The 66355-nt window shown below is 26.2% G+C and overlaps 2 protein-coding genes across 3 annotated transcripts; one reads left to right on the forward strand and one right to left on the reverse strand.

Annotated features, from left to right (window-relative positions):
• Window positions 1-4982: 4982 nt before the first annotated feature.
• LOC129983767 (histone-lysine N-methyltransferase EHMT2-like) lies at window positions 4983-43240 on the reverse strand. 2 transcript variants are annotated; one of them, XM_056093389.1, is made up of 24 exons: window positions 43090-43240; window positions 38025-39886; window positions 37019-37183; window positions 36549-36622; window positions 34866-34985; window positions 34597-34740; window positions 33862-34067; window positions 32433-32554; window positions 30824-30973; window positions 30362-30468; window positions 28131-28253; window positions 27510-27611; window positions 24867-24971; window positions 23285-23400; window positions 21918-21956; window positions 21230-21293; window positions 18947-19053; window positions 17528-17672; window positions 16686-16763; window positions 15173-15291; window positions 9495-9581; window positions 9021-9099; window positions 7017-7192; window positions 4983-6353 (listed from the first exon to the last, which is right to left on the reverse strand). In XM_056093389.1, the coding sequence occupies exons 2-24, from the start codon at window positions 39835-39837 to the stop codon at window positions 6161-6163; spliced, it is 4434 nt and encodes a 1477-aa protein (XP_055949364.1). In that variant the 5' UTR covers window positions 39838-39886; window positions 43090-43240; the 3' UTR covers window positions 4983-6160. The 2 variants fall into 2 exon arrangements, with proteins under 2 accessions (XP_055949364.1, XP_055949365.1); XM_056093390.1 differs by having other exon boundaries at window positions 38025-39842; window positions 43090-43232.
• A 397-nt stretch (window positions 43241-43637) lies between these two features.
• Window positions 43638-59513, forward strand: LOC129983768 (eukaryotic translation initiation factor 3 subunit G-like). Its single transcript, XM_056093391.1, has 10 exons — window positions 43638-43784; window positions 44089-44150; window positions 47876-47964; window positions 49673-49732; window positions 49814-49918; window positions 50043-50202; window positions 51589-51708; window positions 56562-56695; window positions 57383-57489; window positions 59388-59513. Exons 1-10 carry the CDS (start codon window positions 43768-43770, stop codon window positions 59404-59406), a joined length of 873 nt encoding a protein of 290 aa, XP_055949366.1. The 5' UTR covers window positions 43638-43767; the 3' UTR covers window positions 59407-59513.
• Window positions 59514-66355: the final 6842 nt, after the last annotated feature.

The following is a 66355-nucleotide window of genomic DNA, read 5'->3' on the forward strand; positions in this document are numbered from 1 at the left end:
TTATTAGAGAGTATGCGAGAAAGTTGTGGGGAGACCATTCCTGCTGGTTATATTTGCAATATATTTACGTAAGTATGATTTTTTTAAATTGTATAAATTCTTTGATAGAATTTTTTTACGAAAAACCTCATACATTAAATCTAATGCATATTTTTGGTATAATAATTTCAAATTCGGTATAATCATTTCTCAAGATGTTCTGTAGTTCCTGAATTAGAAAATATGTATTCTATTCATTTAGAAATATTTTATAGTTGTTTTAGGGCTTCACAATGTGAAAAAAAAATGGAAAATTTCTTGTTAGTTATCAATCGAACCCCAATATTTAAAAATGGATAGAAATACGACTTCTTTATTTAGTTCAGGGACTAAATAATATATTTCTTAAGCTATCTGCGAAGTTTTAAGTAAATCATTTGATAAGCCTCTAAACTAGAAGATTTTTGCTTTACATCTCTTTTCTCCCAAACAAAAGCACTTTTGTCATTTAAAAAAACATTTGCCGTTTAGCTGCTCTATTTTGGTTTCATAGATTTTTTTCAATCTTTTCTTTGCAAATATTGACAAAAATAACTATTTTCGAAAGTTTTTCACAAACTTCATCCAGGACGTAGTCACATACCTTGTTTCTGCACACTTTATCTTAAGCTCTTGAGCAAAAATAATACTCATAAAATCTCATAATTTATTAAATTTTTCACTCCTTTCAGGAAATACGTTTCAAACGTGAAATCAAACAAAATTTTTAACGTAGCTCAGTATCCCAATTTTCTATTAGAAATTTCAAAAACATAGTTGAAATAAAAATAAAATGTATTAGTTAATTATTTAATCCTAATCATAGCCAATTAATGAAAAGTTAGAACATTATTTAAGCTATTAACTTTCTACTTTTTTTCATAATCTGCTTAGATATCATCTCTCGCTTCAGGTATGTGTTGTCTAAATATCAATTTAAAAAACACATAGAATATTTGATGTGTTATGGATTATTTGTAATCTTTGTATCGAATTATGGCATATTGGAATGATTTAATTTCAATTCATAATTGTGAGAAGAGATAATTCGATGCCCGTAAGATACAACGCATGATGATTAAGGAGTTAAAGGTCATTATTTTATATGTAAACAGTAATCAAAATAATAATATTAACTAAGATTTAAACGTAGTAATGATCATAAAAATAACCAACCATTTAATTCTCAAGAACGCAAATAATGTAGAAGAGAATTTAAAATATAATAATATAAAATTTACAACATTACATACAAATAACATTAATTTATGATTAACGTAACAAATGCAAATATTAGATAGGTTCAAAAATATTTGCTGTTATCAGAAACAAATAATTTAGCAACTTTTTTAAATAATTTCTTTTAGTCATACGATTTATTTTTTCATTTGAGGTTAGTTATCTAATACTTTAGCACTACTTTTGACACAAATTGTGCACATATTCATTTTTATTTGTTTATATTGTTTTTGTTTTTATTTGTTTATTTGTTTTGAAGTTGAGTTTAATATGAATGAGGAAGAAAGCGAATTTTCCATCCTATTTTATTTTCACAAAGGGAAGAAAATTATTGATGACTATAATGAGATATATATATAAAGTATATATCGTATGCTTAATATATAAAGAAAAGATATTATAATGGCAAAAAAAATTAAACTGGGGATTTTGACAAATCCTCCCGTTTCTGACCTCACAAAGTCCAGAAACCATATTTTTCGAATTACATATATCTGTAAACACGAAAACTAAAAAAACACTTCTTTCAGCCATTAATTATAATTTAAATTATAAATCAAACAAAATTTTGACATTTTTTCCGCGATAAATTTCAAAAATACTACAGCATAAAAATGATTTTTACATCATCTTTTTAATAACATCCTTCATTTTGGGGTATAATTTATTTTTAATTAATTTTTTAAAAAATATTTTCCTAACAATAATTCCTAACAATTTCCTAATAATTCCTAACAATATATATTTCAAAGTATAAATAAAATTTAACCTGCACGCGCACTTTATACTTGAGTGAAAAAAGTAGCTTTTTTCAACGTGTTGCCATCATGCTGAACAAAAGTTCAAATTAAAAGGTTAAACAGTTAACTCTCTCTGCAGATTAAACCTAGAAAAATTTAATTTTTAGCACTTATTTGCATGAAATAAAATAAATATAAAGCGATATTTTCAAGAAAAATAAAATGCAAGTATAAGAATCCAATTTTTAAAAATATATGAATTATAATTCAATAATTCAGAGTTATTTAAGGCATATATAAGCAATTAACTATGAATAATATGATATTAGTATGAGTCATATGATTATCAAAATTTGAAGCTTAAAAATATTTTGCTTAGAGAGCCATTAATACCAAGTTACATGAAACATTAAATTGAAAATTTTAGTGACCATTAAAACCTGGCGCACCAGTTGAACGCCAGAATTACTATAATGAATAATAATAATAATAAAAAAAATGAAATAATACAGATAAAATGCAAAAATAACAAAACATTTTTAAACAGCTAACATGCTATTTAATTACAGGATCGGACATTTAAAAAATTTTTTAATCAATGTTTTTATAATAAAGATGAGTGTGTGTGTGTGTGTTTTGGCGCTCTACAAGTTAGACTATTTGACCTACAGCTACCAAATTTGGCACATGTATATCTTGGAGGTCAGGAATATGTACTTTGGAAGGATTTTTTAATTTTCTATTTAGAATTTTAATTTATTAAAAGCGAAATTTTGGCGGTTTTTTTTTTTTTTTTTTTTGATGGGGGGTGATAATTTCCAGAAATATTACTAAACAAAACAAATTTTTACATTATTTTAAAGCTCAAAAAATAATATTTTCAATACTAACGATGTTTTAAACTATAAATTTTCTTTTTTAATGAATTTTTTAAAAAATATTTTAATTATATTTACAAACAATATATTCAACTCAAAAGGAAAATAAAATTTAATTTTTACGATCACATTGTGAGAACGAGGAGAAAATTAGCTTTTATCAGCGCGGAAACCGAGGAAAGTGCAATGTTCAGCACGTGTTTGTATAAAATAGAATAAATAGGTATAATATTTTCTACAAAAAAAAATATATATGTGTGAAAAAGTTTTCTGTGATATTTTAAAATATCTATATCATTAATTCAATAATTCAGTTTTATTTAAGGCACTAATTTCTAAAACTTTATTAATTGACTTAGATGTTTAATAAAAAACAGTCTAAATGGAATAAATAATCATATTTTATGCAGTTTGAATCAATAAATGTTCTGACGAATCATGAATTTTACATTTTTTTTTACAGATCGCCTATTCTGCGAGTCATGTTTAATAAAAAATTCTTGAGACACTAATACTTTAAATACAAAAACATTTTTTTTAAATTAAAACTGATGGAGTCATGAAAATTTAAATGCCTCTATTTTATTTTTATAAAAACGCGTAATGTTAGAACTCTCTGTCTACCCTTGAAGAAAATAGCCAATCAACGATTGGAATTTCCCCGCGACTGATTGTCCTAAAATAATGATATTCAAAGCTTTATAAATCTATCATGCTTGATCGAAGGAGATTGCAAAATTATATTGTCAAGATAATTTTATTAAATATGAATTATAGGATCGAAGGACTGTTTAAAATTTAGACTTCGCAATTATCTTAGAAATACATTCATTGATTAAAATGAAATAAAATAATATTAACTGCATTTAAATCTTTTTGGTGATAAAACTGAATTTTATGATGAATCAGAGGAATTTTTATTGAATAATTCTTTGAAATATTCCATAAATTATTTTAAAAAGTGTTCTGAGGTAGATATAAGATATTGCTGAAGGATTCGATTTTCTTTAGTCATTTTTAGAAAATATGTTTGTTTTCAACAAAAAAGTTTTCATATTTATTGAAGTTCTATCTCTTCCATCTCAAATTCAAATTTAAATCGTTAGGCAGCTAACAGCGAATTAGAGAAATATATTGTACAATGAACAAAATATTGTAATGCTTCTATAATTTGAGGTGCCGCGGTAGACTGTGGTAAGGTCTCGGCTTCGGAGGGTTTCAGGCGTGCAATCACCAAAGAAACGTCGTGTAAGCGGGTCTGGTGCACATTAAATCAGTCGGGACCAAACTGATACAGTGTGAAAGTTTGGACAGGTGAGTGCCAGCTCAGGTGTCGTCCACGTTATCTGATTGCGGATCAAAATTACGAGGTCCGTCTCAAAATAGCCCTAGTGTTGCATTAAAATGGAACGTTAATATAACTAAACTAAACTAAACCAATATGAATAGTATACAAGTGTATATCACCCTTATGTATGTCAAACATTTGTCACCCATATTTGGTTAACAGCAAAAGTTACCATTCACTGTAGAATCTGATACTCCTCTGATATATCTTTCTTTCACCCCATTGTTAATCATGTGAAATGCCTGTGATTCACACCTACAAACTAATTAGATATTCTCTTCTCAACTACAATTAAGAAATAGTAAAGAAGTAAGCATCTTATTAGATAGTGGTCCAAATTGCAGGCATGAATTATGTCAATGAATGTGTTAAAATAAAATTATATAAAATTTCCAATTTGTGAAAAAATTAAAACTTTTTTTTTATTTTGTTATTCTTTATTAATATATCTACATAACAAACATTTTTGCCAGGGGCAACAACATACTCGCCAGGAACACATTCTTATTAAAACCGTACAAAATTAATTCATTCCTTTTCAGCACATGCTTTCATAAAACTATTTACATACATGCACTGCAGTATTAATAGGAGAAATATCAATGCTAAATATTATACAAAAGTTGTACATATAACATTAATATCCAAAATGAGCAGAGCATTTTAACATTTAATTTACAAGAAATGAAAATGTAGGAATGCATGATGATTAAGAGAGGAAAATGTTTTTGAAGCATGCATTTAAATAGATAGGGTTACTTATTTTTTTTATTTTTTTTTATGAGCTGATTAACTTTCTATTAGACACAGTATCTAGTCAATATGTATTACAGTATGGTCTTTAGACTATAATTGCTTCATGTGATAACTTAGCAAACACAAAATTTTAATTGCAACTCTACAATTTAAATGCAAATTTAGATACAAAGCCATACTGTAATTTTAATTCTAACTAATGACTGTGCCTAATGAAGAATTTAATAAATTGATTCAGTTAAATAAAAAGTAATATAAACAAACAATTACATTTTCAACTAAATTAAATTACCTTTCTTAATTTGAAAATCTAGTCAAATAAAACATGAATACAAAAAACATATTCTTAAGAATTATTATATTATGTCTCACTGTGTTTAAACATAATGTTAAAATATATATAATTGCATAGACAAACTTACAGTTAAAATACTGATTATACATTTATCACTTGGATCAAATTTACAAGAAATGAAAATGAAATGAAATCTTGTGATTTAATCCAAAATTTAAGTACCAAAAATATAATTTTTATTTTAAATTAATTTCACATAATGTTATTAATAATAATAACAAAAAAATTAAAAAATACTTACTCTTTGGTGCAAAATAGTTATACCCACATTTTAAAAACACAAAACATTTTTGCATGCATGATAAAATCAAAAATAACTAGTGGATTTGTAGTCTCTAACATTAAATGTACTGACACTTTCAAAGTACTCAGCAAATGGAAAACAGTTATTTGATTGGTCTTAGTACTTTTAGTGTTAAAGATAAAAATAACTGAATATAATTATTTACATCAATCTCATCTAAACTGATTGAAAATAAATAAATCTTGTATTTGCCATAGCCACAATGATATCAATAAATGATATGAAAATAAAAATGATGTTTATCTTGATAAACAATTTTTTAATCAATTACTTTTTAAATTAAATAATTTTTAAACAGTCAGTCATTATTTGCAGTTCCCATAAAAGTTTATCTTCCTCTAACATGGATTCCATCACATGAATTTAAAAAATACACATTACTAAAAATATTGAAGTAAAAACCATTCTTAAATAGCACTCTTGCAGAAGAAGCATCTTTGATATCACCATCTATAAGATTTCTTTTACCACTTCCAAAATACAGGAATGCTTTTAAAAGCACACATTTATTTTAAGATCTGTTTAAGGAAAAGGTACCACTTCTGGTGCCACAGGTTGTTGAGCAGCTTCCTCCATTTGCTCCTCTCGCACCCTTCTATAATAATTTGCTAAAGTGTTGTGAATAGTGTCCTTGGAGTATTTGCATTTTGGGCTGCCACAATCACATGTGAAATATTTGTACTTAATCACCCAAAACTTTTCACAGTAGTCAAACCTAGAAAGAAAATAAAATCATTCTTTCAATCTTTTAAAAATATTTTATTTGCTATTTTTATTCTTGGCCAAATAAAAAAACATATTGCCTTCATTTGAATTAATTTATATTCAGAATGATGGGGAAACAATTTGATATTTCTCTCTCCTGTCTGATTCTAAAAGATAAAAATCGAGCATATATTAGTTATTAACATGGGACTTAGCATTAACATAGATATCCTTGTACTTACTTAAATTATTTAAACATCGCAAACTCAAGAATAAACAGAACACATTGCAATAAAATAGATGTAGAAAATCCTAAAATCCATCTAATTCAGTTAATATTTCCATAATTAACTGATTGCTCATTTACAAAGTGTTATGTGCAAGTTAAAATAAAGTATCTCCAATTGATGCATAAAAAATGTGACTGTAAAAACCCTGCATTAAATAGCAGATAAGAAAAATGCAATAGAAAAAACACCTAAAATATTTAAATGAATAAAACTTTTAAAAAAATATTGGCAGAGGTCTTTTTTTATATATATAACAAAAAATTAATAATAGCAAAGAAACTAAACATGCTCATAGTTTTAGATGACAGAAAAATGGGAAGGGAGGGAGAAGCATCCCTTTATATTTGGAGATAAAATATTTTATATAAAACATTAATAATTACCCTAACTCTTCATACTGCTTTATATCCCTTGAACTGAAAAAAGCAATTCTTGGAAAATTCAGATCTTGATGATCCACATAAACTTTCACAGGCACTAAATTAGGCTCACAAAGATGATTGATAAACCTGCTAATATTTCCATAGTATCTAGCATCCAAACAGTATGTTTCACCATCCTGGAAGAAGTAAAACACTTATTAAATAATAAATAAGCAATTAAACAATAATTAATGTGATCGTTGGCTAAATAATGCAAAGATACAGATTGTTATAAGAACATCTTGATTAATATCATTTCTAAAATAAAAATCCTTTGAGTATCAATTTATTTGAAAAGATTTTTATGTCTGAAAGAGTTTTAATTTGATGATGCTATAAAATAATATAAAAAGTTATGTAACTTGAATAATAAATTAAACTCATCATCTGTAACTTATGCAAAACAAATACAAGCCAAGTATCAGATATCAAATGTACCCAAAAAGGTAAAAATGAAATACAAATTTCAATGAGAAGTACTTTTTTGCACAGTAATGTTTGTGTTTAATAAAATATAATGAAACAATAAAATCCTTTGTTAATAATAATTAAAAGCCATATGGCAATTTTTTAATGCACAATTCTCGTATGCATTTTTGTTGAATATTAAATGCAGATCTTTATAAAATATGATAACTTTGAATGTCACAAAATGAGCAAATTTCACAAATAAGCTACAACCCTCATATAAAAAATAAAACTTAAATTGCATTGTACTAAATTATTTTTTACACCACATGTGAAAGTTTCACTCTAGCTTCTAATTCACTTATAAATTGCTGTTTCTTTATTACTTTCTGTAAAAGGAAAATTCATTTGGTACTCCGAACTTTACTGTATATCACTGAAGAATATTTTTTCATTAATTACAAATCTAACAAATTCATCATTTAAATGTCAATAAAGGTAATTTTATTTCTTGTTTTCTTTTGACTTTGATTTGGAAAAAAAAAAATGTCTTGACTTAATCCTTTTCTTTTACGTTTAAAAAAATTATGGAGAAAATAAAATATTGATAAATATTCAAGACTCCTTTTACAAAGAATTTGCTTCAAGCGATTAAAAAAAAAAAAATTTTTTTTTAACTTATCAACTTGAAACTTCTTTTACTTGAAATCATGATAATACAATAATTATTATAAATAAAATATTTTTTTTTTTAATGAAACCACATGATCTTCACTCACTTCTCTATTTCATAAATGTATAGGTTTGTTTATTAATATTTTCAGAGCATGATACTTTTTCAACTTTTTTTTCAACATGGCAATGTTAATAGACTGGATATTATCTGCATATTACTTGATGAATGCATATTTTCAGTGATATTAATTTTATTTCTAATCAATCTTGTCCTAATTTAATGAATTTTTTAAAATTAATTTCAAACACAATTCTGTAGCAGTGCTTTTCATTCATATAACCAAGAACAAGAAAATAGTGAAATTGTAAATAATCAATGTGAATACTTTAAAATTTCCTATGTAACTGATAAAAATAAATATTAGATTTTCTTTTTTTTTTCAATTCCTTACTAATTCTTTAAAATATTTCAAAATTTTAAATGTTTTTCTAACAGGCTGGCATCTTTGTATAAATTAGGTGATATGAAAATTATTACAGATGATGTAATAGAGATGCTCAGACAAATCAGGCTGAAAATATTATCATGTTATTTATTATGTTTTTGGCAGGAAGTTTGTAACTCTTTCTTTTCTTTCACATTATATTTAATGAATGAATTTTTTTTTTCCCTAATTTTAGTTTAAATTCCTTTTAAGTGCTTGGTTCCTATTATGAGCTTCAAATACTTAAGTGACAAAAAAAAAAAGGGTTGTGGAATTGTTTAACAAAAAAAAAGACCACCCATAATTAAAACATTAAAAAAAAATGAGAATTAATAACAAAAAGCAAGGAGTTCTTAAATTAGCATTTCATTTAAGAATTTTAAAATACAGTACTTACTCTATTATCAAGATCAAACAAATAAGAATCATCAGCTCTTTTATCTGCTGCAGAATCAGATATCATTTCACCAACATATCTAAAAACAAGAAAATATTTGAAAAACATATATTTCTGCTTTATATATGAGAAAGGATTTTTTTTTTTTTTTTTTCTTTTTTTTTGGGGGGGGGGTCCCTCCCCCTGCAGAAATATTTATGAATCTTGCTTTAAAAAAAACAGGCCAAGCTCTATAACTGTTGACTTTAATATTTTTGCCATTTAAAACAGTGAAAAAAAAATGGCAAAGATAGAAGACAATAGGTTTTTATTCAAATAGATTTATATTCTTTACAATTGATTTTTTTTTCATGCTTTATCATAATGATTAGAAAAATATAGTTAAAATCAATATTCTTTGATAATAAAAAAATGGAGATTGGCAATTTTACTAATCATAATACAGACAACAATAAGTCATAAAAAGCTACTTACTCGCAAATAAATGTCCCCTTAGGAATATCTTTGAGTGTTCTCACACCCCACCCTTTGCCTTTTGTACGAATAAGCTGCAGCCGACAACTGTAAAGAGAATAGCCAAATATTTTAAAAACATACATGGTCAGCACAGAAAGTACCAAAAATGTTAAAATTTATCAAATTATATAAAAAATAAAATTATTTTTATATCAGATTTTTTTATAACCCTTCAAACATCAAAGTAAAATAAATTATATTTTTTCCATCTATGAAGAACTAATTCTGTTACATCAAAATATTTATATGTTTAAAAAAATTATAATGGTTATATTTCTTGACACATTCTGCAAAGCAAACTTGACTGGACAAAAAAAAGTGTCAAAATATTTTTTTAATATATCCATATCTACTTAAATTATAAAATTAAATTAAATCATTAAATCCTATTAAAAGTGTAAAATTACAATTGCATTATCACGGTAAATTTTGAATTCACTTGTAGATGGTAATAAATAATTTTTAAAGATCAAAACAGTTACTTATTTTATATTGTTAACTTATTTATGCAGTTTAACTGTAAACAGCAATTTAAATTTGCCTAATAATTTTAAGCTCTGAGAAATGATATTTCAAATTGTATAAATTATGCTTAGTTTTGTCTCTTATCCTCCTTTGTGTCATAATATAATCATAATCAGATGAAGTTTATTTCGCTTTAAGAATTTTTAGAATACAGTCTATGTTGTTTAATTAACCTCTCATTTCAAGGCTGCATGAAAACTATAGAAATTGGTATCATGTTATTTTTATTATCAAGTATTTTGTTGTCATTGCTTAGGCAATATCCTATGACCTTATTATTCTTCTATGATTGTTTTTTACATATAATAGAAATTTTACATAATTTAAGGCAATGCTCTTATTGTAGAAAAGTTTAAAAAAACATCTTATACAAAATAAAACTTTAAAAAAAACTGATAATGACATTGAGAAAAGTGGGAAACGTTTGAGGGAAAAAGACCACCATTTGAATAAAATGATTTTTCATAATTATCAAGGAGAGGAAAAAGGATGAAAATTAAGTTTGGGATGAGCATTTGTATAACTTGGATTTAGTTTATGGAAGTACATCTTCATTCTTTAAAATATACAGTGAATAATAAAATGTATAAACAATTGTGTATATATGAACAGCACATGAGATATACAGCTATTTAAAATATACAGTGCAACAACCAGTGAATGGCCTTAAAACTTTCTACAGAACTTATGTACTAGTGATTTGTTACCATCACAGAGCATCCAGACAGCACACTCAGAAAGATATTCACTCAACCATTGTTCAATTCTGAAAAAAAAAATTCTTCAACTTCTTTTTTCAAATTTAATTTTCAATTTGCATATATTTCAGAGGCAGTAGTAGCAGGGGGGCAATTCCCCCCTGTTGGCAGCCTCTTGCCCTCTCCCATCGTCGATAGATTGAGAATTTCGTCGGCAAAAGTCTTCACCTCTTCAGGATGGTTGATGGATAATGATCAAATATGATTATTTAAAAACCACCTTAAAGTTAATATATTGTAAACAGTCGAAATATTCAAGAAACTGTTAAAGTATTTGGATTATATTTGGCAAAATAATCAATAGGACGGTAGGTTAATAATATGCCGTATTTTGCAGACCATTTTTGAGAAACCGAATAAGAACTGAATACAATGGATGTCGAAGACGTTAAGTTCACAGATTTTCAGACATCTGATTCCAATGTCGTTCATTAAACTTATAATTTGTACTACTTCTGGCAATATAACCGACAAAGTAACAAGTGAATAAGATATCGACAAGGTGATAGTCTTATTTTGCAGGCAATTTTCAGTCGGCCGACTATGAACTCAATGAGGTGAGTGTCAAAGACGTTAAGTCAGTATATTTTCAGACAGTTGATTAAAAAGTTGTTCACTTAGCTTATAATTTGCATTAGATTTGGCAAAATATTCGACAAGTGAATACGATATAATTTTCTGCTGACAATTTTTGGGCGGACGATTATGAACTGAATGTGATGAATGTTGAAGACTATATCTACAGATTTTCAGATATTTAATTCAAATGTCGTTTATCAAGCTTTTAATTTGATGTACCTTTGGCAATATAACCGACAAGGGAAAATGGCAATAAGACATCAGATATATCGCTTTTTATCAAACACTTTTGATCTGTCAACTGAAATTATGTGAACTTTCAATCAGACACTGCGATGTGTGTCGATGACATTAAGTCCAAATTCTCAGTCATATGATTTAAATATTATAAAATTCATTCAGCATATAATTTATACAATAGTAGCTTTTACCCGCGACTTCGTATGCGTGGAAATAGATTGGAATTTATAGCATCAATGGCTTTATCTTCTGTTACTCCTGAGCATGCGTGAATTTTCAACACCAATTGGGACAACACAAATGTATGAATTTTCTACGCCAGTTGGGGTAACGCTATGCAGATTATAAATTTTTAATTTCCTTTATTCTGTTTTATTTTAATTCAAAAGTACTTCAGAATGAATCCGAAAGATCGATTAATTAACAATGGTTAATTTTAAATGTATCAAACACTAAGAAAATAAACAGAATTATTTGAAATAATAGTCAAAATGATGTTAAGCCTAATCTCATTGGCGTGGGGGGGGAACCCTGAAGCTTTACTCATTTGGCAATTTTTGGCGGGAAAGTTAGTTTTTAATTAATAAACAATTAACCACTCAATTAAACAGAATAAATAGTAGCCTATGTCCTATTCCAAACTATAACCTATCTCTCAGTAAATTTCATCCAATTCTGTTCAGCCGTTCTGGCATGATTGTCTAACAAACATCCATCCATCCAAACTTTCACATTTATAATAGTAGTATAGATTTAGCAGAAAAATCAATGAGCTGGCAAGTGAATAAGACGTCAAATCTTTGTCCTTCAGCTAAGATTTTATCATAGATTATGGAAAAAAATTGTTTTCATTGGACACATCGATTACCTCTGCCAGTGGAATTATTAGAGAAATTGGTGCTTTTATATTATTCAAGACAGTGTTGCTTTCCATAATTCAAATTCAAGTTCTAAAATTAATTGTCATCTTATTCATCTAATTATTACTTCCTCAGTAACAAATTAAAAAAATTATTTTATTCATTTTCACTATGAGAATTGTCTGACTAAAATCTAGTTAATGATTTAACTAAATTTAATAAAACACTCTTCTTCTGGCATTCTTGTGAATATGTATGTTAAGATGAGTTACTTTGCTGTAGCCAAATTATGTGAATTTATTATAAATCATCGGTGTAAATAAATTGTATAATTGTAAATTAAGTTTATTTAACAGTAAAATATTTGTTTTCTTTTGCAATCTAATTTATCAGGCTAAAATTATTACACTAAAGAAATATTACCAACTGCAGTTCACATCAAAAAAATAAATATTTGTGGTATGCCAGCTTTTAAGCTACACTAAAAGAGTTTATCCAAGTATACACTAAATTTGTTAAATAAATTACTACCTAAGTTCTTCAGACTCGGCATTCAATATTATGACTATGTTTTCGGAAAACATATTGTTTTTTTAAATTTATTTATTTATTTAATTTTTTCTTTAAATTACTTCTTGCAGCAAAAACTGTATAATTTCAGACGGTTCTAAATTTTCAATAGACTTATTTTTAATAGAGTTATTTTGAAGCCAAATTAGAGATATTGTGCTTGCCCCCTTGTCAGAATTGCTTTGATCTCCCGCCCCCCTCCTCAGCAAATCTCTGCTGCTGCCTCTGATACATTTTCTTATTAATATGTTACTGATTTTTATCTTAAAATAAGCATTCATTCGTCTAATATTTGATTTAAATAAAATTTATTAATTATTTTAGAGTTTCAATTACTATTAAAAGTTATTTCATGATTTATTATTAAAAATTGTTTTAATATTTCCTATTAAAAAATAATTACTTTAACTTAAATTATCATTTATTTTAAACTAAAAATAATTTCAAAGGCAACTTTAATTGTTATAACTATTACCTATAATTCTCGCAACCAAAAATTTTATTTAGCAACCCTAGATATTTATAGGTCTAATCACTCATCAATAATGCTTCACCAGAAATTGAGCTTGAGATTTCTGTTGCAATCCATTTTTTTCAAGCTGGAATTAATTTTAATTGGAATTAACTGTATTTTTAAATATGATTTTTATATTTCACCATATCAATGCAATTCATCATATTAATTCTAGCACTATTTCATTTTTAGACTTCGATGCCCTAGAATTACCCACATTCACAAACATTTTCACTTTAAAATTTTTCAACTACCTATTATATTTAATTAATTAAAGAATGATACAGGACTTTAATTGTAACCAAATCCAAGAAAAATAGACATATTTGCTCAGAATTTCTAGGAAAATATAAATTGCAAAGAACTTATTCAATTCATGTAGAAATTCTTCATGCAAAGAATTTCAAAATACAATATAATTTAAAAAATATTTATCCCATTAATTGTTATTCATTGTTTCATAAATTTTTCTTTTAGTGCTTTTACAGAGCCCACAATTTGGTAAGCATTCTCTCTTTACGTTTTTTTATTCAAGTTGCTTTTAATTTATTAAAATTTTGGACCATCTGCCTATGCATTCAATAACTAATACCTGCTTTCTACCATTAACAAATTAACATTTGTTCTCTTTAATTTCTAAAATAAATATAGTTTCATAGAGTTAGAACAAATAATTTCTCTATATTGAAATCCAAACTATTAAAAAATTTAACAATTTTAACATAATAATAATTATTTATCACTGCTAAAGATAAATTTATAATTTTTTAATGTTTAAATTAAAATTATAAATCAAATAAAGTAAAAGAGAACATTTAATTTTACATAAAAATAAGCAACATGTTATTAGAAACAATTTGTAAATTATTAATTTAATTTGAAATAATTTTTGAGGTCAATTTTTAAAAAAACAGCCCAAGATCGAACCCTAGCATGACAGATACTAAACAGATATTTTACCTACTACCCTGCCTAGATGCTCAGAATCAGTGGCAAATTAATTCGTACATAAGCTATGACGAAAGTTTGAGGACCAGTTTCTTGGAATTGACTATTGAATTGCATAAATTAATTGTATATTGCATTTTAATATTTTATTGAATGGACATTTTATATATACTACCATCATATTAAATTTCAGCCCAAATTCAATTTTCCAACCCTTGACTTCTTTTATAAATATTTGAAAATGGCATGTTATGAAAATCATTTCCATTGTCATAAATGTTTTTGAAAAAAAATAATAGAGAAATGTTTCTATCAAAAAAAAATCCACTTTCTGTGGCCCCTTCAGTAGGATCAAAACATTTGAATGTGATTTCATAATTAGATTCAAATATGCAGCTGTTATAAAATGTAAAATGCTGAAATTTAAATTATACATGCTTGTCATAAATATGTTTCATTTATTATTATATACTTTGTAATCTCCTAAAAAATTAGTTATTCAAAGAAGAAATTTCAAAGGTAGATTTTACTTGCACAAGAAAATTAGAAATAAGAAAATATGAAAATTTCTGACCCTGTTCTTTGGAAATTACAAAAAAAAAAAAATATTAAAGCATAGAATACAGATTTCAGCACACTTACGTCATTCCATTTTGTAAAACTCTGTTTCGGCAATTCAGACTCCAACAAGAACAAGCTCGATTACACTCAAACAACATAGGTGGATCAGCTAAATTGAAATTTGGTAACAGTAAGCCTTCCTGGAAATTTAGAATATGAATATTGTAAACAATCTACAATCAAATTCAATAAATTGCATAGAATATATATAGAGAGATTAAGCAGCACCATTTATATTCAAATGAATGCAAAGTATGTCATCCTAATATGTCATTCCATTAATTTGGATGATTTGACTCTTATAATGTTACCAAACCTCTAAGAAAGAAAAAAAAGAAAAAAAAGCTATATAGTGGTACTTGATGAATTAAACACATAAAAAAAAGCACACAATTTCTACATGCTGATTCTTCATTTAGAAAAAGTATTTATCTCAATAATTATCTCATCTCTTAAAGCCTTTATTATGGTCCTTTCATTGACCATTCAATATTATAATTTATTGAAGCATAATAAAAAAAATCTTTAGACAACATAATATAAAATTATAGTAGAATTTACATTAAATACTATAATAGTTAAAAATATTGAAAATTTCCAAGAATTAGTTTTTTTATGGTGATATTTAAAAACAAGGTAACACCTTTCTTTTCTCCATAAAAAAATAGATAAAGAGAAATAAAATCATTGCTCTATCTACAAATAATACACTAATATTGGGGCAAAATTAATCATTTAGATGCCAGAAGCAAAAATGCAAAATCCCATTCTGTCCACAATGAAAACATCACTTATTTGATTTATAGAATCAAACTGGTAGCATTTTGCTTTTACTGTTTTTGTTAAATAACAGTTTTTCACCTAAGAGCAAATATACACCATATAATTATTTGTCTTGCAAAAACCTGGCACATATTTAGCAACTTTGACCCAATTTTTTGCAAAATTATATAGGATTGGAACAGATAACACAAAAAAATTTGGTATCATAAAATCAAGAATCTAATTTCATCATATTATAATTTATTTCATTAAATCCACATGTGGATTATTTAATGAATGAAAATCATTATTTTATACATCAATGTAATTGTTTTCAAAATAATCCTGAATTTTTTTTTAATATATGAATTTTAATATATTATTTTTTTAATATATAGTCTTGAATTTCTCTCAAAATTTTCAGAGGTAAAAACTGTGATTTTTTTTAATTTTATTTTTCATTCTACTAATTAACAAAATAGTATTCACATGAATTTTTGCAAATATTTTAGATAATTTGAAAAAGATAAATAACAACAGTTGAAAACAAAACAGCATTGATATTTTTGTTTCTAAGTGGATTAAATATAATTTATAATGCAATAAACACAAAAAGTATTGAACAGCATATCACAAACTACATTAAAAAAGGCTCCAAAAATAAAACAGTATAATAAAAAGCTTGAAAGAACTGTAAATAATTATTAAACTTTTATTTCTTATAATGTCTTTTTAATTTTTAAAAGATTAAATACATTAGTTGAATAAATACCTTATCATACCAACACTGGTAACTGATACTGGCACAAGTACAACTGGCAGTAGAGCAGTCATCTTCACAGTGACATGACTAGGAGGAAAAAAATTAGTAAATATTCTATCTAATTAAAAATATTACTCAAGTTATTTTTATATTTAAATACATAAAATTAAAATGCCAATACTTTATACAAGCTATAAGAATCCAGATCATTAAAAAGATTTTCCACAATTTTTTTATTCAAATACTGTGAAGCATAAGAAAAATTTCAGCGAAGGTTTTGTAATAATTAATTAAATAATTTATTTCAAATAAATTTTAAAAACTTTTTTGATCTATATTTTAAAAATATCTATATTTAACAAATTTTTATTGTTTCTATATTTTATCACAGTAGAAACATTTTATAAGATGTTTAAAAAAAAAAAAAAAAAAAAAAAAAAAGGGTGTGTAAGCGAACAACAGTGAACAATGATACACAATAGAATTGTATAATGTAAGCCAAAATATGATTGCCATCTTTATTGAATAAAAATATTATTTTTTTTCTTCCATGTTGAGAGTTATAATGTTTGATTACATTTTTGCCATTTCTTAAATCCTATTAATAAATTAAAGAAAAAAATAAAGCCTGCCAGTGCTTTAATCAATACTCTCTTAGTTTTAAAAAGCATCAGATGATAAAAAGATTTTGTGTAACATATTTTAAATCAGTCATTTTTAAACTGAAAATTTTAGACTTGATGATTCATTTACGCCATGCAATGATTACTGTATCATCTAGTATTTCAATAGAAAATAAATGAATATTTTCTATCATTGATTTAAAAAAAAAAAAAAAAACTTTCCTTTACCTGCAATGACGTAATAGTGCGATCTATATTCATAGGAGTTGTTTCACAGTTTTCTGTGACGTACAAAAAATCTAAGGGAGGAGGTTCATCATCAACATCATTAACACACTGAATAGCAATTTGTTCTTTGCCTCTAGATATGTCTCTAAATGAAACAAGGAAACAAAATATAACAGTAAGATACTTAGAAGATATAGTTTTATAAAATAACTTATAATATAAAACTTTTCATATAGTCATATTCATAATATATTTCATAGCAGTACAATTATTTGGATAAATTGGAACCAGATCAAACTTACATAATCGAAAATTCAGATAATTAATGAAAAAAGATTATTTCTTAGGAAAAATAAAATTTGTATATGACATATTAATTTAATGACTACATAAATAATGTTGCTTACATTTTATATTCTCATATTATATATATATATGCTAAAAACACATGTTGATTATGTTTACTTCTCTTTATTCAGAAAGATGTTTGCAATTTACTCTTTCCCATAAACACATTCCATTTCCCATATGCAAAGCAATCCAAATAACTGATGATTCAGATAGCTTCCAGTTTGAGTAATAGAATTTCACTGATCAAGCACTTTATAATAATAATGAATATCTGAGTTATCACTCAGATCAATAGTTAGAAGATCACAAAAGCATAATTCTCATACATATGTAATATATAGTCAGCATATAGGCTAAAATTATGCTTTGCTCAGATAGCTTTGGACATATTTACAAAGCTATCAAAGCAAATATGTTTAGTTTATTAGACTTAAGTTATGCTTTATTTATTAATAAGCCTTTCTATGAGATGGCAATGCTTAAAAATAATTTAATGAACATAACACTTTTTTTTCTATATTTGAAAAAAATTAACATGCTCAAATTATTTTTATTTTACTAATAAATCAAATTTTATAAACTCCTATATTATAATATTATTCACTTTGTTTTCAATGCATTTTGTAAAAAAAAATTCTAATTTAGTATATAATTGTTCATTTCGTTGATAAATGAAAATATATTTGAAGGCAAATTTCCTGAATTACACAATATTGAGAATACAGAATCGTTAGTTCACAATATAATAACAATAAAGATGTCCAATTTTAAAGATGTTCCACAAAATATTTTGAATAAATTGAAAATCAACCATCTTTTAAAGCAAACAATTTTCTACAATTTTTTTTACATAAAAAGGCAAAAATATTTTTAAAAAATTCTTTTAATAATTTAGAAGTAACAAAATAATGTTAATATTTTAATAACTAAGATAATTGAAAAATATAATAATGGGCAACTATTCTAATAAAAATTAAAATCAATAAAAAAAAGGGGGGGCTAGGAAAGCATTTACAAAGATTTGTAAAATCAATGGAATGGAAAAATTAATAATCTCTGACATAATACCTATGCAATATCTTTTCAGCTTTATGCTGATATTTGCCAGAAATCTTCTTCAGTAACATATTTAAGCTCAAAGATAAATAAGTATCACTGTTTTTGTCAATCACACACTGTAGAGGAAAAAAATAATGAATATGAGAAGTAATCATATGAAAATGGCCATTAAAATATTATATTTATGTGTTAATTGCAAAAACCATCATGTATTTCAAAAATAATATGCGATTAATTATGGATACACATTTATAATACAAATTCAATAAACAAAAATTATCCAATAATATTATATTTTTAAATAAATGCTCTAAATTTGATTTTTTTATAAAAAGCATTTTTTTTAAAAATTAAGCATAACAATTTCACTTACAAATGTTCAAAAAATAATTTTAATTATCGCAATTGTTTGAAATCCTCATTTAAAAAGAAATAATAACACAATAGCTCACACTTCCTAAACAGATTCCTTTCACTTGCATTGCCTTACCAAAAAGAAAAGAATAATATTTAGCAATGTATATAATATTTAACAAGGTGCCTTCATTTCCTACATACAGTTTACGATTTCAGTCTCATTAAATTAGCATATGTTTTCTACCGTTCATTATTGCTTTAAAATTAAGAATCTAAAGATTATACTGAGATTTACACTAGCAAATAAGAATTGAAGTTAATGAGAGGTTAGAGATGATTTAGATTCTCTAAGATTTTTGAACTATACAATTCATGATTATTTACAATTCAAGGTTTATTTTTGAAAATTACTTAATATTAAAATTCTTTAAAACTTTAACTTCTATTTAAAAATTCTTCTGTATACTGTATGCAACATGTATGTAACATTTTAATATGGAAGATTATTATAGGTTTTTCAATTTTTTTAAATATGGATACATAAGATATTCAGAACATTTTTTTTTATATATTTTTCTAAACTAAGCCTTTATACGAAACATTTCTATAATTTTCTATAAAACTTACATTACTACCTAATACATCAAAATAAATTTTATAATTTTTTTTTTTTTTAATATTTGAAAAGTTTAGGGTTTTTCTACTAAATGTGAATTTTTACAAACACTTCAGACCAAGCAAAAATAGGAGCTACCAAAATTGTGAAAATCTTTTAGAAAAAATGCATTTTTGAGATTCGATGGCTCATAGCAGCAATTTCATTAAGATAACTATCATAAAGTTATTTATTGAAACAAAGTATTCTTCTGTCATCATGTAACTTTGCTATAATTTTTTTAATAATGCAAAGTGGACATAATTTGAGAAATCATATTCTTGGTTATATTATTTCCTAAATAATGCAAAATTTTATTTTATTACTGCAAATACTATTGCTATTAAGAGTCATTAAATCTCCAAAATGAACTTTTCACAAAAGGTTTCCACAATTTTGGCCACTACTATATATCCTTTACACTAGAATATTATATCCATATTTGTGCATAACTGCATATGTATTAGTAAAGGAACTGTTGCAAAAGTTTTTTGATATTTAAAAATATTTCCATATTATACGAATTTCAGTAAGAAATATGAAGCCCCTCCCTCCTTCTTTTTAATCCCAAAAACTGCAAAGCTCTAGAATGGACCATCATTATGCAAATAATTTAGATCGTTTCTCAAGTTATTTAAAATAAATGTTTTTAAATGTTTAACATTATGAATTTTAGATTTTATAGAGAAGAAAAATCATTTTTGCCAGATCTACAGATTTGTAGATCATCCCACCGTCACTAGCATAGTTTTTTTCTGACTACTAGTATGTTTTATTTTCTTCATCTTAATAATTATTTGTCACACGTACAATGATTAGTTTATATCCTCAATAATTAACTGAATTATTTGAAGAAATATGTTTGTTGACCTTCGAAAATTCCTGGTTTATAATTTATCTAATCTGTGCATTTGATATCAAGAATTACAGTGACAATGAAGATATAACTCTAGATTTCGAAAAACTGGACAAATATAAAAATTCAAAATGTTCTAAATTAATACTTTATATAAAGCAAATAATGTGAAATAAATATTCAATATTTAATAATAATTTTTTTTTCTTTATCATATTCTTTACAATATTATTTATAGCTGTTAAATCCTCTAAGTACTTTTCAGAGCTATGCAATAAAGTTCAAAGCTTTAAACTTAAAAAAAAAAAAATAAGCTATTAAATTGTACAACAACAACAAAAAAGGATGTCTAAAGTCAATAGAATTTAGTATTAAGAATTTTTTGTTCTGTATATCAGTATCAATAAAAACTAAATTATCATACTTCAGCAGGAATCTGGTCTGTTTTGTTTTTTATTTGAACATCAGCACCTCTGGATAAGAAAAGTCTAAAAAAAAAAAAGAAAATATTTTGTCTGCTACACACAATAAAAATTTAAAATAGTTGCATCAAAAACTTAAAAACACAATAAAAATCGGAAATCTATTAATGAAATTCAAATGAAGAATTGGAAATTGAAAATATAAGAATACTAAAAGAATATATAGAAAAAAAGTTTGATTTTTTAAAAATTTAATTTCATAAAATACTCACATGCTATTTAAGGATTTTACAATAAATAAACAAACATAAATTAGAATTGCTACTAACAAATATAAATAAATGAAGGTGAGTATAGTTAAGAAAGGAAAGTGTGTAAACAAAGCATATTTGAGATGTACTGAATCATAATACTTCATTAAATCATCTTTTTAATTCACTTTGGAATTATAGATATCAATATTATTGTATTTTACTGTACAAGAAATCATTTACTTTTTTAATAAGTTAATTCAGTGCATATTTAATCATCTGTGTGTACATTTTAGAATCAAATCCAATTATAATATGAACTGACAATTCAATAAACATAAAAATAAAATATGAAACAAGATTTTTTTTTAAATCCTAAACAAACTACATAATAAAAAAAGTAATAAGAAAAATACTAAAGAAAGTAATAGCAACTTACGTAACACATGGCAAACTATCCTGTCTTGCTGCAATATGTCTGAAAAATAAGATAAAAATAAAATGACTGTCAAAATCAGGCAACATACTATTCCCAAATCCTATGCTATTCAATAAACATTGATATGATGCATAAATTAAAATTTTACTGTTCAAAAAAAAAGTCATTCAAGTTTTTTCAGCGAATTTGTGTTCATTTAATTGAAAATGCACTTCATTTCTCTCAGTAAGAGTCTTGGAAGTTCCCATAAATTACATAAAATTACCTGATTATTGTACCTAATTATTTATGATCTCTGTGCTTTATTAAAACAGTGGAGGGTATATTTTCCAATACACCTCAAATGGAGTTTTAGAAGTTATAAGAAAATAAAATATAAGAAATTATGAATGAAATTAAAAACTTTGCACCAGTAAAATGTATAGTTTCTGTTGATGAAGAATATTGTAAAGTTCCTGAAACAATAAAGTTCTAAACAGCAGCTTTCAAAGCTTGAGCTTTTACCAACCACTGTCTATTTTTCAATCAATAATATGAAATTTAATATAGCATTCAAATCATCCAAACCCATTTAAAATATATAATGTCGAGTTATTATATTAATAGCAGAATAAAAATTTGTAAAGAATTTTTTGAGTGATTTAAATGTTGCAACACTTTTAAGATTAAGAATATTTTTGTAAATAAACAAAGTATTCATGACCAAGTTGACTCCCTCATTATGATTTTATCATTTATAAAGAAATAAGGACTTGATCTAATTTTACCAATGTCATATCATTAAATGTAGTTTGATAAATTGAGTATGAAAGTGGAAAAAACAGAGATGGTGATAATAAAGCAATAACTAATGTGAAATTTAAAAAAAAAAAAAAAAAAAAAAACCTATGTTGCATTCCCCCCCCCCAACTTTACTAAAATTGTCAAAAGAAAATTTTGGGATTATTTTTACTAGCATAAACTGAGGAAGTTGACACACAATATCTGAATTTTCACAAACTCAAAATTAATGCAAGTGATCAAAGATATCTCTTTTCGGCTCTTTTGGAATCAGAACCTACAGTTTAAGAAGCTCCACATCTTAAAAAACACAGAAAAAATATTTAAAATATAATATTGTATAAAGTTGACAGTGATTGTTTATCATGTATAAGCCTTCAATCAGGCATTAATTAAAATTATGTTGCAAATTTATTAGCATATTATGAAATCAACTACTAAGCGTTACAAAATAAACACAGATTAAGGTATAAAAAGCATAATTAAAAATTTGAAATAATTTAATGAATACTGTTAACAAGTTAATAACATTAATATGCCATTTCAAAATTTATTTAAATGCTTTCAAAGTAATTAAAATAACTTACAATGGAGTATCCCCTCGCTCATTGACAGCATTTATGTCACAACCGAAATCCAAATATAAGTAACAGATATCAACACTGCCACCAAATGCTGACCAATGTAGACCTGTATTGCCTTCCTAAAAAGAAATATTTGTCTCATTAATATTACTTTTTTATATAAGCAAAGATCTGAATAAGAAAGTTCAGAGAAGTAAGGAAAAAAAAATATAAGCTATTTCAATCATTTGGTTTCATGTAATTTAAAAGTTTCTACAGCTTCAACAATAGTATTCTCATTGCAAATTATAAAGCATTTAAATTATGAAATAATATTAAATAGTTATTAGTTTCAAATGCTTATAATTTCTAACATTATTAATTTAAATTGAGAAAAATTAAAATTTGTAATTATTTTCTTTTAAAAAAATAAGCTTTTTTTTTCTTTTTTTTTTTTTTTTTTTCTTTTTTTTTTTTTTACATATAAACGAGTGAGATGTAAAAGTATGATGTAACTAATTTCTATAAATTGTTTCTATCAAAAGATATAGAAATGAAAATAATTTCCATACACAGATTTTACTACTCAGTGTAAAAATGATTTTTTTTTATATATATATATATTCAATAAACATTTTCTATCCAGTTGTACTTGCTGAGTAAAAAAATATCAATAAACAAAGCAAAATTTTATTTATATAGAAATTATATCCATAACAAAAAACAATTGAACAAAATATCTTTTAAAAAATTACTCAGATTTACAATAAATTATAGTTAATGTTTAAAAAATTTTAACTAAATCAAAAATGAAGAAAATAAATTTAACTTTCTAAAATTATTATTAATATGAATAAATATATTTTTCATATTAATAATCATCTTAGGAAGGTATTAATCATATTAAGATACCATCTTTCATTATTATGCATACATTTAATGAGCTGGAGATTCAGCTTTAACAATTTATAATTTTATGTTGAAGAAAAATTTAACTTACATTTAAATTGTAAATTAATCAGTAAAGTTGAAATAAAAATAAAATTATTCAGAAAATTGTAAACTTCTCATAATCACTTACTACAAAAAAAGAATTGATAAGTTTAAAGTAATTTTTTGATGCCAAACAAATATAAAAATCAGCATAAGAATCTAATTATTCCTTGTATCTTTTTATCCAATTAACATTGCATTTTCATAAGCCAAATATTTTACAATGAATTAAAAACAAATATATTAAAGAAAGAAAAAAAGCTTTTATAGATTCACAATTTTCACTCCAACATCTATCATCAATTTTTGACTGGCACTTACAAAAATTAAGCTTAAAACTTTTTGCATTCAGTATTTTATATATTTTTCACAATATTTTATTTACTTTTCAATACCCAGTATGTATTTTCGTATTATGTGTTTTGCTTTACCTAGATCAATAATTGTATTGTATTTAATAAAATAGAAAAAAAAATATATTGTAGTGAAATATCTCTATGTTTATATATAAAATGATATATGTATATGAAAAAAAAAATGTAATTGAAAAAGTTATCCTAAGAATTAGAATAGACAAAATTTTATCAGACTGAATAACACTTGAATCACTTACATTGTCTTTAATATTCGGATTGGCTCCTCTTTTCAGCAAATATTTTACCACGTCATAGTGATTGTGTTCAGAAGCCCAAACAATAGGAGTCCAACCACCATCATCCTAAGCAGAATATTCAATAGTAATTTAAAAACAATATTAAATAAAGTTTACTCTATTTCATACACTACTGATAGAGCATGAAATGATGATAGCTATTTTACACATATTAATTCCTAAATTTCTATCTGAACAGATGCCATTTGCTGTAGGAAATGTATTACCACATTGATTCCTCTGAGAGTCCATAAACATTTTTAAAATTTACGGATTTATGTATTTTTTTTTTTTAAATTGTGATGTTTATAATTAGAGTTACAGTTGGAGAAAATAATTAAATGCTTACATGATGTATAATGGTTAAATAATTTCTAATTATTCTAAAATAATACAATCTGATCCTTTATTCTTCAAAAATATATTTTTTATTTGTTTCTATAATGTAGAACAGAAACAGAATAAATCAAAATTGATTAATTATTTTGTTAATGATAAACAATATATACTTCTTAAACTAAATATCAAAATAAAAACCTATAATGTGTATAAAAAATGTTGCATCAAATTATTACATCACATATCATTTATAACATTCTGAATTTTAAATATTAATATTAGAGGATTTTTTCCCACCATTGAAAGATGTTATAATGTAAGCAATTTTATTCTCTTCATTATAGTATAATATCAGGATATTACAATTACAATCATATAGAGAACAACTGCAAGAAAATTAGTTATATTTTTAAAGCAACTACCTTACAAATTTGAGCTATACATAAATAATTAATTTTTTCTAAGAATCTTCTTTCATCTTATAAATGAAATACACTGATATTCAAAAAAATACGGTAGAACTTGTTGTTATTGTTTGTTAGCTTTGTTTTAACAACTTAACACAAAAACACAAAAATGTAAACAATTTGCATCAAATAGATATTTAATGAATTTTACCTAATTTTAGACTTAAGCATAATTTACAATAAATTATTGCATCCAATCTATAAAAGTCCACTGTTGGAAAAAAAACAATAAATGAAAGATAACTATTACAGAGAAACTTAATAAATGGTTTTTAATAAGGAATATGACCTCTCCTAATAGTAATGTATTGGTAAATCAATCCTGCTTTTCCTATTAACACTAAACCTAACGCAAATGGTCAAATTACCATTTTCCAATAACAGTTCCAATGTATTGGAGAAATGCTAGTATGTTTAAGTATTAGGTTATCAGGCACTAAAATGGAAATACCATTCATGCAGCAACATGTGATCAGTTTGATTTATGGCATAAAAAGGCACTTGAAACAATAAGTTATTTCTAGATATAGCCCTCAAAAAGGCTTCATCTAAAAGACTGTATTTTCAGATTAAGATGCAAAAATTGTATTGGCTAATTCATTTACAAAAAAAAAATTAAGTCTTATAACATTGCAAAATAAGCTTAACTTTTCTATCCATTAGGATGAATTCTTCATATATGGCACCAGCATATTGGTCTAACATATGTGGATTGATCTTTATATTTGACAGGAATGAGAGTTCACTCATGGAGCATATGGAGGTCAGTGTAACCTTTTGGAGATTCCAGTTCAAACATGAGAATCTGTTATTGTGTCTTTCAACAATATTAGATTTATATCTGTGGACATATTCTCCACATATAAGCACATGATTTCAATCAATCTCAAAAGTAAATCCGAATTCATTTCTGAAGAGTACAAAGATTCATTATGGTTTGATCAAGATAACATGCTCTTTCGACCAACATTAATTCATACTTCTCTGTCATCAATTAATAAGGAGACATACAAGTAATCTTCTTGCATACAATCATTGATTGGGAAGATATCTTTGATCTAAGAAAGAAATGGTTTAAAATCAGCTAAGAAGTAATATTAAGCCACTCTCTTGAAAGTGCTGAAAAGCAATCTTCTGCAAGGAATATGACATGTGGTAGACTTAGAAGAAGTCTTTTTAAAATTAAATTTTTCTAAGACTTAGAAGAAGTCTTTTTAAAATTAAATTTTCATATTGATTTCAATATGAAATTAAATTAAATTAAAAGATACTTTATGCCAAATTGCAAGACACATTAAACCTTCTAGCATCATCTTGTGTCAAATCTATTTCTACTCATAGGAATACCCACATCTTACCAAATAGCATAAATGCTGTTGGGGTTTATTGAGAATATTTTTGCACATAAACCCAAAAACTAGCAAAGGTCAGAGAAATTGTCCATGGTTTTCATGAAAATAATATATATATATATAACAGATAGATATACTTCTATCAGTTAATACAAGTTACCTAATATTTTTCATGTAAACTATATTTAATGTCTTCATTGGCATTCACTTAATAATAGGCATAAAAAAATGTTGCACCTTAACTTTTGGAGGTCAATTTATTTATTTCATTAGTGATACTTACTTGATAACCTAAAAGTAAATGAAAAACCGATCATGTTATGACAAATGCATTGCAAATATAATAAAGAAATTTAATTTCTGTTACAAATTTTTATTCATAACTTTTTGAGAAGAATTTCTATACACGGAATATTTTATTAATGAATTAGAGGAAAATAAAATACCTGAGCATTGACATCAACAAATCGGGAACTCATCAACATTTTCAAAATTTCCAGACTTCCATTTTTAGCTGAAATGTGAAAGCTGGACATACCATTTTCACCCTATTCAAAATTAAAATACATCAGAACAAACAAAAAATGCTTTGAAGAAATATATATTCATTATTAAAAAAGAAATTTCTAAATAAATTATGTGAAATTACATGATATTTACATGATGTGGTATTCATATACATTTATAATAAAAAATGCCATCTAAGTAATTCACTAAAAGTGCAGAATCAGAAAATATTATTCAAAAAAAGTTACATACTCCTAGTGATAAATAGCTCTAACTCAATTAGATTAAAGTATATTATTTCCTTCAGATTATAAACTCATAAATATGAAAGACATATTGAATAAAATTCAAAATTGTTAGGAAGTAGATTCATTTGTAATACTGACATTAAACTTTGAATAATCTAAAACAAAAGCATATAGTATTTTTGCTAATAATCCTACCAAATGTTAAAAATATCGAAACACCTAAAATTCTTTTTAATTTAGACTGGAAAATATTATTATTATGGCAATTGACTTAGCTACCAAAGATATATATAATACAAAAATGCAACTTACCTTAAAATCTGCACATGCTCCACTTTTAATTAAATAGAAAACAACATCTTTATGATTATTTTCAACTGCCAACATCAAAGGAGTATAAATCTTTTCATTTATGGCATCATTTACAGCTCCAGCCTAAAATTGAACAAAAATATTACATTAGTAATTCTTCTAAATGTCAAATAATTTGTATTCTTTAACAAAAAATTTGATACAAACACTATTAAAAAAAGTCTTATAAAACTTTGGCAATTTAACTGTTATTCTCAATCCTTTGATAATATCTTTATAACTTGCAATATTAGATATATATAAAAATTAGAATATGTAATAAAAAAATTTTTTTTATTCAGTCAGTTGTTAAATTAAACATTTATTTTTAAAAATACGTCATCATTTTTATTTTCACTAAAAACTTAATTATTATCTGCCTTATATAATCTACTCACGTTTTAATAAAAATCACATGAAAAATATTTCTCCTACCATCTGATTTTATAACAAAACTAAAAAAATTTTTTAAAAAGCTTTTTTGATGAATTGCATAGATAAAATCTGATATAGATGAAAGTTCTAAAGGGCAATCCTCATGATTGGCCTGAATTGGCGGGTGAAGTAGTTAAAGTTATTTCTTTATTTTTAATTATGTAGTCACAAACTTTTTTTAATTATTTAGTTTCAAACTTCTTTTTTTTTTTTAACCATGCAGTTTCAACTTATATACATATTTATCATATTGAATGAAATGGCATTTTTGATTACTTAACAGAATTACAAAAAATTAAATAGCAAAACTTAAAACAGACAATTTTAGTCAAGGAACAGCAGATTTGAATAAGAGAGTAGGAATAGACGATTTCAAAGATGATTGCAAAAAGATAAAAAGTTAAAGAGAATTTAAAACTGAAACTAAGCAGATACAAATAATCTAAAATCAATCCAATAAATTTATAGAACTAAAACTTCAAATAATAACAAGTCAAATAAAAGAGAATTCACAAGTCAATGCAACTACCTGTAGAGAGATAATAAGAGAAAGGATATTTTTTATATCTTTTTATTCAAAATTGTTGCAAAATATATGCTATTTAGAATTATGGAGAATTTTTTTTTTTTTCTGTTTTGAATTCATACATTGTTTGATGCTAATAAACTCCAACATGAAAAAATATCCTAAATTATATTTTCCTCTTAAAAAAAACTAAAGAGAAAAATTATCATGAAAATAGTAAGAATTCAAAAATATTTCACAGAATTTCTATTCAATACTACCATTTTTCTATATTCTGATTGCCACTACATCAATCAAAATATAAGAAACTCTGAAATACTTCCCAAAATACTTTTATAATAAAATATCAGCATGTAAATGATGAAAATTCAATCAAAAAAAGGTAACATGTAGGATTTAAAAATAACTGCTCAAGACTGTATGGAAAAGTAGGTCAATTAAATGGAAGTGTGCTTATGATAAAATAAGCCTCAAGTATCTAATATATTACAATATTAGAACAGTTCATCATTCTGCAATTTTATTTCAATGTAATAAAATCCCTTAATCAGCATCTATTCCACACTTATAACATATTTGCAGTGGTAATCATACTGATTATACTCCACAGTAACCAGCTTATTCTCTACCAACTTTTCATCTCGTTGGACTTCCTTCCTTTTTTAAACTTAAACCTGCACAAAACTGCCTAACAGAGAGAATTTTGGTGAACTTGACGAATGCTCTCTGGCTCAAAAAAAACAACAAAGAACATCTCAACATACTTACTTCAGGGAAATGTTTTTTTACCAGTGATTTGAAGGATAATAAATAATAACTTCTTAGACTAAAAAAATTTCACCATTAATATTCCAAATATTTCACACACTCATTTAATTCGTTGTTGTTTATGATTTGTAACCAAAAGATTTTATAAGATTTTTTAAAAAGAGATTTTATATTTGTTGGCAAATCATCAAATATGAAATCTTGCACTATGAAAACTAGCTATAAAGAATTACAGTTATGACATTTAGCTCGTTGCGTTTATTTAATAATTATGTCATTCAATCTAGGATCTTTGAAATATGCTAATATCTTTCATTGCAATATTGACAATTAAAAACATACTTCCCATTTTTTCCCTTCCCACATCCAATATATTAAAAATAAGAAGTTTAACAATAAAGAAAAAAAAGAAAATATAAGATATTTTTAAAACCGAGAAAAGCAGTAAAATTAAGTAACAAACCTGAATGAGTAAGTGGACAATAGAAGTGTGGCCTGCAGCTGCAGCAGCATGCAAAGCAGTCTCCTTTTCATGATTATCAAATTTTAGGTTGGGATCAATACCTTGGGCTACAATATGAAATACTGAGGTGAGAAAAATTTAAATAATGGCAACAAAAAGGAGAGATGTTTTGAGAAAGTTAAAGTAAAATGCTAACAAAAGATATGTCAAAAATAATTTATCATTAGAAAATAAGGTTATTATTATTTTTTAAATTTAATTCAGTTCAAATTTTGCTTCAAAAAATAGTAGTCTAATTGCTTTTCAAAGAAAATGTTTATGACTATTGTTAAAAAGTATTCATAATTATCAAACTAGAACTTTTTGAAATAGTTTTGACAAAGTTATCAGCCACTTAATATCTGAATATTTAAAATACATCGCATTTCAATTGAAAAAGAAGAAAAAATACAATCATCTTACCTAATATATTTAAAACTTTGAGTATATCGCCTTCAGCAGCTGCAATATAGAAATCTTCTGATGAATAACGATGTGGAACAATCTTTTCTTCTTTGAAAACTTGGAGTAATCTTTCAAGTTCATCTTTCTCAGGACCACTGCTCAGTCCAACTGTCAAAAATCCAAAACCATTAACTAAATATGGATTTACAGTAGAAAAGTAAAAGATTTACAGAAGAATGATGCTGATTATCTACTTTATGATGGATTTACAGAAGAAAAGTAGTAGAAGACAAATCATAATGAATTAAAACAAGAAAAATGGACCAAGCCAGAAATGAATAATGGAAAATGAATGAATTATGAGATATGTGTATGACTACATTACTATAAAAACCTTTGTTCAAATTTTAAAAATTATGATATACTGAATTGATGAAATTTTTTGAATTCAATATATAAAAATATTATCAATCCAAGATTTTTATTTCAAAAATTGTTATAATAAATTAAACATGTAAAGCCCATAAATTGACTATATAGATATTTTTTAATTAAAAAAACAGACTTTTAATTAATTTAAACATGTTTTTTTATTATTATTTTAGTAAATTAACTCAACAGAAAAGCAAGAAAAATAACTTTTAATAGATATTTTATCATAGCAAATTAATTTAATGATTAATATATAATCATTAATAAAAGTATGAATAAGAATGAATAAATTAAAAAAAATATGAAGGTAAGAAAAAAGAACTCTTATATTTAATAAATTAATGATGTTTAGAAATAAAAGAGTTCCAAATTAACTAAATGTCCAAATGTCCAGAGTTCCAAAATAACTTTTAAAATTTCCAATCAACCCATTTAAATTGGCCTTATCATCACTTACATTTTTGTTTAGCCAGCAAACTATTTAATATATGTACTTAGATTGCTTTCTTGAACATAGTACCAAAAATTGCAAAGTTTTCTAATATAAGAACTCAGAGACTTTTCTTTATATATAATTGATTGCTTCACATGCTGAAATAAATTCCTCAACTGTTATCAAATAAAAACAAAAGGAAATTCATAATATCAAAGAAATTATTACTTTTTAAAGTATTATGTTGATTGCTTTTTCACTGATCTTGTCCTTGCCCCTCCCTCTAAATTTTTTGTCATTTTGGTCAAAATAAAATGTTTAACTTAAGACATATTAGTAAAAAAAAAAATTAATGTGAAAAATAAAAGGAAAAATAATGATGAATTTTTAAAGAAATTCATAAATTTTCATAAATGTTTTGATACAGAAAACACTTTAATCAGTAATTTTTCATAAGTGCCAATAACAACAAATTTATTTATTTATTAAGGAAAAAAAGATACATTCATTTGCATTTCTAGAAGGATAGAGAGATTCATATTCAATTACATATTAAAGTTTTCACATTTCTAAGGAAATAGTTTTTATTTCCTATCAGAGAAATAAAGTTTTATTGTATTTTAAAATAGTCTAGTTCTCAAATTTACTAATTAAAAAGATTTAAAAATTTGCTGTTCAAGAATTAATTAAATTAAAGACATGCAATATTACTAAACATCATTTAACCTAATCATGGTAAAGATAATCTGTAAATACACTCACCAGATGATAAAACTTTACCAGTATCTTCAATTTTATAGGCAGAATTAGTAATATCTTCCTCTTCTTCCTTTGTTAACAATTCACTGGGGGAAAATGACATCTTAGCCTTTGCAACAGGTGGGCTAAAGGAAACGAAAATTAATTTAAATATAATGAAATGTATTTAACTCAAATAAACACAATAATAAAAAAAAAATGTCAAAACTATAAGAACCAAACAAAAACTTGGCAACTTGTGAGATCTACTGCAAAAACTATTAAACATATATATTCTTTTCACAGTACGTATGTAAAAAGAAGATTAAATAAAAATATTGAAAATGATTTTCTATCTTTCCAAAACAAACCAGAATTATTATTTTTTTATGCGAAGTGTTCACTTAATGTCATAAAACCAAATTTATATATGTCTGATCTAATAATTAAAAATTAAAAAAATTTAAGCAGTTATATAAACAGTTAAGAGTTTGAAGCAATAAAATTGATCAGCCATTAACAAAAAGATCTGTGTATGCCATTCATATGTTTTTTTATGTATAAGATGTTTGTATAACAATACAAAAAAGAAGGACAATCAAAATATTACTATGAAACTATAACATGCACTTTGGATATTTTTCCATCAACACATAGGCATAAAAAATATTAACATGCAACTGGATTTTAAAATGGTAAGTGCACAATAGAAAACAAAGTGAGTATTGTTATATCTCTATCATGTAACATCATTTCAAAAATATGTACAGGAAAAATCTACCACCAAATTATTCAATTAATCTTATTTTGATTTTATTGAATAATACAATTACAGGAAACAAGTAGCATTTAACACCAAACAGGGCCAAGAATTTTAAACATATCTCATAAAGATGTTGATCAAAACCAAAAAAAAAAAAAAAAAAAAATCAAATAAACACACTATTTAAAGTTTTACAGAAAAAAAATTTTGTAGAACTGAACAGAAAATTCAATAGAAATGTTTCCATATTTTCCAGCTTCAAACTGCATTATGAGAAAATAAATTAACACATTTTCAATATATTATAACTATAAATCATGAAAATAGTTAAAATAAAGATGAAGAATTTTGCCCACAAAACTGTTGTGACCTTAATAAAAGTGCAGAACAGTTACAACAACCCAAACTGTTACATCAAAAATATTGAAAGCCTTCAAAACTAAATTAAATTTCATTTCAGGTAATGCCATAAATGGCAGTCATATTGAATTTTTAAAAAATTTTATACACATAATTATTAATAGTTTTTATTAATTATTAAGAATAAAAATCACACAGTAAAAAGTAATTACACACAAAAAAAATTTAAAATTATATTATTCCTTGTAAAAAAAAAAAAAAAAAAAAAAAACAGTTTGAGCATGCAGTTAACCCTACTTGAACACAGTTAAATGCTTAAAATAAACTTACATGGGTAAACTTGCTGGCAATTGACTCATGTAAAAAGCAGGTGGGCTTGCCATATGCATTTCTAATTGTACTCGTTTCATACCAGAACTTGTACCACAATGCAAACAAAATGGCAGGATACCTTCTTCTTTTGGTTGACATTGTTCATGGTACAGGTGTATCACTTTTTGTCGGCCTTTTGAACTAGTGCATTGCATGAAGTGACCCTGTACAGCGGAAAGAGAAAAAGAATAGAGTTTATTACATATTTTATAACAGTAAAAATTATCCAATTAAGATAATTTTTTAAAATCCCATTTCCTTTCCCCTTAAAAAAACAATCAACATAAAATGTTAAATTAATTTAATCAGTAGAATTTCAATAAATATATTTTAAAAAGATATATACTTATAAGTTTTCTAGTACTTTCTGAGTATGGGCTAATTAATTCAACTTTCAAAATGACATTCACAACAGCTAAATTTTTTTAATGAAATGACACCTTAGTTTTAAATGGTTTGAAGGAAATTCCATCTTTTTTTTGCATACAAAAAATGTCACAATTTTTGATGTTTAAACAAATTTATTCAATTTCCAAATACGAACACTTTATAGTCTTTCATTATTGAAAATGGTAGCTCCCTTACATTTTAAGTTCAGAACTTAATATGCCATCTGGCTGTATTATGTATCAATTATATTCTCGCTCTCTCTTTTAATGCAAAGGTAATAAAGTTCATCACAAAATAACTTACCTGTGAACAAAACAGACCACAATATGGACACGAATGATGATGTTTTAATCTCCACAAATGCATTTCACACATAATTGTGAAAGGGATTTTCACTGAAGAGCGAACAAGTCTTGGTGTTACAACAGGATTTGTGCAGCCAACGAGCTGAAAACAATGCAAATCATTTAATTTCCAATTATTTACTGAACATAGTTATCTTTTAAAAACTTGATGATATCAGAAGCAAAAAATATTTCCTGCTTCTACAAATTTTAATATCACATACATACCTTATCATCAATAGAATCTACAGCCTGGCAAAATACACCCTCTTCTTCATTTCCTAAGTTAGCTTCATAGGTTTCTCCTTCACATGTACAAGACTTAACAGGGTCTTGATGACTGTTATACTAGAACAAATTTTAGCAAAAAAATATTAGAGAAATGATTTAACAAATTTTTAATTATCTTAATTATGCAATTTAATATATTACTCACAGACAAACAATAGCTTTATTTTTGACAAAAAAACACACACACACACAACGGAATCTCAATTGAAAATTATTAATTTACATTTTAACTTCTCAAAAAAAATTAATTTTATCAGAATTCAAAATAAATTATTTAAATGATATTATATTATCATTGAATAATAATATTAAACTGGCACAGCTGAAAATTCATAGATTATAGCCAATAAAATACTCAAGTGCACGCTTGGTTCACCTAAATTGAGTTTAGAAACAAGAGTGACTGACATACATGCTTATATTTATGCAAGAGCAATGAAAAGAGCTCCATTAAAATAAATCACTCTAATGTTAAGTATATTTTATATTATTTAGAATTGGTTTAAAACTAAATTTTATTAATATACAGAGCATTACAAAAATATCTAGATCATATATATCATATATATATATATATATATATAGCAGAACATCAAAATAAACAGATTTAGTTACGGAATTCAAAGTTGCAAATGATACATTCCGGTAATTTTGGGTACTATCAAAAATCATTACTCACTAAACTCTGTGATGAAAATTAGCATTCTCAACACAAATTTTGAGCAACAGGAATCACTACATGAAGTTCAAATTTATATAAATGGCAGTAGATGGAATGAGAACAACTACTTGATGTATGTACAGAGTATGATTTAGAGCAGAAAACTGACAAGCTTCCTATTGAGAACAGGGAACTGATTGAATCTGCTTATTCTCTAGAAGCCGTGGAAAATTGCTTGTAGGCATGTTATGGGGAAGGAAAGATATCATATAGTGTTTTTAGAGGAAGAATCTATAATGCCTAGATTGAAAACAACTCTGCTATAAGAATGGGCAAGCATTTAGCTCTCCAGATGTAAGACACAAAATATTTTTGATTAGGGACAAATTATGAACATGATCTACATAAGACTGATTGAATACAGTGAAAATACAACTACCAGACTTTCAACTCCTTTCAGAAATATACATGAAATGCTTTATTAGAAAATGTCAATCTATGAACATCCAATATATTATTGATTGCAATTTTGAAAATTTACATTAAAATGTTTCTTTTTTTATTTATTTATCTTTCTATTTTAACAGAATGTTCTTGTCATCCTTATGTGCAATCATTCATTTATGCAAACTATTTCTAACCATTTATTCCATTCAAAATCCCTTCTATAATTATTCAATCTACTTGCTTTTTCATTTATGTAAAATATTTTAGAATCAGAAAGGGCATAATTTATTTTTAAATTTATTTTAATTATGGATGTTTCAACTTGAGATTAATTTAACTGGGTAAGCCATGTTGGCTTTTTCCATACTGACAACTTTATTTGTTTTTGACTATAACATATCGAACAAAATATGCTGAAAACAAGAATAAAAGTTTCAAAATAGTTTCTAAACAGAGCAAAATTAAAATAGCATTAATGAAAAATATTACAAACATGAAAAGAGATTACTTACAATGCACTCAATTTTGGTCACTGGTCCTTTCTTAGCTTCACTATGTGTCACAGACACAAAAGTTTGAATGACATCTAATCAAAAAAAAAATATATATATATATATAATTCATAATTAAATCTGAGACAAATTTAAATAGCAAAATTAAATCTGAAAGTGGATAATTTTAAAGAACTAATCAATTTCTGGAGCTTATTTAAATGAAATATAACTTAGTAATTTTTCTTTAGTTCAACAGCAAGCAATATATGCAACAGATGCAATAATTTTAGTTTGAAAATTAACAAATTTGTGTTCCTTTCAGATTTGCCACATTTAGAATCTGTTGCACTAACCAAAAATTGACATTCAAAATTAAAATACATACTTGGTCACAACTGCTGTCAAGCAAATAAAAAAAGTAAATATGATTGAAATAAAAAATTTTAATTATCCAGATATCTTTTTGAAAAAATAAAATCAAGCCTTACCTTTTGGTGGATCAGGCTTTGGAGGAACTTTACGAGGTGGTGCCATAGATGAATTAAGTGAAAGTAACCCGACATCAGTATCTACAATATCATCAGTAAAACGTCTTTTGATTCTTTGACGAGATTTCACACATGTGGCAATGGTTGATGAAGAATCACCTGCATCTATAAAACAGGAATCAAAAATGACAATCTTATTAAAAACAATTTAAGTGATTTTATTTTAAAACCAAAGTTATCACATTATCGTAAATAATTGTAGTATATTTCAAATCGTGCAATGATACTAATACGTTTAATGATACTTCATACTAAAAAAGTAAACTAAATAGAATCACATATAAAATATTTTAAGAATCAATAGAGAAAAAAACATTGATCAATTGATCATCCTCTTGCAAATTACTATTGTAAAAAGATGTATAAATATTACTTTTTAAAAAACCATATTGTGAAACGGGACAATACACCAATTAACAAAAATAGTGTAAAAAAATATATGATGAAATATTTCACATAACAGAAAACTACATTTAAAGTCAATTTGACTAACACAAACTATAAAATTTAATAAACAACTTTTTTTAATTTCATTTTTTTTTTTTTTGAAGATTCAGATCATTATTCTACAAAAAACTCACACCTCTAAAATTAAGAAGTTTTAAAAGACACTTCAGCTAATTAAAATAACGGAAAGAATCAGCAAATTGAATTTTACTCTATATAAAACAGAAAATACTGATACAAAGATGAAAGTTTTTGAAAAAAGATCTTTAATATATCATCAATTTATCAAACAATGCTACCTACTAAAACTACTTCTGAAATAATGTACTATATATATTTGAAAAATGAAATAATTGTACTGTATTTAATTAAATCTTTTACAAAAAGTCACATTAATTGTGATTATAGATGCATCAATAACATAAAAAAGTTATTCTACCTTGAATTTAAAAAAAAATTTCATCATTATTTTAGTTTTTAATAAGAAAATAAAACTAACCTCCTCTATCTTTTAACTCTACATCAGAATTTCGATTTTCAGTATCATGTTCATCACCACTTGTTGGCATAGAAGCAGCAATACTCTCATTATCTTGCTCTTGGCCACTGGAGTCCAAAATGGAATTTTTTTCAGCAGTAATTTGTTCTTGCTCTAAGTTTGAATTTTCTTCATTTTCAAATATATTTGAAAAGCTCTGCTCTTCAGTATCAGCAATCTGCGTAGTTTCAGTGGCATCTCTATCTTCACTGATCAATTCCTCTTTAGCTTCATCGTCCATTTTCTCGTCCAACTTTTCAGATAAAGGTTCTTCACAAACTTTGTCTTCATTATTTTCAGTAGGAGATTGTTTAAACGGAAATGAGGCAGAATTAGAGAAACTCTCATTGCTGATATCATCATACTGAGGAGCTTTAAGTGCTTCAGAAGGGAAATTATTGTCAGATGAAGGGCTGAATTTTTTATCCTGTTCCCATTGCATATCTTCAACCTGTTCAGTCATATCTGTTGCATTCTGGCTTATTTCATCAATGGCAGTAGGACACACAGAGGGGTTAACTTCATTTTCAGATAAGACCATATCATCTTTATTATCATCAATATTTACTTGGTCTTCAACAGATTCGATAACTTCTGCTTCTTTCTGAACTTCAGGTTGCTCCTGTTCATTATTAGGCAATGGGTTAGATCCAGTAGAAACGTCAACCTTTGGTTCCGCAGCAGGAAACATTGGAGAATTTCTTGATTCTGGATTGGGCTCTTCATCAGCAAGAGATTTTTCTGATGGAGTATAAAGATCTTCACTCATCAAACTATTGCCATCATCTGAATCTAAATAACTACTGTTTTCTGTCCCTGCAAGACTGCATTCATCATCCTTAGATTCTTCTTGAGATTTTTTAGCAAGGCTTTTTTTCTTCTTTTTGGAGAGAAACAAACCATAAGTACCACCTCGGAAATGTCTTTTGCGATTTTTCTTCAGTTTTCCACTAGAAATACTACTTTGGTTTGATGAACTTTGTTCCTTCTCTTCAGTTGGTGACAGAGAAGCGGCTGCTGGATTAGAACTGGATGACTGCATGAAATTTTTATTAGACGAATTTTTCACTGAAAACACTTCACTGGGCTCAGAAACAGTAACTCGTCTTTTAACCGTGGTACTAGTATTACCTGCTCCATCCTGGTTACGTTTGGCATGAGACCTCAAACTAGAAGTTACAGTTTGAGAAGGATCTTGAGATTTCTGGGAGCGCCTTAAAGCCATTACCGAATCTGTATCAGCAAAACTTTTCTTTGCTTTCCTGCTTATTTTAGGAACTTCTGAAGTTTTGTCTACAGAAACAGCTTCTTTTTTCTCAGTCTGTTCCTCGTCTGCTATAGAAGAAGTAGCACTTTCAGAAGGCTGCTCCTCTTTAATTGATTGAGTTTTTTCTAATTCTTTCTTACTTTCAGAAGCTTCAATACTCTTCCTCAACACCTGACTTAAAGGAGTTTTCAGAGCTGAACTGACAGATATATTTCCACGAAGTTTCTCTTTACTTGATGGAAGAGGAGAATCAATTTTTGAAATCGATTCAATAGCAGCAGATTTGTCATCCTCACTTTTGGTCCTGAGAGTCATAGTATCTTTACTTTTTAGCTTCTGTAAAATTTCTTTTTGCTTTGAGTCTCCAGTTTTGGTAGCACACATTTTTGCTCTTCCCTCAGGTCGTAGAACTGAGAAATATGTGGTGATTTTATTTCCTGATGAATTTGAGTCATTCTTTGAATTAGATGAATCACTTTTTTTCTCCGAGTTGGACTTAGAACTCATTTTTACTACAATTCAATAAAAAATCTGAATTTCTAAAAACATAACAAACCTAAAAAAAAAATATTTTTAATGTGATGGTAAACAACATAAGTTATATAAAAACATACATACATGCCAGCTTTAACTCTTCAGTCCTGAGACACACATATGTGTACCAGCATTTTTTTCATTTTTTTTATCCAATAGAGTAAAATTTTAACGAAAAAATGCATGCATGCATTTCAACATTTATAAATGTAGCTTGCATTTTTCATCAAAAAATAGCACTACAGATCGGTATTTTTTTTCCCCCCATATCTATTGCTATTAATAGGGAAGAAAATGGTGTTGAACTGAAAACGCAGCAAATATAAGTACATTTTTTTTCACCATATATTATTAAAAAAAACTCATGTACATTTTTTTATAAAATACTTAGTGTCTAGTTAAAGTCATTACCAAAGTATATGTACTTATCTATAATAAAAACGGTAAAAATGTAAATTTAACTAAGGCACACATATGTGTACCTTATGCGTTTTTTCACCCATTTCCTGACTGCTTGCAATCTATTGTGATGTTTATCTTTTGAGCCCTTGTTTTCAAATTGTCACTTCTTGTCCTTGAATATATTGTATATCTTTTTTATAATGAATAATTCGTATGTTCTATAAAGCAATAAGATATAAATTTAAAAATATTTATTTTTTAATTTTAGTAAGAACATTAATTTTATAGCTGTCTTGTAGTCAGTAATTCATATTTTAATCCAACCTTATGTATAAAATATACAGAATTTTATTTAGCTAATAATAATTTTTTTCACGTCAAGCAGCTTTAACTCCAGAAGAGATTATTAAACTTTTAGAACAAAGTGATTTTAGGGAAAGCAATAAAATTTCTCATGTATCGAAAATAATGAAACCTGACAAATGCATTAAAAGAGGAGAATAGGATTAATGACTCACAGACGATAGTAAAATTTACCTTGTCAAGTAGAAAGTTAATAAATCCATAACTTTATTATCCATATATATAGTTAATGAACAATTGGAAACAGGCAGAAGACGATCAAAATAACTGAAACAAAAAGTTGATGTAAAATAATCTGCTACTGTAAAAGCATATAATCTATATATGGGAGGCATCTAACATTATTCTGCCTATTCCTGGTGAGCAGTAAAGACAAAACATGGCCAAAGTGAGTATTCACACATTTTATAGATTTAATAGTAGTTAATTGCTGGATGTATTATAAAATGGTGGCAAAGCGACAAGCAGAGATGTCACGAATAAAGACGAAAATGTTATGAGCTTATTGCAATTTCGAATGCATATAATTTGGTCCCTGTTGAAAAATGAGGCAATTCTCTTCCTCAGCAAGAAAGGAAACCAAGAACAAGTAAAAAATCGTGTTGGATGAAAACAGATTAATAGAAGAATGGTCATCAAATGACTGAAATGCAACTGAAAGTCCACTGGAGATTTCTTTACCACCATCTGATGAAAATACTCCAAAAAAAGCAAGACAAATTGTCCCTCATCCATTAAAAGAAATAAGATTTGATATTTCAAGCCATCTATCATATGACATGGATGATAAACATGCATCAAAATGCAGGTATATGGGATATAAATCTAGGAGTAAGTGAAGTGCTCAAAATAAGTATCTACTTATGTATTATTAAAAAAAAAAGTTTTTATTTTTATTTTATTCAAAATAATATTTAATAAATTATTAATATAATAATATTTTTTTTTCATTTATAAGGTCTTAAAATAGAAAAAGTATAGCTATTAAACAACCAGGAAAATTAAATATTTTTTTTTATTGAGAATACTTTAACTTTATTAAGATCTGACCTTAAAATTATGGGACTTAACATTGTTTGATCAACAATTTTTTTTTTCACCCACAACTGAGATGGAACAAAGGTAAAAGATCTTGAAATCAAATTTTTAAATCAATTTTTAAACAGTCAGATTTGAAGGTTAGGTCAGATAAAGGTTAGGTTATAATCTTAAGCAGCAAAAAATTATTTTATGTTTTACTGCAACATTTCAAAAAGTTAATTATCTCATTTGCTTTTTTGGATTAGTAGCAATTTAAATTTTAAATATTGCTGTTCTTTTTTTTCACTATCAATTAGTATGAACAAGATATTTTGATGTAGATAATGACTTTTCACTTTTCTTTTCTAGTATTATATACAAAACTGATATAAGATATTAAGTACTGATTGACTAAGTTTATTGGATAGCCAGTTCACCAAGAATATTGGTTATATTTAATTTCCGATAAATAATTTAGATGTAACTTCATGTCCCTTCTGCTAAATTGATAAAGTTGCATTATTTTAAATATATTAATTAAGTTTTATTTATTGTGTACATGAATCTCTTGAATAGGAACAGCTCCGTAATATCATAATACTACTACTAGAAGATAGATATCTGGTTCATCTATTTACTAAATTTAGTGGTATTGTGACTTTTTTTTTTTTAATCTGCCTTGTAAACTGCATCAATATAAAAGAGAATCATTCCTTTTTAACTTTCAAAAATGACTATTAAATTAGTATTATTAAAAAAAAATTACTTAAAATGGTGTAAAATTCATTTTTGTGCAGTAATATTTACAGAAGTTACTGTAGAAAAATGCCAAAATTCTGCTATTCCTTATTTAAACAAAAATATATTGAAAAATAACTAATATTTTTAAAAAATAGCTTTATAATAGATATCTGCAATGAATAAAAGGTACATTCTTAACACTTTTAGCTATCTCAACAGCTTATTATGTCACATAACCAAATTTTAATAGTTTAAAATGACTTTGAACTTAAATTGTTCAACAACTATTATATAAACTAAAAAGAAATAAATGTAAATTTTTTAATACTTTTTAATAAGCCACATTTTTGTTTTAAACTAATTGACTGATTAAAAATATCAATGTTAGCAAAATAAATAAATTTCCAATTTTTTAATAAAATTATAAAAGCTTAATAATTCAAAGTTCCTTGATGTTTACATAACTATAACACGCAAGTAAGCATGCAATGATCATCCAATCAAAACAATCAAAATTCCATAAAAAATTCGCATGTAAAAACTTTGCAGCATTTTGAAAGAAAAAAATTTTTTTTTAGTCTGGCAGAAATAAAAATTACATCCAAACATTGCAAATCTTGGATTTTAAATTATGTATAGTTCATTGGAGGAAATCGTAATAATTTGTAATTACAATGTGCAAATCATTATTGAACTTACCATACAAATTTCTCAAACAGAATATAATCTCATTGATATGCCGCTTTCACCTATTATACTTCCATTATTTTGAAACACATAATAAATTGAATGAGTCCTTTTTCTGCAAAGAGTAACCGGGTTTCAAACAACGAATCTATCGCTGATTTATCCCGAGAACTTCAAATGATGAACTCGATCTAAGAATTTTTGCTTTATTTTTTATACTATGGTTTTTCCAAATAAAGAAGTAAAAAAAAATTATCCTTTTAGTTAAATAACTAGATAGCTGTAAAAAATAGTTAGCTACTAATAAGAAAGGCATTATTTTTCTGCTATTTCAGGTTCAAGAATAAAACCAATCAAAATCTGTCTGTGAATATTGCTTTTGATACTTGTGAAATCCCTTGTATAATGTTCCTATTCTCTTTTTCTGATGTCATTTTTTTCTTTAGAAAAAATTAATGTTTAATATCTAAAATCTTCGGAAACTCTTCATTCCAGTTTTGTATTACGATATATTATTTATTGTGCTGAGAGGATGGCAATACAAGTTGTAAAATATTTCAGTGCCGTCATGAAGTTCCTTCATTTATAGTTGGCATCAACTTTGGTGCATTTACAATACATTTATTTGGTTTGTAGATTGTATGTTTATTTTATTAAAATTTCACATATATATTATAAAAGAGAAACAGAATGCCTTCAGCCATGGAGTAAGTAGTTTAAAAACTGTTCGCGTGCCTTCGTATTTTATTTATTCATATAATTGTACATATTTACAGGCTTTAGCTCTTGTAATGTACTGCCATGTGTACGGATTGAGCTACTGTCTATTAACTATGTTTTATTTTCAACGCGATATGTTAAAGTAACTAAACAAATGTTCTTTTTTTTTAATTCAATCTATGTAATTAAGCTATCGGAAAAGAGCGTATATTTCTTCTTTTTTTATCTTTTGATTACAATGTTTTAATATATTAGAGGAACTATATCATGATGTTGCCTTTTTCTTTTCAGTTCTAAACCAATAAGTTGGGCTGATCAAGTGGAGCAAGGCGAGGGTAGATTGTCTACACAATGTAATTCATTTTTTTTAATTGTATCATAATAAGTGTATATATTAATTTGTGTGTGAAATGTTTACAACGAGAATAATTAGAATTTTTTCTGTAGAAAATATTCCTTCTCTGTAAAATTTTCACATTCTTGACTGTTATAATGCTTTAAATGGCCAATTATTATAAGCTCTGAGAAATGAACTGTTAAGTTTGTAAGTCATACTTTTTGGTATGAAATTGCATCTTAATAAGCTTCAGGATGTTTCATCCATGAAAGTTTGAAGAAATGTACATACTGAACCTTTTTATCATTTTTAGTATACTTTGATATGAAAGATATTTTAATTTATAGAGCAGGGTGTGTGTGTTTCCATGACAAGGATCTTCTAAATTGTCCTGATAATTATCTATTTTAGTAATTCAATATAGTGATTAGTCTTTATCATCCTAGTCTACAGATTAGAGACAAAGCTGCTATTATGATAAAAGTTCTTTGTTATGTTCTATCTTATGTTAAGTTCTTTGTAAAGTTCTATCTTATGTTTTCATCCACCCTCTTGCTCTCCAATGCGGATATTCTTAATGATCGTATCACATTGGTAAAAAACATATGTAGCATACTTAAAGAATGGTCCAAAATAGAAATATATTATTTGTCATAGTAACAATAATATATAATTGTTATTATAGATGATCAAAATTTTCAATGATATCCTATTTCAAAACAATGAATTTGAAATTTTGAATTTACTTTTGTTCATTTCAAGTATAGTTCCAACCATTTCTTTTATATGTATATAATAAATTTTGTCAAAGATGTTGTATTTTTAAAAAAATTAAAATTTTTAAAAGTTTCCTCAAAAAGTGTATATATACCTTTTGAGCTCTTTCATGTTATATCTGCCATATGAAATATCTAAAAGTTTATCTGTTTCTTGAATTGATATATTATCTAGGACTGTATCCAAAATCGATTTCTTTACCATGTTTTATTTTCTAAGTTTTATCAAAGCAGTCACTCCAAGGCTGTTAGTAGCATAAGGCTAATGTCCCAATAATATATAATTGTAATTTATTATAGATGAAGATCGATTTGTTAAATGATCTTATTTCAAAGCCATGAATTTGAAATTTTGAATTTAATTTTATTCATTTCAAGTATAGTTCCAACCACTTCCTTTATTTTTATTTAACAAATTAGAAATTTAATCCCAAGATTGCCTCACAAAATATAGAGTTAAATAATGTATAGCACAATATATTTGCATTTTTCCCCCTCTTCATTTTTGCCTAGTAAAGCTAATTTTTCTTATAAGTACATTTCTGTAATTTTACAATGCAAATTATTTGAAGGATAGTAGCTGAGCTTTTGCGATACTAGGGAGAAAGAGAAATGCGACTTTGACAGGGGTTTTTTAATTGCAGATTGGAGGATGTGCAAGCATTGATCAATAAATAAAAGGATTTTTCCCTTTAGTACATTGGTACATTTATTGAAAAATATTAAAAAGTCTGCAAATAAAAAATCTTGATTTTTTAATTAATTTATTTATTTTTGTATATTTTGTTGGTTGGTTTTTTTATATTGTTAAAATATCATGTCTTTGCCACCTATCTGATCATAAATGGTTTTTACTTATCAATTCCATCAGCATTAACTGCAGGCAAAACCTTAATCTTTATTTTACTTTTTTCCTACCAAAGTATTTTTCAATTCATTAAATCATGAAATTCTATTAATAAGAATTCATTAAATGAGTGCTTGGCTGTATAGGAATAACAATTCTTATTGTAAAAACTTTTTGTGGTTTTTGTAATATAATTTGGGAAATCTATTATACATTGGCCCATTTTGTGAACAATTATATACCAAATTAAAAAATTTCAATTTTTTTTTTTTATGTAATTAAAAAAATAAAAGAATTTTTCCATAGATAGAAAAAGACTTGATTTATATGTTTGATAAGTTAGCAAAAAAATGTAATAAATGTATTGCTAAAACTTATACAATAAAATACACAAACAGGTTTAATTCATTCTGTTTATTTAAACAGTAAAACAATTCTAGAAGCAAATATTGGGAAGTTTTCATTTAATGTGCTGCATGCATGAAGCGCCGCAATTTACATGATACGACTTGCCCATTATGTTTGGTAGCTGTTATACATCTGAGATTTCTGCACCTGGTTGAAGAAGATCTGTGTCTTAGAAATTTTCTAAGACACAGATCACTAAAAACACTTTAGACTAAATTTCTAATATAGGTGAATATTAGAAATTTTTAAATTTGTTTTATACACATTTTGATTAAAATAAGCATTGAGGTGACAAACAGCTGAAATATACGCAATAGATGCTTCTGCATATCTTAGGACTATCGAATAAGTCTCGTGGAATTAAATTCTTTTGAAATATTTGTTTAAGTTTTAAAAAATAATAATTTTTGATATTTAAAATAAGGTTGCATTTAAGTTAATTTAAATATTATAATACATTTAAGTTGATGCAGTGGTATCCTGCCCCCAACTGACAAGATATAGCTTTTTCTGTCTTATTAACTAACTATTAACTTATAACAATTTTACTAAGCTATTTTAATAAGATAAGATATAAGAGCTGTAGTAGCAGTTACAGCTTCATGGCTGGATATAATGTTTATAGAACCTAATTCTTTAAAAATATGACTCGTATTCGAGCTGTTGCCTTTTAAATTCATTGAGATCAAACATTCTCTTACTTAGACATTGTGAAAGAAGAAGGAATGCTAGTAACTATTTGTTGTTACCATTTGATCAAAATTCAAAATGATGAGATCCAAAATTAAATATCTTTTAAATTCTAAGCAAACTATTTTGATGGAAGTTGAATAACAGTGATCAAGTTTTTCTTTTTAGTTTTTTAAACTTTCATCAATTAGATTTGTTGGTGGAATTATTTGCTTCAATTTTTTACTTAATAATTAAAATTAATGCCAAATCAATGACATTTAGCCTTTTGAAATAAAATGCTAACATAGGTAGTAAAATGTGAATATGCAGTTATTTTGATCTTAAGGCATGCAACTTCCTTCCTCCTCCTTCTACTTTTCAAAAATGGCTTGTCTTCGCTATTGGAACTTCATACTAATACTGACACTCAATATTTTAAACTTAACAAAATAATAATATTGTATTAAAATTGTTAAATACTCTTTAAATAGTTTTAATATTAAATCTAAATTTCCACTATGATCGAAATTATGATTGAAAATGGAAGCTTTTATGAAATTTAGAGTTCATGAACTCCATATAAATCAATGCTTTTCTTATAATATTCTTCATTGAGGAATTTACTTCCTAATTGGTAAAGATATGATTTATGCTTTCCTCATTTAGGTATTTTTGCTTCAGATAAAACAATTTTAATTTAGTGACTCTTAAGTGTAATGTGCACAGCTTTTTTTTCTCCCAATTTGTTTAATTGGAAAGAATTATTCTCTTTAAACCTTACAGGTTTTTTGGTATGTTTATTATTTACTAAAGAGAGGATGTGTCACTTTTTATTTCAGTTGTATGCACATTGTTACATAATAGTTTACATAAAATTTTATATAAAATTTAGCATTTGGTCGAATCTTAATTGAACTTCGAAATTAAAATTCTCACATAACTTTGACATTCTTATGCTCAAATACTTGCATTATAATTATGCTGTCAGATTGTGTAATTTTAAAAATTTCAACTTTTAATATATTATATTTATTTTAGCGGATTTAACTCCTGCTGGTGAAGTTATACATGGAGATAAGAAAATTGTTACAGAATATAAAGTAAATGAGGAAGGTAAAAAAGTCAAGGTATGAAAACTCTTTTGCATGCTAAATAGAAAATATATTTGCTTTTTAAAAAATTTTATTGAATTTATCAATCAATATGTTAACATATAATAGATCTTCATTATATGTTTGATAGTCTTCTTAAGTTTTATTCTTTTAAGATAAACAATTGTACTGAATGCTTGCCTTCTACATTATCCAAACTATTCATTAATTTTTGTTGAGGAAGAACTTTTAATCCACAATGACTCTCAAGCATTAAAATTATATCACAAAAAATAAATCCTTCTTAACTGAATAGAATTTCTGCAAATGCCAACTTAAAAAAAATTCAACACTAACTATCAGTTGAAAGGTTTAACTTTGCTTTCTATTCTTTTTGATGAATCTCTACAAATAAATTTCAAGAGTATATATGCTTTTGTTCAAATGTTTTCTTTTAGCATCTACTCGTCTCTGCAGTCTTAAGTTTGGGAAAGCAGTAATCAGTTTTTCCTGCATTGCACATTCATATTTGTTACTTACCATCTCTTGGAAAATAAAAAAATGCAATTCATTGCTATGCTTTCCACCTTTGATCCTTAAAAAGGGGTATACAGATGAAAATATGTATCAGATGACAGCCTAATAGAACACTAACTAATGTCCAGTTACACTATGCTTGGTGACATTATTACCTGCTGCCATTCTAGATATCATATTTTATCTTAATAAAAACATAAATCATTTATATATTAGTACTAGATAATTTACTAGAATTATTTACTAGATAATTTTGATAAGACTATTTTCAAATTCATTTTGATTCCCCCCCCCCAATATTTGTTTCATTAGAAGAATTACAGATATGGCAAAGCAATTTTAACATTTTTGTTTTATCAGTAACATAGCATTTGCTATCTCGATTCTTAAAAATTTTGTTTGTATGAACCCCCCCCCCCTCCCTCTATATTATGAATTCTGTATGATTTTGAAATTGATTATAGTCTTTGATTACTGCTGCGAGTGGATTGCTATTAGAATATTTGAAGCAAAATAACATTGATTTGAACAAATAAATTCAGTTATTTTATTTGAAGAAAATACTTTTACATGTTGGAAATAGCATGATTTTTTTTTTTTTTTTGGACCCATATTTAATGTTTTTTTTAATTTAGGTTTTTATTCAAAATTATCTTTTATTACGAAATTAAAAGTGATAGAAGTGAAACAAAAAGTCTGTCCTCCCTACTCTAAATTATCTTCTTCCTTTAGGAAGTCTGTTTGATTCTATCTTTGAAATTCTTTTTATATAGAAAAAAAATTCATTATTATAGCTATTTCTCTTCTAACATTATCTGATCTTTTGCTTACATTATTGTAAATTTAATGCATACATTGTTTATGTGTTACTCTTTTTAGATTTTAAAAGTATTTATATCATTTTACCAAAATCAATTTGCCTTGATAAAATATTTGATTGTTTTATTAGTTACTTTACAACACAAATATTGCAATAAGATATGATTAGAAGCTTACAGTTTAAGAGTTGTTCTAATTTAGTGTAATAATTTAATTAATTTTGTTAGATAGCTTAAGAATTCATTCCCTTTAAATTTTATTTTATTCTGTATTTATTAAACTATGCATTTCATTTCCCCCCCCCCTTATTTAGCTAAACTTTAAAAATAAGTTATCACATAAAGAGGGTTATAATTTAGCTTTCAAAAAGATATTTATTCTATTTTAGATCATTAGACATTATAAAATTGAAAGGAAAATGGTTTCAAAGTCCATTGCATATCGAAAAGTAAGTTTCTCTCTTATCTACTTAACCCCTAATATCTTTGTTTTTATGATAATCTTAATTTTTAAATAAATATTATTAAAGGGTTGGAAGAAATTTGGTCTGGCTGCCAATGATCCTCCTGGGCCCAATCCTTCTAATACCATAGTATGTGAAGAAATATTTATGCAATTCCTGTCAAATAAAGAGGTTAGTATTTAAATCCTTTAAAATCTTATTAATATCTTATTATGTGTTATTAACCAATTTTATGATAAAAATTATTTAACTGCTAAAATTTCTTTCAAGAGTTACATTAATTTTGTGTATACAGGAGGAAAAAGGACAGGAAGAAGATCCTTTGGCAAAATTGAAAGGTCAGAAAATGGTAAAATGTCGTATTTGTAAAGATGATCACTGGACCACTCAGTGTCCATATAAAGATAAGCTCGGCAGTTTGCCTGAATTGCTTAAAGAAGAGGCTGCTAAACCAGGTAGGTATTTACTTTAATAACATCTATATTTTTGTCTTTTTATTATTATTATTTATTATTTTAAGGCAGTATTTAAACTATCTTATTTATAAAATATTTTTAATTGGGTAATTATTTCTTATAGGAATGTTAAATACAAACTACTTTATTATATTCCTGCTATATTACATTTTTAAAAGATTACTTTCTTTTGTTAAATTAAGCATCTTTCGATAAATAAATGTCAAAATACTTCAGTGAATATGATTTTAATAAGACTTAATATTCAAAGATAAAACATTTGTAACTCAAATTGAAAATTGCACATTTGAAATTTTATGAAATATGTAATAATATTTACACATTGAAGATACTTCACAATTTGTGTAAGATGCAATCTTTATATATCTAGTTGGTGCAGTTCATTCAGTCAATGAAATAGTTGATTAAATAGTTGTTTGCCCAATATTTTACAGCATAGTAGCTAGTTGTCATTCTCAAAGGACTTATCAAAGATGATATCTAAAGTGTTGATTAATATCTAACTTTCTGTACTTCTGATATTCTTTTTATCTCTTTTATTTGTATGATTTTACCTCTTTTCTTTTCTTAGCATAACTTAATAAGTGAATTGAGTAAAAAAAAGTGCTTTAATTCTAAGGAGCATAACTTTAGAAATATTTAGGAAAAATATATCTCCTCAAATTATTGAATAGTTTCAAGCTGTATGGTTTAATTGTGTTTAATGTATTAGTATTTTTAAAACAATTCCTATGAAATATGTATCTGTTTTAAGAATCTTTTTTTTTCTTTTTTTTTAGCCAGAATTTTGGTTTTTTTTACCTCTTTGTCATTATGAAAAAAAAATTTTAAGTATATATAACATCCAGACATTACATGCTTCAGTTTATTAAATATTATTTCTTCTCATTGGAATAACTTAAAAGTTATTTTAAAAATTTTATTTATAATTCACATAGCACTTGAATAATAGAAGTTACTGATATATGTTGATAAATAATGAATGATATGAAATATGAAAATGTTGATAAGTTATCAAATACATGTGAGAAAACATTTAATTTTTATTGATTTTAAAATTAGTTTATTAATTATGTGGAATGAAATTATATGAATATGTATGTATGAGTATGCATAAAACTCAATTATTTATAAATTTACTCTTTTTAATTCATATCTTTTTCTAAAATTTTTGAAATTGCATAATGAATGGATATTTCCGTTGTTATTTATTTATCCATCTTGCTAATTAGACTTTACAATTTTTCAAATAAAAATATTGATAACTGCATTTTCTATAGTTATTGGTAGTTAAATTTCTTACTCAGCTTTCTTCATGCCTAATTGTAATTTGGTAATTTATTTTTGATGTTTTGCTCTATTTAGCTGCAACACCTACTGCTAACCCTCAAGTTGAGGAAAAAGTTAAGGCTGGTAAATATGTACCTCCAAGCATGAGGGAAGGAGCTAATAGACGAGGAGAATCAATGACGCCATCAAGGCGAGGTATGTTTATTTTTCTTCTGCTATACTTTCTGGACCTTTATAAAATTTTATATAATAGAAAACGCCTGCATTTTAAAAAATTTTAATTACTTACTCAGTTAGCATTAATTAAATTCAAAATTACTATAGAATGGGAAACCAAAAATAAAATTACTATAGAACTAATGAATGAAAGAATTTTATCGATCTCGAAAAGTATGGAAACTCGTAAAAATATTTAAAAATTGGGGGAGATTTCAGACCAGAGCATTTTAGGCTAAGCATACATACATTCAACAATTTTGAATTATCATTTCTCTACATCAGAAACCTAATGTCACCAAAATGTTAATAGCAACGGCAACCTGGAGTAGCTTTCTTCCAAAAATTTGTTTTTTTTTTTTATTATTATTATTATTATTATTTCATTATGATAAGAGAAATAAACATAGGAATGAATCCTATTTAAACTTTCAAAAAGTTTGGTTTCAAACAATCGAGAGTTAATAAATTTTGGTACAGTCTGCTTTTAGCTCATCAAAATTCTGCAGTGATATTGTGGCATTGTTAAAGATAATGATACTTTCCTATGTTGACAGTAATATAGAGAGAAGATTTTAGATCAGTAGATTGTCTATAGAAGAGTAAGAAAAAAAATTGTTGTTAGAAGATTTGTTTATGACAACATTCAAGCAAGTGATGGAATAAATGATTTTGAATTGTCAAAATAATTGATTCTAAACTTAAGAAATTCACATGGGCGATATGAAGAGTATAAATATAAGAAAAGAAATTAAACAAAAATGTGTAAAGAATAAGAAAAACTATTGTTTAAAGATATAAAAGTAAACAAAGGAAGATAAAATTCTTGATGCAAAGAGAGTTTTAAAGTTAAGGAAGAAATTGCAAGCTTCAAATTTTTATAAAAGAAGCTTTTTAATTCACTTAAGTATCTGTCTACGTCTAAAAGGCCACTTTTGGTCAAAATTCACAATTTTTTTTTATTTTTTTATTTTAAAGTGCATTTATTTAGCTTTCTAAATCTGTATTTATTTTTCTCCTACGATTGATAGAAATGGAGATATGAAGATTTATGTAATTCAAAAGAGTCGAAAACGAAACCGGAAGTGCTTACCGGAAGTTGAATGTTTTTCGTCGTTTCATCAAACATACGCTCCTAAAATCATAAATTAATTATTTTTTTTTAAATTTATACAAAACTATGTGCAAGCCACCTAAATTTGAATTAATTTTCAGCTCTTTATATACAGAAAAGATTGGCAACAGCTGCTTCTCGAACATTGTTTACGTTTGAAAACATCTGCTCGTCTTGTGTTATATGTTTATTTACTTTGCTTTTTCGAGTGAATACAGCTTAGTTTGATTTGAATATTTATTGCTTTTTGTTTAAAAAGTGTTTTAAATGGGTGGAAAAAGCATTAACAGAAGTAAGAAACGAAAGTTTCATGGAAATAGGCATTCTTCTTCCATGCAAGCTGCAGACTCTGTTGGTGTATCAGATTCAAAACAAAAGACTTGCAGCGAAAAGAAACTGCTGAATTCGCAGTTATGTGAAGATAATGTTCCTGATTTGAAAACAAATAACCTTTCTGGATTTCGAATTATGGATATCGAGATATTAATAAGTGTTTTTACTCTTTTATGTTGTCCTTTATGCTTCAAAAGCAACTTGTATTTGATAGAGGATTCTACCTTTGGATTGTGTTCGAATTTCTGCCTCAAATGCAAGAATTGCTCCTTTTACAAAGGTTTTTCTTCATCTAAAAAGAAAAACACATCCAATGAAATAAACACTCGACTTGTGTGTGCACTTAGAATCATTGGAAAGGGTTATACAGCTGGAAAGAAATTTTTTGCTACCCTCAATTTTCCATCTTTTCTTTCCAAACAAGCATTCAGAATGCAGGAACTGAAGCTTCTTCGTGCTGCTCGTTCTGTTGCAGAAAATTCAATGAATATTGCTGCTACTGAGTTAAAAGACAATAAAAACCCTGCTGCTATTACTGAATGTGGTGTATCTGTTGATGGAACATGGCAACGGAGAGGGTTTTCATCACTGAATGGAGTAGTGAGTGCAATCTCTGTGACATGTGGTAAGGTGCTGGATATTGAAGTGATGTCTCAGTTTTGCCAATGGTGTCACACGAAAAAGCTGAATTTATCATGTGCATCAAAACATCAGTGTGCAAATCATAAGGGTTCATCTGGAAGTATGGAAGTGCTTGGTGCTTACAGAATATTTGAGCGTTCCAAGAGTTGTCGTAAACTCATTTATTCACAATACTATGGAGATGGTGACTCTAAGGGCTATGATACAGTTAAAGACATTTATGGGAAAGATTCCGTTTCAAAACTGGAATGCATTGGCCATATTCAGAAGCGAGTAGGCACTCGTTTGAGAAAATTAAAGTCATCGAATAAATCTCTTGGTGGCAAAGGGAAATTAACAGACTCCTTCATAAATAAGTTGCAAAATTACTATGGGATAGCAATTAGAGCTAATGCAGGGAATTTATTGCAAATGCAGAGTGCAACCATTGCTGCATTTGCTCATACATGTTCTAATAATAAACATCCCATGCATGGACAGTGCCCAACAGGAAAGGACAGTTGGTGTAAATATCAACGTGCAATTTCCTGTGGAAAAAAATTCAAAGAAACAAATGCAGGTCTTCCAAAGAACATTATTAAAATCATTAAGCCAACATATATGCAGCTATGCGATCAAAACTTATTGAAAAAATGCTTACATGGTAAGACTCAAAATGCCAATGAAAGCTTCAATAATCTTTTGTGGACAATAATTCCCAAAAACACATTTGTGGAGCTACAGACTTTACGTTTGGGAGCATCAATAACTGCAATAATTTTCAATGATGGATTTTATGGTCTCTTGGCAATTTTTTTTGAACTGGGAATAACTCCTGGGGATTATACCCTGAGACACTTCCTTTCTCTCGATAAAGAAAGAATCATCACGTCAAAAAGGCAGTCATTGGATACATCAAAAGTTGCCAGGAAAAAATTAAGAGCTGTTAGAAAGAAGAAAACAGATAAAATTGTTAACAAAGAAGGTGTATCATATAAATGTGGTGAATATTAATAAAAATAAAGAGAGATATTTTTCATAAAACACAATTAAAAACTTTAAATGCATTTTTTGAGGAACTTTAATTTTGTAAAAATTTTGATACGCAAAACATGATATCTCAAAATATTATGAATATTTTTTAATGAAATTTTGTATGTATGTTATTTATACTATCCTAAAGGCAATGAACTAGGATTATAGTTTTGAGATGAATAGTTTATTATTTAGAGCTCATTAATGTTGTTTATGCATAAGAATTTTGATAAATTTTCAGTTAGGAAATACTCGAACTGCTATAACTTTCTTATAAATGCAAATATTTCTTAGATCCTAATTCATTGCCTTCACTAAAGCTCTAACTATATTTTGTAGAAAAAGAATTTGAAAATTTTGATTAGAATTCTTGTTAGGATGTTTTGCGTTTTACACCAATTTTCACAGTTTTTTACCCAAATTTCCCCATTTGACTGAGTTGCAAATTACATAAAACTTTTTAAATGGTATTATTCATTGTTTTGAATTGCAATAACCTAAAAAATAAACTAAAAATGAAAATTAAACAGTTTTTTCAAAAATTTGTCTTTGCACGTAGACAGATACCTTAAAGTAAAATTGATTGTTTTAAAACCAAGCTCTTCTTCTTTATAGACATTTCATTAATTGAATATTTCATTTTTGGAATTAATAATTGATTATTATTCCAATTTTTTGCATTTTAAGTGTAATAGGCTAGAAATAATTATTTTTTAGTTACCTATAATTAGTACTTTATGCATTGTATTATTTGTAATACAATGCATAATATGTTAATAGCAAATATATTTTAAAATATATTTATTTATAAAAGTGTATGTTTTTTATTAGAACAATTAATTTCTTGTGATTTGTTAAATAAAAATGTAAGAAATATTTTTGTTATGTCTCTTGCTTAAATATATATATAATATAAAATTTTACTATTTATATTTATGACACATCATGGTAGCATGGTTCTGACACAAAGAATACTAATTTTTTATTGAATCATTTAAAAAAAAATTGTATAAAGATCATAACTTTTATTCTTAACTTGTGTTGCAAAGAGTTCTTTTAATAATTCTTAGAATTCTTGTGCTGTTTTAGAAACAAGGTTTTTTTTTTATTAAAATATCCTATATTTTTTACATATAAGAATTATATGATAATGTTTTATTAAATTTCATGAAATATTTTTTTAATATTGCTTAACTTTTTAAAGTTTTTTTTTAATTATGTATATTGCGTACATACAGTGATTTTGAGTATAGAGAAGACCAGGAAGTTAATAGCTGTAAACCAGAATTGTTGCAAGTTTAATCTAGGAAGAAAAAAAAAATGTCATGTTTTTAGCCCTCTTATACCATATTCATGTTTTTGAAATTAGCAATGTCGATTATGATTTTTTTAATTAAAAATATTAAATAATTTATTCAAAGAAATTGTTTTTCACCTTGAATTGTGAAAGCTGTCTTATACAACAAAAAGGAAATATATTAGGCAGTTTAGTGAAATTTTCAAAACAAACATGAAATTAGTTTTATTTTTAATGATGACTTCTCCAAGCATAGTTTAAAATTTATAATTTTGGAAATAATTAAATGAGATATTGTTCAATGTTTATTTTGAAAAAGTGATTTTAATTTATTCTATGAACTGAGTAGTTTAATAATTTCTATACATTTTTTTGTAATAATTTTGATTTAAAAGTTTCATATTTAAATATGTTAAATTTGTATCATTGCAGATGAAACTCCAACTATCAGAGTTACAAATCTTTCTGAAGATGTCAGAGACTCTGATTTGCAAGAACTGTTTAGACCATTTGGAACAATTGCTCGAATTTATCTGGCAAAAGATAAATCAACTGGACAATCAAAAGTAAGTTCTCTCTGATATTTATTTCTAAATGGGGGGAAAAAATCATGTGATTTTAAATTAATTTATTTTTATCAAAGAAATTCAATGTTTTGTATTCTTATTTCACTCTAAAATTTTAAGAATGTTCCACCCTATCTCCCTCCCTTTTAACATAGATTTTAAAGCATTTCAGTATTCTTATATTGATACTGCAATCCCACTTGGTCTCTTATTTTATCAATCCTTGAGTTCTTAAATCGTTATTAAATAGAAGTGGGCCATCTTAATGACCTTCAATTGCCTCTAAAGTGACTTCAAAATTAAGGTGTAAAATTCTGGTTTCTCTACAGTGTATGGGAGAAAGTTTACCTCCTTAGAGTGCATTTATAGAAACTAAACCACATTAGTGTTTCTTGTTGAGGGAGAAAACTTGCAGCAATTAAAACGAGCCAACCATTCTTGAATTGCACATTAATCTGCCAGTGTTTAAGGTGTTACTTAAAGAGTAGGGTCAAAGAATAGCACCCAGATATTCTTTCAGTTCATGTTCCTCAACCATCATTTTCTTAACCCTGCCTTGCTACTTGTGATGTATCGTAAATATTATTATATGCATTTTTATCAAAATTAATTATCATTATATTATCACTTGCATATCCTTTTTTTTTCCCCCTTATATTGTTCTCATGACTATTTTATTTATTACAGGGTTTCGCTTTTATCAGTTACCATCGTCGTGAAGATGCTGCTAGGGCTATACAAAGTGTTGATGGATTTGGTTATGATAACCTTATTTTAAGTGTAGAATGGGCCAAGTAAGCATTTTCTTTATAATCAACCCATTTATATACTTATATGAAATGAACAAATGATTATGAGAGTTTGATGTCTTTCCCATTCAGGAAAAGAATTTTTCTGGAAACCATGAAGAATATTAAATTCTTTATTTTTCCTGGTATGTGAATTGACTAGAAGTGATACTTTAACATAAAACATATTGTATATATATTTTTTATGGGATAAATTGTGTTTATGAACTTCCTTTGGTCTTATCAGTATATTATATTTTGTTTGATATTGTTTCATTGTTAATGTCATCATAACACATTTAATGCACTGGGCTAGAATAATTTGGTGCTATATCAAAATTGCAATGAGATGTATGCCATTGGATAAAACCATTAGATTAAAACCTATAACTGTTCTATTTTGTTTATTCATTTAATACAAAGGCTTTTGTAGGCAAAAATGTGGACTTGGGAGCAATATTTTTAAATTAAAAAAATTGTCATTTTTATTATAATTATTGAAAATATTATTGCAAAAAGGTTTTATCTTATTTATAAAATGTAAAAAAAAAAAACTCTAATGATAACAATATAATTGTCAGGCAGATTTTTCTAAAATCCTTAAAAATAATTATTCTTACTTCATAACTCATAATTTCCAACAAGAAATTTCATTGTCGTAATGAAATTCGAATCATTTTCATTTTTTAATTAAATGTTTAAAATCCATTTATTTACATAAGAAATAATAGTATAGTTGTAATCTTTATTTAAAAAAAAAAAAACGATACAAAATGAAAATAGATTATGCTAAATGTTTTTTTTTTTTGTTTGTTTGTTTGTTTGTTTGTTTTGGCACCATGATATCATGAGACATGATTCCATTACGAATATCCTTGTTTGTGATAACCATTACAGATATAAGGCTATTGAAATAAAATAATTTTATTGTTTGCCACAATTTGTTGTGAATAAGAGGAGTATTATACAGATGATTTATTTTAAATTGAGAATCAATATTTTTAATGAATCACTGATCACCAAAGACAGTTAGAAAATAAAGTTAAACAAGAAAGCTACCGCCTGTTCAGTAATTAGACCTTTATAATTCTGTTAATTATATATATGTGTGTGTGTGTTTTTCTCAATTTCTAAATATTTTATGGCAGTTTTTCTCCCTTTTTTTGTGGCAAACTCATTAGTAATTTTGGTTTGATCAATATTTTCTAAAATATCATTCTTAAATAAAATATCTAGATCATTTATACTGAATTGTCCTGTTGATGATGTTAAATAATTCATTATTCTTTTAAATTTCTAGATCATTGTCTTGTCTTAAATATATTTTAATTTTTAACATGTTTAAATTATTATTAGATAAATTTTTAGATTCATTTCAATATCTTGGACATGTGATGTTCTTCGTTTACAGAATAATAATCCATTGAATAAGATGGCTTGTTGATTCATATCAGATTTTGATATATAATCAGAGATTAAAATATTGTTGGTTATGTCTCATTTCATATCTTATAGTTTAATTCTTTTGAATAAATGAGATTTTTTTTAATATTTCCTAATATTATTTTGAATGTGTGTGCATTAATTCATTTAAGTCAATTGACTAATTTTTTACTATGCATGCATGGTAGTTGATTTTTCAAACCATAATTCATCTCCCAACCTAATGCTACAAATCTTTTTTCTGCTTATTTTACTACTTTAAAATCCACATCAATTATTATCGTGAAATATTAAGGAATGTACCTATTAAGGAGCTAAGCAAATTATTCTTCTAATGTAAAAATAAATAGGATAGTTAGATAAAAAGTTCACATTTCATATTGTAATCCCCAATGAATATTAACTTATATGTCATAAGTTTTCTAATTTTGTTTGTGTAATGCTTTATTATTTTTTTTCAGGCCCTCTGGAACAAATTGAAGTTTTCCATCTATAGTGAATATTAATCCATATTCTTGTTCTGTATATTTTACAAAAGTGTTTGAACTAGAATAATATGGACTTTTTATTAAAATTATCCAAATCAATGTGTTGCTTCTTTTCCTTTATTTAAAACAACTGAATTTTGTTGTTCAAGAGAGGAAAGGTACACTTAAAAAATTATCTTTTTTTTTTTTTTTTTTTTTTTTAAAGAATTATTATACTTATATAAGTGTTTTTATTTTTTGGTGTTGAAATTGCTGGTGAATAATTTCATATTCTTCCATTCAACTGATGTTGTTAGTTAATTATTTTTGTTGAGAACAAAAGCTTAAGTATTTGAGATGCAAAATATTTATTATTTTAACGTAATTTTAATGCTTATCCATAAAATTTGTTAAAATTTTTAGGTTTTATGAGAAGGTGTTTTTTTTTTTTTTTTTTTACTTACTGAATTTTAATATTTTGTGGTAAATTTTGTAACTATATTTTAAGATCATTAAATAAAAAGAATGCATTTTTTTAATACTCAAAATTATTTAAATATGAATGTGTTGAAATATGAATATAGACTTGAAAGTTAAATATAATTTTAAAAAATATTTGGCGTGTTTAGTTGAATTTAAAACTATTAATTGAAACTGTGGTTAAAAAGTAATTAAGAGTGAGTTTTTCTTTTCTTCGTCTTCTTTTATCCATACCCATGGTGAATTATTTTATCACCAGTTCACAACTACTATCTTCATGTGGCCTCAGAAACTGAAATATATATATATATATATATATATATATATATATATATATATATATATTAATAAATGCCTGTAATCATATAATGTATTTTACTATTTGAGAAAGCAATATGACAAAACGTGACTGTGAAAAGTAAATTGTCATAATTTGTTTCTATATTTTTCAGATGAAACCAAAATTTAGATATTTCAATTCCTATAATACTACTATGACAAAACCTTCATTTATTAATTTATTTATTATTAAATCTTTTTTTTTTTTCAACATGCTAAATGATTTTCTTTTCTGAAATCAATCCCAGTTGTTATCTTAATTTTTTTTAAAAAGTGTATCTGTATAAGATTAAGCTAAAAGTAAGTCATTCATAAACCTTTTATTTCAATGCAGAAGCTGCATGGAATGAGTAAATATTTTGTGTGTCCTTTTTATTGAAAAAGAAATAAGTTCACAAAACATTGTCATTTAATTAAATAAGAAAGAAGACTAAAGTTAAATTATAGATATTCTTTATGTAAAGTAACACAGAGAAATTCACTGGAATAATCTTTTAATAATCAACAAATGTTACCATTTGCCCTAGCATTTTCTCAAATAGCAACATGATCTGAATACTATCAAGTAAATTTAATTAATCTTGTAGAAATGATTTTTTTGTCTTTACTTTTTCAAATAAATTATAATTGGAGCTTTAAAGTGACTTATTTCATATATTTATAACCAATTCTTAGCTTCATCAGTTTCATGAATAAAATTTTGGGTTTAAGTATTTGTGGTTTGTAAAATGTAACATTTATTTCAGAGACAGAAAACAAAACTCTCTAATTTAAATAAAACTGAGTACAGAAATGTGCATTAAAATTTCATGAATTTAAATCGATGCATAGAAAAAAACACAGTGTTGCCCTGTGTCATTAGAGTGTATTGTTTAACATAAATTGGAGTAATCAAATAAAATTAAAATTCATTTGATGACATTAAATTTTATGATTTCAGTTTTTGATAGATTTTTATAAATTTATCATCAGTTATAAAACTTTTGAAATTCAAACCATTTTCATTGTTGCATAAAGTATTTCCATCGTACTTTTCTTTAATTGAAAATTGATTTGTTGGATTTGATAGAAACATTAATTAAAAGACATCAGTTAGATTTAGTTTAGTGTTAGTCATAATAGGAATAAGTGCATGTAGCATTTTTCTTTAACATGGAATTAAGTAGTTCTTCAACTAAGTTTTTAAATTATATTTTTTTATGTGAAATTTTTGTTTAAATTTTTATATTCAACTCAGTTTTTAATGCATTTAATTCCCATACATATGTTTATTTAATACATATAAAAAATTTCAACTTGGATGTTATTCAGCGTCAATTTATTTTCAATTTACAGCTATTCATTTATGATTTATTTGTGTTGATAATGTTTACATTTAAATATTGTTGGAAGGCAAGATCGGATTTACAAGTAGACAATTATCTAGAAGCCCCAATGCCTCCAGATTTTTTATTTTTGAGGAAAAATATTTTTAGGGTTTTGTTTTTATTTGATTTACAAAGGCCATGTATTTGAACTTATTTAAATTAAAATCAAGGACCATTTAAATTTCCAGAACTTTTAAGGAGTTTTTTTTTTTTTTTTTTTTTTTAATTTTCTATTTTTTATGTTTTCAAATTCACATGCATATCTGCATGGTCCATCTTTTCCACGGTTGGCTAACTCAATCGCATAACAATAGCTCTAGCATAATTAATATTAGTGTATTTGGATAAGAATAAAAAATAAAATTATTTCTTTTATCACTTTTTTAAAATTATTTTTAAACTTCTAAATCCAATTATCTGTAATTATACAATTATCTATTAAATGTTTTGTTTTGAATTTGTTATGATATTTAATATTTAAAAACTCTTTTATAGAGATTAAATTTTAAAATCTGGTTTTGGAAGTTGAGATGATGAAGGGACGATTCTTAGACTTGCACTGAGCGAAGAATCTCTACAGGACTTAATTTGACAAGATCGGACAGCTGGTGTGGAAATTTAGAAAGGGGGTGCCAACTCAGCTGATCGCGGTTCAAAATTACGAGATCTTTCCCAAAATAGCCCTAATGTTGCTTTCAAACGGGACGATAATATAACTAAACCGATCAGATCTGAAGTGTTCGGGCGACGCTGCACTTGTGTTGTGACACCTGTCACTACCTCCGAATTTATAGATTTCTCTTGGATTTTTAGAGACGCATCTCTTTTTAAAAAATAGCGGATTTTAGTTGGGATTTTTTTCCCCTTTTTTTTTTTTTTATTAAGTGAAAAAGTTTTATTGCAATAAATATATCATAGTCTAAAATAAAATTATAAGAAAATAGAATGTTTTAATGAAATTAGTATAGGGTTATGAATAGGAAATACGAAATTAAAACATTTAACTGGCAGTAAGCTTAGTGGTGTTACAAAGGTTATTACACCTGGGAAAAGATCAAAACCTGGAACATTATACTATTTATAAAGTTGTAATTGAATTTGAAGAAAGTGAGCAAATATTATATGTTTTCGTTACGCCCTGAAGAGGCTAAATCCCACATCAAATAAACGTTTTTTTAATTATAAATATATGCTGCCAATAAACTTAACTGAAATGTCTTCTATATTTTTCATTTCCATAATCAAATATATTTTTATTACAATGATTATATATACCAATCAAATTTTCGGATGGAGAAAGAATAATGTATTTGTATGTTTAAAAAAATTGGCCTTACAAAGGAACGAATCTCCCAATCACAACTATTGTACTGATTTCACCTACTTTTATTTCATAAAAGCGCATGACTCGTTGATGTATCATCAAATGTCTGTTCCTTTCACCGACATTTTTGAAAAATACATCCCTCAACCTCAACAACTCGAACATTTCGCCAGCATATCTAAGCGCTCAAAATTCATCCTCATTACGCAATCATAATTTTTTTTTTTTTTTTTTTTTTATAAAATGTACTTCGCCAAAAATGATCGACTGGATTATATTAATATATTCGCAGAAAGCAATTAATATTAATAAAATTAAGGTAATCATGTCATAAAAACATTTTATCGGACCTTTGGTTGAGACTAGGTGGCCAGTTCTTAAATTGTTCTTGTTATTTTAAATATATAGATAAATTAAGGAGCTTAATATATGTTGAGAAAAGGTATTGTACTTTTAATTCATTTTGCATACATGCATAATATATAAATTTATAATTTCTAGACGATTCATAAGGGATCTGAAATATTTGATTGAGATCCAATTCCGCTGTGTATAAGTACTTGGCGCATGCTAAATTTGGCATTTTTTAATTAGAATACCGAAATTCGAAGAATGAATTATCAGTTCAAGTGTCTTTGTCATTTCCATGATTCAAAAATTACAAGGTATTTCTTCAGTAGCCGTGACGTTGTTTTAGAAATGAACCTTATTCTAATAACCAAATGACATGTATGACTAATTTTAATGAGAAAAAAAAAGCACATTTCGCATAAAGAAGGCATAGTGATTATTTTTCTGATTCTGTATTTTCTAAATTAAATATTATATTATCCGCACAATCTCTGCTAAACAATAGAGATATATGTTTGGGTGTTGGTACTCAACAGAACAGATCGTTAGACGAGTTTCTAAATTTGTTACGTACCCATCGTTAGAAGATAAAAATGTGTCCCTCTGAGCGATTTTTTTTAATTTAATAGAATTTTATTTAATTAAAAATTAATTGACGTTTTGGTGTTTCCTCAATAACTTATGAAAATATTGCAACATAAAATCTGATTTTTACGTTGGCTTAAAAGTCAAAAAATTATCCTTTTTTTTATTAATTTAATAACTTTGCAAATTTTTCATGAATTTTGACAATTTCTTTGCCTTGTTTTCAGACTAGATTACACTGCTGTCCAGAAATTCAAACTCTTTTATTTCTCATCAAATATTTCATTATCTCTTGCATTGTTGAAAACGAAAAAAGGAAGATTCTGCTTAATATCTGTGTCAATTGCTTGATGAATAAGAATGTAAAATCAATAAACTGCAAGTGTTAAAAAAATAGATGAATTAGACTATAACATTATGATGTCTTGGTTTTAAATCCGTTAGGGTGGCTTATTATTATTATTATATATATATATAATGATATTTTAAACTCTAATTTCAATTTCTAAAGTTTTATCTGAATTTAGACCATAGTAATTTCATTCTAAAATGTTCTCTTATTTCCTGCTCCCATTCCACTTTTTCTATCTAATTAATTCAAGAGAAGCTTTATAAAAGTGCTTTCGTCAGCGGTTCCCACGCCGCGATAAAAGGATAAAAATTGCTGATCCAAACAAATACTTTTTAAAAAGATCCCTGTGTTTCCTTTACCTGGTTCGCGCGTGTGTCGGAAATTATCAGAATCTTCATAATATATTAGCACTGTGAAAAAATATTTTCCCGATCCATATCTCATGTTATATAAAGCGAGGGATTATTTATTTCTCGCTTCTTCCACACTTCTGCTTTTGTACCGCACTGTGGTGGACGTGCTTTATCCGCGCCTTCTTGTAAATAAATTATACTTTCCCGGGATGAATTAAAGCGAATTTAAAATTGCAAAGTCTCTTAACTGTCTTCGAAATAGCCTTCCGCTTCACATAAAATAATGCTTACATATATTATGGTTATAATTAGACTTCACCTATAAACAGCATCATACAACGCAAACGGGTGAACGGATTGCAACGATATTTGATGTATAGACTACACGAGATGAGCTCACGAAATTTCGAAAAAAAAAGTTCCAAAATGTCCACCAGAGGGCGCCTTTTCCGGAAAAACATTAATTTTGACACAATAGACAATCAAAACGGAATACAGAAACAATATAGACATTTATTGACTAGTTTCTGATCACCTCGTCATCGAACTACATTAAGTAAAGGTAAGAAAAAAATAACAGTACGTTGTTTGAGAAAAACAGTTCAGTTTGCTGAAACAAGAACAGATTAGGACAAAATTTCACAAGAGGAGCAGTTGTTAATCGTGTCGAGGACGATATAGGGAAAGGTGCACCATGTGACAACCTCATTCACCTGTAAAATTTCAAGTCAATGGACATTGTGTTCAACAGCAGACCGTAACTGATCAGTTGTGATGCTTCGCACATGAAGCGTTATAGAGTTTAAGTCATTCAACGCTGCAACACCGCCGCAACAGAATACCGTCATCATTACAGTCGGAAACATCGACATAAAACATGACAATGACTGCAAACGTTTCATACCCTAACCTGTTGTGCATAAAGCTTCCTCTTCTTAGCAAGCATGCAAATTTCATAAAATTGACTTTTCTCGGTTTTACATTTTATTACTCATAATTCTTGCTTTGGATTGTTTCTGTATTCCGTTTTTGCCGTTTATTGTGTTAAATTAAATGTGCGTTTTTTTCGGAAAAAGCGCCTTCTGGTGGGCATTTTGGAACTTTTTTTTTGTCCGAAATCCCGTGAGCGTATCTTGCGTATAGCCTATGTACCAAATTTCGCTGCAATCCGTTTGCTTTGTAGGATGCTGTTTATAGGGGAAGTTTAATTATAACCACCCTGTATATATATATATGGATGTGTGAGTGCATAATGATATTTTAAAATCTAATTTCAATTCTAATTAATTTCCAAAGTTTTGTCTTAATTTAGCCCATATTAACTAACTAAATTCTAAAATATTCTCTTATTTCCTGATCCCATTCCAATTTTTCTATTTAATTAATTCAAGAGAAGCTTCGTAAAAATACTTTCGTTAGCAGTTCCCACGCTCCAGATAAAAATTGCTGATCTAAACAAATTCTTTTTTAAAAGATCCCTGTGTTTCCCTTATTAGAATCGACATGGGCGAGAAATCCCTATCAGAATCTTAATAGTATAAGCACTGTAAAAAAATATTTTCCCTATCAATATCTCATGTTATATAAGAGCAGGGATAATTTATTTCTCTCTTCTTGCCTAATCTGTTGCTGTGAGCGGACGCGCCGTCTTGTAAATAAATTATGTCTTCCAGGGACGGATTAAAGCGAACTTAAAAATGAAAAGTGATGTGTGTGTGTAATGATATTTTAAACTCTTAATTTAATCCAAATTAATTTCCTAAACTTTATCTTAATACAGCCCATCTTAACTTCATTCTAAAATATTCTCT

The sequence above is a fragment of the Argiope bruennichi genome, chromosome 9 (assembly GCF_947563725.1).
Source record: "Argiope bruennichi chromosome 9, qqArgBrue1.1, whole genome shotgun sequence".
Taxonomy (NCBI): Eukaryota; Metazoa; Arthropoda; class Arachnida; order Araneae; family Araneidae; genus Argiope; species Argiope bruennichi.

Bases quoted from the DNA above. Each gene is read 5' to 3' on its own strand.
- LOC129983767 (XM_056093389.1), bottom strand. From the start codon at position 39,837: ATGAGTTCTAAGTCCAACTCGGAGAAAAAAAGTGATTCATCTAATTCA. The intron at 30,974-32,432 runs GTGAGTGTATTT...GATTTTTGACAG, and splicing joins TGGTAAAGTTTTATCATCTG to TTGGACTGAGCAGTGGTCCT. The intron at 21,294-21,917 runs GTAAGTTGCTAT...TTTTTTTTTTAG, and splicing joins GATAGTTTGCCATGTGTTAC to ACTTTTCTTATCCAGAGGTG.
- LOC129983768 (XM_056093391.1), top strand. The intron at 47,965-49,672 runs GTATGAAAACTC...ATTCTATTTTAG, and splicing joins AGGAAGGTAAAAAAGTCAAG to ATCATTAGACATTATAAAAT. The intron at 51,709-56,561 runs GTATGTTTATTT...GTATCATTGCAG, and splicing joins AATGACGCCATCAAGGCGAG to ATGAAACTCCAACTATCAGA.